The sequence below is a fragment of the Gossypium raimondii genome, chromosome 6 (genome assembly GCF_025698545.1).
Source record: "Gossypium raimondii isolate GPD5lz chromosome 6, ASM2569854v1, whole genome shotgun sequence".
In the NCBI taxonomy this organism is placed as follows: domain Eukaryota; kingdom Viridiplantae; phylum Streptophyta; class Magnoliopsida; order Malvales; family Malvaceae; genus Gossypium; species Gossypium raimondii.
In genome coordinates, this window is record NC_068570.1 from 24,070,679 (window position 1) to 24,142,767 (window position 72,089).

Genomic DNA, 72,089 nt, shown 5'->3' on the forward strand with positions numbered 1-72,089 from the left:
ATTAAGATAAACTTTAATTACTTTAATTTAAAAAGAATTATGAGAAACTCCTCTAAATGTCATCATCGAATCCTAACCTCTGGGTTATTTGTAAAAAAAATAACTAAAGAGGGTGAGCTATAAAACTTAGTGTAAGTCTTAACTCAAGTATTAAGTAGGAATTTGGTATACAAAACAAATAACAATAAGTACATACTCATGATTTAAAATATCCAATATTTATGCACATGATTATGACAATGTAGTTTTTGTAAAAAAAAAATTATGCAAATCTTTTTAAAACATCATACCCATCACCGCTACACTCGAAAATCGAGTTCCTCAAAACTCGTTCATCCAAACACTCCAAATTTGCAGACAAGTTACCATGTAGGTTGTGGATAAACCACCAATATTCACAGACAAGCTTCTATGTAGGTTGTGGACGAAGCCACCAATTCTTCTTCCTTATAGTGTCCCACCCCATGCATGTGTTATGGCCACAATAAACATATATATACATATTTTTCATTTCAAAATATCACGTGTCACATTGGGCATGTTGAAACATGCAAATAAAATTTCTCAAATATCATGTAGGGTATGTTTAACATGCGTTTCATAAGCTAGTTGGTTTAGGTCACTTACTTGGTACAATACACATCGATGGGTTTAATCTCTTTTTTGGAATACTTTATGTATTCACATAAAACATAATATAAATAATAATATTTATTTAGATACTAGAATTAACGTATATCAATTTTTATTTTAGATTATACCCTCACTTGATAGTAGATCCAAAGCGAATCACCACTCTAAGGAACGCCCACACTTGGATCTAATCGATAGGTCACTCTTACAAAAATCAATCGAAATGTGATCTCGTTTCCAATGTTAGTGAATTTCTAGGTTGGTATCAACCAACCTCTTTATTGATTAAAACGAGAGGGTTGGTGGATCCCTGTGAACTTGTATTAGAGAGGGATGTGAAACAAAACCGGTGGAGACACGACGTCGTGAAGATGGAGGCAATGGTCCAACAAGAACCCTACGAAAGAGGAGGAAAAGAGAAGGAGAATTTTAGTACTAGAGAAAGGGAGGAGAGAAAAGTAAAAAAGAAAGAAAAAGGAGAGTGTTGGTCACGGTGGTGGTCCGACGATGGTGCGATTAATTAATGGTGGTGGTCTAAAAAATAATGATGAAAAATAAAGTAAAAGATGGAGGAGAACAACCAAATAAGGGGTAGCGCAAGGTGGTTCAAAGGAGAAGAAAGAGAGGATTTTTGTAAAAATGAAAAACAAAAATGTGTACATAGCCTTCAAGGGTTAGACAACTACCTAGTCAACACTCTTGTAACATCCCGTTTTCAGAGGTGTCGAAAATAGTGATTTTGGGACCACAATTTATATGAGTAAACTACTATTTTATTATTATTTTAATGTTTAAAAAATTATATTAAGGTCGTATGAAAATTTCGTTAAGAAATTTTGATGTTTAAACGGTTAATTAGGTAAAAAGGACTAAATCGTAAAAAGTGTAAAAGATGAGTTCTATTAGTTAAAAGGGTCCAATGGCTATGAAATCTTAAACTAAAGGACTTGAATGGCAAATAAGCCATTTAATGAGTTATTGGATATGCATGGATAGGTTTTAATGAAATTTTAATAGTTTTTAACGGTTAATTAAGTAATTTGATAATTAAATGAAAATGTTAAGAAATTAAAAGATGACAAACTATCATCTTTCTCATTTTTATCTTTTCTAACCTAAAACACCATTAAAGAAGGTTTGGAGCATTCAGCTAAGCTTGTTTCTTGCATGATTAAGATAAACCAAGTTCGGACCTAAATCAAGGAAAAGCTAAAGCTTCGGATTAGCTCGATCTTGCTTTTACGTCCTAGTTATCGAGGGAAGTTCGTATGAATTGTAATCGCTTTCATGCTAATTAAATTGAATGTTCATTATGTTGATTTGATATAAACGAACTTATATATATGTATCAATGCTATGATGAATTGACGGATATTAAGTCCTAGTTGAACCTTAGGAATTCTTAGGATACAAATGACATGTCATTAGAGATTTCATGTTTCGGGTACTGGTCTTGAATGTCCTACCGATGGTTGAGGTCTTGCATTTATTGCGGATTCTCCACAGCTTGTGTGAACAGCATCGTGTAGCTTACATTCCGACCCACAGCTCGTGTGAGCAGGTCCATTTCAGAGCTTGTGTGAGCATTGATGTAAAGGAAAGGTTACAATTCCATGTAAAGGCATACTTCGTGTGAGTGGAACGATAGAAATGTGCAAGTGTACACAATCGAAAGAAGTAAATGTCGAGTTATCATACCCACAGGGACTGTGAAAAGAATTATCTATTAATGCAATTTTAAAAATACTTTGGTGAAGAAAAATATTTTGATTTGAGGAGGTGATTAAAAACTAGGATTTTAACTAAGTAAAATAAATAAAAATAAAATAAAAGTTCCAATGCACGATTTCAAAAGATGATTTTAATCAAGATGACATAATTGTGCTAGATTATTTACATTTCTTGACTTAGAATTATTAAACTCATATTTATGCTGTTATGAATAAATTCACGGCAACTCGGTAATTTGCTAACTTATGAACATACTTACCTACCAAAATCCATTTATCTCTTGACTGTATCTCTATGTCAATTCAATCAATTAAACAAATTTTAATAAGCAAATGTGTTAATGCACGTACATACTTATGAAATTAAAATAATCTCTTGTACATATCTCTATGCCAATTCAAACAATTAATTCAATCTCATAAGCACATAAAAGATTATGCGAGGAAACAATGTATTTCTACCTTGAAACAGTTTAATCACAATAATCTTGCAAGTTATGCAAGGTTAATGTATCATTAGATACCGTTGCTAATTTAACCCCCAGCTACCTTAAATGATTAAACATGTACTGATTAAGTATCGTGTCAATTAATTACAATTTCAGTCCGTTTAAATAATTAATTCACTAGTTACTTTACAATTGTAATGCAAGAATAACTTAGTCATGGTTTTACTTAATTAAACATCTTACCGAGGCTTATAACAACACAAACACAATTTTAATAACTTAAGTAGACGAAATGCAATCAACCTAACATGAATTAAATTTAAGTCATATTAATTAAATTAAACATATCAACATCATAAATATTCATAGACATGTTCATAACAACAACAATAAGATTAAAAGGATAAGGAACAAGAATCAAATCCAGTGTTTCTCCAAGGCTTAACCAGTTTGCTCCGCTCCTCATTCTTCGCTTGTTCTTGTTGAATCGAGGCTTCCACGAACACTTGAATGCTGATCCAAATGGTGGTTGAATGACTCTTTTTCAAGAGGTGAAATTGACAAGGGAATGGGAAAGAAAATGAAGAACAATGAAGAGAGAAAAGTGAGAGAGAAGTGAAGAATGAATGGTTTTGAGATGTGTTTGAAGTGAGCAGCCAAGGGGGGTATTTATAGGTTGAGAAGGATGCTGAAAATAGCTAAAATCAGTAGCCAAAGACTCCCCCCATGGCCGGCCACACATGTGGCATGTTTGAAGATTTCAAACATGCTATTTTTAGGTAGGGGCAAATCTTAAAAGGCATGAATAGTGAAGAGGTTTGAATGCAAATTGAAGGAGTCTTCAAGGGCCATTTTCAAGCCAAATAATCAGCCAAACAAGCTGATTGGGTCAGCATGTGGGACGGTTTTGGGCTGCCCAGTGCTCGGTTGGATTGGTTTTCTCAATTCAGCTCAACTGGGCCCATTTTCATAATTAATTAATAATAATTTATTTAATACAAATTAAATTGGATTAAAATTAAAATTAATTATATTATGAATTAATACACATAATTCGGACCGTCTTAGGCTAAAAAATTAATTGGCCTTGATACTTCAAAATTGCTTCTCGGTTTTGCTTTTCTAGTAGTGTCTGCCGAGTTTTTTTTCACCCTTTGTGCAAATCTGTCGAAAAAAATAAAAATTAATTGAAATTTGATATAAAATTAATTAAAATTCAACATGTTCATAATTTGAGTGCAATTTAATTATTTTATAGTTATTATACATTTTTCGACAAGAATTTTACCGAAACTACATGAATTTGAGTTAAAAAGGGCATGAAAAAGTGTGTATATTTTCGTGTTTCCAGTGAGCTTTCCCGAGCATCCGATGAAATTTTAGATGGTTCAACGAGTAAGAAAAGGAAATGGTAAGTATGCAAATGCTATGAAACATGACATTATGGTAACATTGATGATGTAAAATGTTATGTTTATACATGGTAGACCACATATCTTACGGTTGATTTCATATATATATGAATAAGTGTAGTAACTTGTGAGTTTTAATGATGTTGTATAGGCTTATATTAAGCTTATGACATTGGTTTTGGTTTATACTTGTTCTATAAATTGTATTATAGAAATGGTAAGTTATGTTTAAGGTTTATACGAGCTTACTAAGCACTCGTTGCTTACGTAGTTTCTTTATTTTATTTTATAGATTATTAGAAGCTCGATCAGTTTGGAAAGTTATGTTTAAGGTTTACACGACTTGGGACACAGGTGTGTGACACAACTATGTGAGGCACACGGTCTGGCGATACAGCTGTGTGTCATCTGAGGATTTCTTAGGGTTCAAGTCAGTGAGTTACACGGCCTGGCACACGGGCGTGTAGGGCAACTCAGAGAGTTACACGACTTGGCACAAGGGTATGTGACATGGCCGTGTGACCCTCCTCAGTGAATTACATGGGTGAGGACACGGGCTGAGACACGGTTGTGTGTCCCTTGCTCGAAAGTTACACGGTCGTGTGACCCCTGTTTTCAATTTTTGCAACTTTTTTCTAAACTTTCCAAATTATTTCAAATTATTCTCGAATTTTTTCTAAGCTATTTTTAGGGCCTCGAAGGCTCGATATAGGGACAAAATGTAGGATAATGAATGATTTATAATATATTTAAATTATTGAATGTTATGATGTTTAAATGTTTCTGATTGTTCAGTAATGCTCTATAACCCTAATCCGATAATAAAGATGGGTTAGGGGTGTTACAACTCTACTTTATGGAAAGAGAAGGAGACGAAGAGAGTAGAAAGGGGAATGGAAAATATGAAAGAAAAAAAATAAAAACATGAATGTGGATGGTTTCATGTGCTAGGGGTGGCATACATTAGTTTAAAGACAAGTGAGAAAAATAGGGAGAAGAAAAGGAAAGAGGGGAATACATGGAGTGAAAATGGGGGGCAAAAGATGGTAAGTTGACTAGTTAAAGGAGGAAAAAAAATCTTTCTTTGCATGGTAACTAGGAGTGGATGGTTATGGAAGCTTTGATCAAAGTTTTATGATCCAAAATTTAAATAAAAAAAGTTGAGAATGTAAGGAATTAAACATTGGACCTTTAGGAAATTAACTAAGCACTTAATCACTTAACTATTCACTAGCTTGTTATAATTTCTATAGCATTTATTTTAAAAACATGGTGTGACATTTGCTAAGGTTTGAGGTAAAATTGCACCACATAGAAAATAATGTGAGGGAAGGGATTCAAACACAGGTCATCAAGGACAGCTCCACCACTACTTAACCACTATACTTGATAATTATATATTATCAAATGAGTAAAAGATCATCTAAAAATAATTCAGACGTGACCACTCTCAGTACATTAACCCAATTTGTACTAACCTGATTTTTGAGGTGTGACATGTGGAGTATGCCTCGCATGTCAAGCTAAAATAGAGAGTGACATCGCAACGCCAAAGAACATGACGTCGCGGCGAGAAACTGACATCACGATGAGAAGAAAATCTTCATCCCAACGACGCAACGAGATATGAAAATATGCAGTTGATTCCTTGGATGACAATTTTGGGATTATTTTCTAATTAGACCCTAATCATTTAATAGTATATTGCATTAATTAGTAAATTATATATAGGGTAAGTGGGCAGCAAGTAACATGTAGGCTATATAAGTCACCTTAGAGCCATCGGGATTAGTGTGAGTTAGACCTAGATACATAAAATAACACAGTTAAGAGAGAATTATGTGTTTCAGTTTGAAAGGTTTTTCTTTCGGGGTTTCGGGTTTTGTTTGTTTTGATTCTCTTCATTTGTATTTTTCTTTTATTAGCGAATTCTCCTTTTGCCCGTGGTTTTTTATTCTTTTTGAGGAGTTTTTCCACATAAAATTTATATATTCGATCTTTTCAATTTCTTCATTATTTTACTTATTCGTTGCTTACATGGGTTTATATCCAACCAAAATAAAAATCAATAAAGTTATAGAAAAATTATAAAATGCTTCTTTTGTACAATAATTTTAATAATTTTTTATGAATTTTATATTTCTTTACATTTTTATAATTTTCTTACGACTTTATAAAATTTTATTATTTTTCTATATTTCTATATATTTTATTATTTTTACGATTTTTATATTTTTCTCATTTAAATATATTTTTATTTTTATTAAAATTTAATAATTTTTATAATTTTTATAAATTTTATTGATTTTTATTTTTTTATCATTTTTTTGCCATTTGTGACGCCGTGATTGTGACACGTGGAAGCTTTAACTGAAAAAAGTAGGGGCAGTTAACTTTAATGGTCAACTGTTAAAGTTAACGGTCAAAGAGCATTTTTATTGCATTTTGAAAGTTCAAGTATCCAATTAAGTGCAAAAAAAAATTAGGGGCTTAATTGCTGTTTTTGAAAAAGTTTGAAGGCCTTTTTGATGCATTTTGAAAGTTCAAGTACCCAATTGAGTGCAAAAAAAAAGTATGAGCTTAAATGCTTATTTTTGAAAAAAAATTGAGAGCTTTTTACACCTTTAAACCTATTTAAATGTTTGGGATATGGGTAGTAGTGGAAAATATATAATTATTTGTTTCAAAAAGTGAAATGAATGAGCCATTGGCTTATTTAGGTTGAAGTTCTATCATACGTGGGTTATTTTAAGATTTTATAGTTCAGATATGTATTTTCATTATTAGTATGTTTGTGCTTGTAATGATTTGATTTTTTGTAGTTATTTAGATTTGTATTATTTGGATGTTACCGTGTTTATAAGTTTGTCCAAATTTATTCTAATAACGTAATAGTATTTGAACTTAAATATTATAATTTTAAACCTTCAAATTCACCATTTTACCTAAAAATTAATTTTGTTTTTTATATAATATTTTAGTAAATATACTTTTACTTACATGGTAAATGTGTGATAATTTAATATAAATGGATAAATCCATCCAATAAAACTAACTTAAATAACCAATGTTTTAAAACTGGATTGATAATAAAACTGATGATATCATCATTCAATTATTATTTTAAAGATAATTAATAAATTAATAAAATTCTAATTCGATTCAATAATCTAATTATTTGGCCCGATTTTTAATTTTTTACCATTCTAATCTGATATAGAAAACAATGAAAATAACCTTAAAAGAAGCAGATGTAAAAAAATTCAGGTAGCCCATCAATCATCGAAGCGGGGAAAATAATGTCAATGTATCATATGCAATGTCGTACAGGGTTAAATTTTATCTACCATATGTCTTAGGCCTCTAGGGTTCATTTGAGTTTAGTAATTTTACATTACGGGTAGGAATATAAATAAAATATTTAAGTTTATCTACTCTTTATATATTTGAAGTTTAATACTTATATTTTTATTTTTATAAAATTAAATTTTTTACTTTTTAAATTTTAAAATGTAGTTTCAATTTTTTTATAAAAATCTAAAAATATTCATAATCTCTCCTAACTTTTAAAGAGAAGAATAAACACATTTAAAGACTTTTGAACTCACATCCTCTTCTTCACCAAGAATAATATCGATACCAACCGAGCTAAGACTCAATTGGTATGTAAGTTTAATTTTAATATTGTTAAAATTCTTTTATTAAATTCATTGGTGTGATATTTTGAAATAAAAACACTCACTTGATAATCATGTAACAAAAAATTTACGTTGTAATCAACTTGAATTCAATAGAAGTTTTAATGATTTAACAATTAGGCTTGTATCCTTAAATATAGAAAAAAACTATGTTTCTTAAAATAAAAGAATAAATAAATTTAAAATATATAAAAATACAAAAAATAAAATATTTTTAACTTAAGTAAAATTATACATCACTTTAAGTTGAACATTAAAATATGATTGACATCATATTTAACATTGGATAATCCCTTCTTTTTAAAAAGAGGAAAATAATTTATTAAAAGCATATACCCTAATTTACATTTTAATCTAAAATACGACAACCTGCCAAAGAATTTAATCAATTTAAATGGTCGGTTCTGACGTGGACTTATATGGCTTCTTTACATTGAGTGGGACGAGGGCCAAACACGAAACGCTACTTGTGTACAAATCAAATCCGAATTTCTTATTCTGTGTAGGTAATAGATTTAATTTAATTTACATACTTCCTACTTTTCAATATTAAACTCAAATTAGGGGTGAAACTATAAATATTGATAAAGAGTTGGGATACACGTTCAAAATAAACGCAATTAAATGTTCAAGGCATAATAATTCTTCCAATTTTATTAAAATAAAATATTTTAGTCTTTTATTTAGTTTTTCACTCTTTTCGTCTTTAAACTTGTATTTTTAGTTAAGTTGTCTCAAAATGAATAGAAAAATTATTTTTTTTAACTTTACAGACATTGCATACACGTGGATGGCATCATGTCATCTTGTGTCTTAGTTTGCCTTCAATGTTTAATTTGGTACCTGAATTTTTTTTTTACCAATTTGGTACATTAATTTGACTTCAATATACAATTTGGTACCTAACAAATAGCACAATGCGGCCTAATAAATGTTTGGTACTTGTGCTCTAATAATAAAACATAGTACTTAATTGGAACAGAAAACTTAAATAATAAATTAAATATTAAAGCCAAACTAGGAGAAAAGAAAATTGAAGTGTGAAATAATATATTAACCCTAAAATTTAACCACAAACCAAAACGAGAGCTAAGTTGGGCAACCCAGGAAAAGTGGATCCGGTTACTATCAAAGCACTAAGTACAAAGGCATTCCCTATCTCAGTTTCTGCGGTTACGAAATCACCTTTAGATTCCATCACTGTCACCTACTTTTTTTCCATATAAATAAATGAACTTTGGCTGTTATTCGAAACAAAAACTATCATGGTTTAAAATTGTTTCAGTTTCTTTCTCATCATCATCATAACTCTGCAACTAGCCAAAAAAACTTCCCAAAATGCAAAACCCTTCAAAGGTTACCCAAGAATCTGGCTCTGCCATTGATCTCGTTACGCAAACGGGTCACTTAGCTTTCAAAAAGAGCTTTTACAGCTCGAATTCTGATGGGTTTTCTTCATTCAAGCCAAATTACGTGTATTTCTCGGGGTTCAGAGGCTCGATTGCTCATAAAAGGCGTAGAGTTATAGCTGTTGCTTCGCTCAGTTTGGGTGCTCGAAACGGCGTTTCTTCGAGCGTTGGGAGGATCATGAACGAGTTCAATAGAGCGATTAAGTTTCATTGTGAAAGAATCCCGATCGGGTTTGCTTCGGTTCGGGTCGGTTCCGAGGATAGCAATGGACTGAGGGATGACGGTGGCGGTGTTTTGGAGGTTGAAGGTTTGCCTTTAAATGGAGTCGAAGCTGAGGCCCCCAAAAAAGTTTTGATTTTGATGAGTGATACTGGTGGGGGTCATAGAGCTTCCGCTGAAGCTATTAAGGCTGCTTTTATGGAGGAATTTGGAGACGATTATCAGGTCAGTTTCCTTTTTGTTTGGATGCAAAGAAAATGTGGGCATTGGGCAAAAGTAGAAATTGAGAAAATTCATTTCATTTCATTTTTTTTTTTGGTATCAATATAGGCATATTTCAGTTTTATTTATCTTTATGTTTCTGCAGTTTCTTGGAAAATTGATTGAAGAATTAGTAGATAATGGGTGCATACGTTTTTAGTGTACTTTTGTTCTGTATGTCAAGATTGGTGTTATATTGCAGGTGTTTGTTACTGATTTGTGGTCCGATCATACACCCTGGCCATTTAATCAATTGCCAAAGAGCTATAACTTCTTGGTCAAACATGGATCATTGTGGAGAATGACTTATTATGGAACCGCTCCTCGGGTAATTCATCAATCAAATTTTGCTGCAACTTCGACGTTCATAGCAAGGTGAGATGTTTTTAGATTGTTTTCCTATATTATTTATGTTGGAGTCCTCTTGGTGATGGACTTTTGTTGCTAAAGCTTATAGCAAAGTACATGTGAGTTGGGGTGGTGTCAATGCTCCGGAGCGCTCTATGATGTTTAAGTCAGGGAAGGAGATTTTGTAACAGGTAAAGCAAGAGCTTAAGCTAGTAGAGAAGAAGTATGAGAGAGTGTAGATCGTGAGAGAGAGTTACTTGGGTATTTATACCTAGCCTTGGGGCATCAATGCTCCAGAGTGCTATCGGATGCTTAAGTTAGCAAAGGAGATTGTGTAATGGATAAAAAAAGAGCTTAAGCTAGCAGAGAAGAAGTGTGAGAGAGAGTTGGTACTTGGATATTTATACCTAGCCTTGGGGCATCAGTGCTCCAGAGTGCTATCTGATGCTTAAGTTAGCAAAGGAGATTGTGTAATGGATAAAAAAAGAGCTTAAGCTAGCAGAGAAGAAGTGTGAGAGGGATTTGGTACTTGGATATTTATACCTAGCCTTGGGGCATCAGTGCTCCAGAATGCTCTTTGATGCTTAAGTTAGAAAACGAGATGGTGTAATGGGTAAAGCAAGCTAGCAGAGAGGAAGTAAGAGAGAGGGAGTTGGTACTTGGGTATTTATACCTAGCCTTGGGGCTGCCTGTTGCATGGTGGTTGGTTATTCTTTTGTCTTGGCTTGGCTTGGCTTGGCAGCTATGTCCAGTGGCCATTTTTGTTGGCCCTGCAGCCTGAGCTGTATCAGGGTCCTTCCTAGCAAGGCTGTCAGTTCTTGAAAGCTACATGTTGTGCTAGGTGGTATGCTCCTTAGCTGTTAGCTGGTGATGTAGGAGGTTTTGGTTTTGCATGCCTTGTGCCTTTTTTAGGCTATAACCTCAGTTCTATTGGACTGTGGCATGTTTCCCAAGCTGGTATAACAATTAACTATGCTGTGATTTGTACGTAGTCACCATTCAACAAGTTTCTATTGATGACTGTTTCCTCCCTGTTGATCTAATGTAAGATGATATGCAAATGAAACAGAATCAAGTATGTCATTCTTGCAACAAATCAGTATCATATGATTTGTTTTGCCGTTCTTGTAAATTTTATCCTTGCAACAAATTACAATACATGCATGCTTGAGTCTTATATTTATCCAATTCTGTTATTTTATGTTCTTATTACTAGAGAGGTTGCCAAAGGGTTGATGAAATACCAGCCAGACATTATTATCAGTGTACATCCGCTGATGCAACATGTTCCACTTCGTATTCTGAGGGCAAAGGGTCTGCTAGAGAAGATAGTTTTTACCACAGTGGTCACTGACCTAAGCACTTGCCATCCTACATGGTTAGTTCTTCATCTCGGTTTAATGCCTTTCAAACTCACTTATTCTTGGTGTAATTTTGGACATGTGCATTCTTTTTTAGGTTTCATAAGCTTGTAACTAGATGCTATTGCCCAACAGCAGAAGTAGCAAAAAGGGCAATGAAAGCTGGTCTTAAACAATCCCAAATTAAGGTTTATGGCCTTCCAGTGCGGCCTTCTTTTGTGAAGCCTGTTCGGCCAAAGGTCAGTTACCTTTCAACCTGGTGAACTTTTATTTTCTCTATGCCAAATTTAATTTTTAGTGAAAACTATTGTTCTGAGCTTTTCACTTTGCAGGTCTTGGTTAGACCACTTGCAATTATTTTCGAGTTTATTATCTCTTTTGAAATCTCTGGCTATTCATCTTTCATTGGCTCCTAGGTTATGATACACTATAGCTTTTGTTAATTGTAGATTGAGCTGAGGAGAGAACTAGGAATGGATCAGTCTCTTCCTGCTGTTTTGCTAATGGGAGGAGGAGAAGGGATGGGGCCTATTGAAGCAACTGCTCGTGCACTTGGAGACGCATTATATGATGAGAACCTTGGGGAGCCTATTGGCCAAGTTCTCATAATTTGTGGCCGTAACAAAAAGCTTGCCTGCAAATTGCTTTCGATTGACTGGAAAATTCCTGTCCAGGTATCGACTTTCTTTGTATGTTTTAATTTGAAATACTTCAAATAGCTATGTCTTCTACTTATAATTCCAATCAAGATGCCTTTTTCAAGAACTTTTTCTCCTAATATTCTTCTTTAACTAGCTTAAACATGCGATTAACTTGTTAATCATGTTTCCACTTCATGTTATTATTATTATTATTAAAGAGAAATGTTTGCACAGACTATATGATAGTTTTCTGAAGTTGCACAATCTTATAGGTAAAGGGATTTATCTCCAAAATGGAGGAATGCATGGGTGCTTGTGACTGCATTATTACAAAGGTAACTTTCTAATGGCAGAGACATGTGGATGCATGCAATATATTTTCTTAATTTTAGATGACTTCTGCTTTGAAGGCTGGCCCGGGGACTATTGCGGAGGCAATGATTCGAGGTCTTCCTATAATTTTGAATGGTTACATTGCTGGCCAGGTAACTTTTCTTTTTGTTTTTCACCTTTTATTTGTTATCTTTTCGGAGTGGGGATTATAGAAATGTTGTTTTTTGAAATCATTATCTCAACGAAATTTCATTTATCTAAATATTGTACTTCTGCTCTTAGTCCTGTTTAAGTTGACTTCATTTATTTAAAGATTTTGTAAGCAAATTAAGGAAAGGGCCTCTACTTTCATGCCATGCCTTGCTAATATGTGAGATGGTATATAGATCATCATGGTACATAAGATTGTATTTTTTCCTTGGTCTCCATATACAGGTCGCCATGTAGTTTGTTTTCCCTTGTTCAAATTATGTTCTTTTTTTTTTCTTTTCTTTAAGGGATAGGGGGTAAGGTTTGTTCAGATATTGAATCTGAAACTAGTGTCAATTAAAAACATGAATACAAGTTCTCTTTTATTTCACCCGTGGTTCAATTGATTGGTCAAACTATCGTTTTGGTCCCTCTACCATGCTAAAATTTTGGACTAAACCTGTGCTATAATTTGACATAATTTGGTCATCTTACTTTTATAATGTTATTAATTAGTCTAAATTGTTGACACCATTAATTACTCCCATCAAAGTGCTGACGCTATTGTACAAACATCCTTTAAGCATTTGTTTACATGTAAACTTTTTTATTGCATTATGTTGCTTACTGAAATTTTCTTAAAAAATGTACATACTTTTAGGAAAAATTCGACGCCAATAACAGTGACAGATAATGGTGTTTAACAGTTTTGACATGCTACTAACACTATAAAGTAGAAGGATTGATTTTACCAGATTAAAGTAAAAAGACTTGCTGAGGGGAGTCGACTCATTCTGTAAAATCTTTGAAGTGTGTCGGGAGTGTACAAACGAGTCAGTATTAATCCCGATCGGGGTTTGTCTCTCGATTTTGTGGAGAACTTGAGTGTCTAAGGTGTCGGGTTCAACAGAGTAGGAATGCCTCGTCAGGTTGTATCGTGCATGGTGCATGATCACTTATCAAGGGGATGTAAGCATCCATGCTTGGTAGGGTTCAAACCCTACTATGAGGCAAATGCTCATGTTCCCTTGGTAGGTGGTTGTGAGCCACATGTGGTCTGTTTCAATGAGGCATTTCCTCTCTATGAACTCATCGCCTCTTCAAGCAGCCTCAAACACTTGAGCTTTCCATAGAGTCTGGAGGTAAAATCTCGACCAGAAACAATACTGACTCGTTGGGGGGTCTGTTGATTCCCAATGAACGAACTTCAAAGAGTTTTTCATGAGTCAACCTTCCTCCCAACAAGACTAAATGCCAAACTTTAATAGGGACGAAGTAGGAAAGTGATTATGAATATTAAGTATTTGATTATTAAATTTTCCATCCCTCGCATCAAACTTGTACGCCATAATGTGGGTTTAAATAGTACTATTAGAAAGTCGATGTTACTGTTTGAAAACAATCTTGTCAATGGAGTTCTATTTTTTCAAACTTCGATATTGCTTTGATTTTGCAGGAAGTTGGGAACGTTCCATACGTGGTGGAGAATGGGTGTGGGAAATTTTCGAAGTCGCCAAAACAGATAGCCAACATTGTTGCCCAATGGTTTGGCCCTAAGGCTGATGAACTGAAGACCATGTCGCAAAATGCTTTGAAATTGGCAAGGCCCGACGCTGTTTTCAAGATTGTCCATGATCTTCACGAGCTTGTTCGACACAGAAATTTTGTACCCTTATATTCATGTACTACTTAATTCCTTAGATTAAAAAAGAAACCATTTTTATTCCACTAAGCTTTCCCCTCTTATGTATTTAAGAGTTGAATAGGAATAGAAATGATTCAGAGGTTAAGAAGAGAATGGGGATTGAGAACAAGGAAGAAGATTGAAATTCATTTTATAATTGAGAAAATGAAAATGACAATCGTTTCATTTATGTCCTCTAACCAAATAAAAAGGGGATAATGACAGAAATTGCTCCTGTACTTTACCAAATCTTTTAATGTGATACATGCACTTTCAATTTATTCAATGTGGTACTTGTATTTTTATCCTGTCCAATCCACCACTTTAGTACAAAGTCCATATGGTATTAAATTTTGATTTGTTTTGACACGTGGACCAATAATAAATTGACATATGGTGGAATGGGTCACATCCAAAAATCCAACCGGCAAGAGGGACTTCTTATCAAATTCCTCTTGAATGTAAAAAGATCAAGTAAAACTAAATATATATATATATATATATATATATATATATAATTGTTTATTCCAGTTATTATAACGAATAAATTGAACTGAAAGAAAACTATAAATCTGAATATAAGAAAGGGAAATTTTGAAGTTGAGTGTTTTTTATTCTTTTAAATAGACAATATATCCAAAATTTTTGAAGAGATCAGAGATGCAATCTCTTTGTTTGGCTCTTGTTATTTTATCTAATTTGATTTCAATGTTTAAATGAACCAAATTGAAATAAACAATCAAAAAGGAAAAGAAGAGAACAGAGTAATCCATTAAAAAAGAAAATGATAAATGAATAAAAGGATTTTGCAGAATACAAAATATCAATATTCTTGATACAAAGGGTACAACAAAGAGAAGATACAGAAGAGAGTGGTAGTGCTGATGGAGACCGATTCACTCAATCGAGGCGGGGAACCAGGGATTAAAGAGAATGAAAGAGGAGGAAGTTTAAAGTTGGCAAAGTATAGGCAAGTCTCTTTGAGAGTCGATCCACTCTTCATTGTTTTGGGGACTATTTATAGGCAAGGTCTCGTGTAAGATAATGTTAACGTATTTGATTTGAAATCAGGCCATCATTGTGAGATGCGTGGGGTGAATGTATTTAATGGGACGAGGATGTCTGCTATAAGACATATCTTGTCATTTGTTTTGGTTTAGGGTATGAGACAATTGAGTTCACGTGGGGGTTTTGTGACTAAAAGGATCACATTCTTAATAGAAGGTTGGATGCTCAGTGGAACGAATGGCTAGCTTCTTTGAATGGTTACCTTCCTCCTACTTAGGTGGCTAAGATGAGTAATGAAGCTTTTGGCGACTTCCAGTCTTTAGCAGGTGTAATCAGTAGCGAAACCAGGGGGATTGGCAGGGGCCCGCCCTTCCTAAAATGAAAATTTTTTCATATGACTCCTTTAAAATTTTTAAAATTTTAAATTAATAAAGGGAAATTGCACTTTGACACCTAAATATAAAAATTTGATTTAATTCTTTGAAAATTATAAAGATATAATCTATTAAAATAGTAAAATTGTATTTTTTTCTATCGTAAAAATTATAATTTAATTTCGACTCTTAACAAAATTTTCTGGTTTCACCTCTAGGTGTAATACATTCTTCAGGTGGCCTTATGATTTTTTATGTGTCCCTATTTCTGGGGGAGGTATAACAATATTCCCCTCCAAGTCTAGGAAGAGGTTGTAAAGTGACCTCTCTTGAGGCAAATTGCTCACATACCTGCCATGGACATTATATCAACAGATGGTGAGTAGAAAATATGTGGGTCTCGGCAGATGGTGGAGAGTCGTGGTGAAGCTTTTAGACTTCTGTCGTAACTGTACTTTGAGGACTATGTTTTGGGGAGTCGTGATAATGGTGGGTGAAAGGCGTTGTAGACATTGTTGAGTTGCCATTGGCCATTAGTTTGTTAGTAGAACGGTGCTTTTTGAAATATGGCCTTATATATTCTCTAACTTTTCTCCTTGAAGTCATTTTGTTTTTTTAACTTTTGAAATTTGGTTTCTGCACTGCAACTATGCTCATTCTGCTTTCTAGTTCTTACTCAATTTCTGCAGCGATTCTGTTTTTGAAAGAATTCGTGCTTCAATTTTTTTGTAATACTCTTTTTTCTTCGTTATTTGAGCAAATTCTAGCACTTTTTGGGAATAAATGGCCAAAGGTAGGGGGAGATCTAGTAGAACTCAGGGCAAAAGTAGTGGTCGACCTGGGAATGCGTCGCCGAGGGAGACGGTAAAGGAGTGAAGGATCATTGTTAGAGAACCCAAGAGGGCAGAAGATGAACCAGTAGCCGACCTTAGCTATCCGTGTAGTACAACGAGTGAGATATACGAAGGTTGTTAAAGTGCCAGGGCCTGGTTGTAGAACATCATAAATACGGTTTTAGTTTTTCAGAAGGCACCTACAACTTGAGCGAAGTGTTAGGTCTGGTTGTTAAAGTGCCAGGCTCAAGCTGTCGTCCCTACTATTGCTGTAGATGGGGTGAATACTACCATGCAAGTTACTTTTGGGCCGCTAAATACTGTTGGTATGAACTTTCAACCCTTCTTTGATATGATTCAAGTGGGCTGCCATTAGGATTTCAATATATGCTACCCACATGGTCCTGAATGGGAGAAATTCTGAGAGTACTTTAAAAGGCTAGTATTTTTTGGTGGGTGCTCTCATTTGAATCCCTTTATCCACCCTGAAGATGTGGCAGCTCAAGCGGGGTCTTTCGAAGGTATATCAACGAAAGGTACTTTTGAAGAGGATGCTTCCAACTCCTCGACTGGTGAAACATTGGATCTTAATGCCTCTCTTGACAAAGGGAAGGGTTCTATTTTAGAGTAGTGGTTGTAAAAATTTATTTTCATTATTGTGTATTCAATTGTAATTATCTCCAACTACTCAGAATTTTGTACTCTATAAATGATACAAATTGTTTTTTTTTTAATTTCTGTGTTTCCATTTCAAGTCTTTTCTTTTTTACTCTCCGCCCATAAAATACCTATATTTGATGAAATATAATCTAACAAAATCGAGCTTCCGGGAGGTGAAAAAATAAGGAAGGAATGTTATTTCTTCCTTGCAAGGACCATCTGCATGATAGATATCAATATAGTTGTATTGGGACATTTTGTTTTTGAAGTGCACTAGAAGAAGGGTTTTAGATCGGATGGTCATAATACAACGATGAATATTGAGAAAGTATTTTAACACTTAGCAATTTAAATTCAGTTAATGGAGCGGGTGGCTGTTTCACGAATTATACACTGTCCTGGTTATTTTTGAATAAGTTAGCTTTTGGTAAATGAATCGACAGGAAGTTGAAGTGTGTTGCATAAGACACTTAGGCGGACATAAGGTACACGTTCAAGAGCATCTAATTCGAGGCTTGATAGTTACGCTTGGGGAAACAGTATCAATGATGGTGCTTCACCTAGGTTATCTCGTTCATCCATATGTTAGATTTTTATTGGAGCATTTTGAGGCTTTATTTAATTCCCCAAATGCACCATTTGGTTGAAGGGGTCTATAAAAACAATCTTCTTCTTCTTCACACTACCTTGTTTTACTTTGGTGCTATTATTCTGCTATTTTTAATTTTCCTTGCTCACTTAACCGTTTTTAGAGCTTTTTCTTCATTTTTTGAGGGTTTTTTTTTGTTTTTCTTTACATTCGTTGCTTCTTCACCTTTTTTATTTCAACTTTTGCTCTCCACCATCATTTTAAGGGTAAGTAACTTTTCCTTTCTTATCTTCTTCTTTTTGCTATGTCTTTTTCTTGTTTTCAATGGCCTTTGATGATGCTTAAACATCTTTTAAGATTTCTAAGTCACCGATGATCGAGAATCATGGGGGAGAGCCAAGCACCACAAGCGGTGGTGGTGAAAAACAAGGTAACCCTCCAAGGAAAAAATGGATTTATACTACCGACAAAGTCTTTGAATGCACCACCACGTCTAATGAGTCAACAAGCTTACTTTAGAGTTGAGGGCTTCACCACAAAGCTACCAAGTATGAGTTTTTTCAAGTGGATGAGAAATATGACCTTCATATAGTCCTTGAGAAAACTCCTCGCTTCCTACTCCTGTTACATGTTCTGGAGGGGGTTTATAATAGTCCGATTTTCAGTGGTATCAGAAATGGTAGTTTCAAAACTCTATTTTTCGTTGATCGAGTCAGTAAATATTATTTATTAATATTTACAAGACTATTATAGTATTATGCTGGATTATGGTCTAATAATTTTAGTCATGTGGAAAGCTAGTCAATGTACAAATGTATCAGTTCAAAAGTTAGTGGTTCTGGAAATTGAGGTATCAGAACCTCGTTTCTGAAATCGAGCTCGTAAATATTTTTATTAAATATTTACAGAGCTGTTATATAGGTGGATTGAAGTTTGTTACAAGAATTTTATTGATTTGGTTGTTAATTAAGATATAAGGATTAAATCGTAAAAATCGTAAAAATTAATCGCTATAGATTTTATTTGTCAAAAGGTTTAAATAGCAAATAGTAAGGGCTTAAAGTGGCAATTAGCCATCCTTTTCATATGGTGGGTGGTTGCTAAGTGGGAATTAAGTTATTTATATATTAAAACTTATAATTAGATTATTATTAAATGTTAAAACATAAAAAAACATAACCAAAGTGGTTTTCTTCTTCATTTTTCTCTCCTTTTCCAACGTTCCACCATAGCTAAGGAAGCTTCAAATTTTAGCCAAACTTATTCTTTTGCATGTAAGTCCAATTCAGGTCTGTTTTTCATAATTTTTATTTTTTTAGACCATTGTAGCTTAATCCTATTCGAGGTGTTAAATTGTAAAACTGTCATAGTTTTAAAATGTTACCATGGATGATTCTTGATTTTTTTATATTAAATGGTAGATTTGTAAACTTAGAAATGATTAAAGACTATCGTAAAGTGATTTTATTAATTTTAAGTTTAGGGACTAACTTGTGAATATGAAAATTTGATGTGAAATTTCTATAAATTTATATTTTAAAGGGTTATAAAAGGATATATTTAAACCAAAATGAAAAACAAAGTTTAATTATGAAATTTAATAGTTATTTCGATTTTAGGGACTAAATTGAATAAAATGTGAAACTTTTAAGAAATTGTGTAAAATGAAATTAAGTTTTTAAATGCATATACTAAGATGTTATAAGGTTATTGGAATTGATAAATTGTAATGAATTATTATATATTTGGAATTAAATCAATCGGACGTTAATTGAGAAATAGGAGAAATTGCAGATTAGTTCCTGACACTTTGTGGTTGCCGTTTTCCAGGTAAGTTCATATGGAACTTACTATATTCTATTATTATGTTTGAATTGTGTATTTATATCTATTAATTGTATATATGTACTACTGTAACTTTTATTAATGCAAAGATCTATCGGACCAAATTGTAAGATAAGAAATTTAAATGATAATAGTAAATAGATGAGTAGTATTGACTGATCGAAGTTGAGATATGATTGAATAAATTTTACATGATGATATTACATGATTTAAAATGTATTTGGATTTTTTTTCTTGAAATATGAAAACATATATATGGCTACAGATATTGTGTAATACCACTAACTCGTATCCTTCGCCAGATTAGGGTTACGAAGCAATACCATACAACCAGAACATGTAACCTCAATTTCAATTAATAACATAAACATATCATAAACTAATCATACAGATACATATCGTTCCTAAATCGAGCCCTCGAGGCCCTAGAAATACCTTAGAAACGATTCGGGACTAAATTGAAATCATTTGAAAAGTCTAGGAAAATTTCACAAAATTTTGGAAACAAGTGTCACACGGTCGTATGGCCAGACCATGTGCCTCACACGGCTTGAGACGGCTGAGACACACGCCTATCTCTTAAGCCGTGTAACCTTCAAACTAGGGACACACGGTTGTGCCCCAACTTGTGTCCTCACCTGTGTAACTCTCTGAGTAGGGTCACATTGCCGTGTCACACGCCCGTGTGCTAGGCCGTGTAACTCACTTGCATACAAAAAAACCCTCAGATGACACACGACCATGTTGCCAGGCCATGTGTCACACACGATTGAGTCACATGCTCGTGTCTCAGGCTATGTGGACCTAAATTTTCCTAAAAACAAGCCATTTCCAATACCAATTCATGCATAAACATTTGAACCAAATGTGCACACTTACAAGACATCAAACCATACCTGAACATACATATGCATATGCCATCTCAAGACCCTAATTCAACTAACCAATATGCCATTTAAAGGCACCTCAAATACACACAACAACACTTACCTAAACATGCATATTTCACCACATTTCAATCATCAAATCTTAGTTCAAAACTTACCAAACATGCCACAACTTGACCATTACCATACCATTTCAAATATACCATAGAAGTCATTCTAAACATGCATCATCAGTTAACCAAAATGACACCATCTAGAAATGTATCAAATGGTACCAACCAAGATAACATCCATAACTTATACAAGCCAATTCACCAACTAACCATTCAACAAAATGACATTACAATTCAACCTATACATGCTATTATAACCTTGGCCAAAACATTTAAAAACTATCGATATTTATGTTGGATAGTGTGATAGATTCCAATGTAACACTTCTAGCCCATATCGGTAGCCAGATTAGGGCTACGAAGTATTACTGAAGCATAACGTCATATAACGAACAATTTGTTATCAAAAATAAATCAGAAGGTAAAACATAACAATATCAATAAAAAACATACATACGGTCCCTTATACGAGCCCTCGAAGCCCAAAACAGACATTGCAAACGATTCGGGACTAAATCGAAAACATATGAAATTTTTCAAAAAAAGTTAAAAAATTTTCAAACTACAGGGGTCACACGGCCAAGAGACACACCCGTGTATTAGGCCGTGTGGGAATTTGAAATAGGGACACACAGCCGTGTCCCAGCCCGTGTCTGCACCCGTGTAACTCATTAACTTGGGCCACATAGGCAAGCCACACGCCCGTGTGCCAGGTTGTGTACCCTTCAAAATAATTCCACACGCCTGTTTGGCAACCTGTGTGCTAGGCTGTGTAATAGCCTGACTTGCAACATTTTGAAAGCTATAGGGAACACACAGTCGTGTCGCCTAGCCATGTGTCACACACGGCTAAAACACACACCCGTGTCTCTGCCCGTGTGGATGAAAAATATGCCACTTTCAATCCATTTTTCTCACCCAAACTCACAACTCATGCACAAGCCAATTGCACCTAAAATCAAGCATTCTAAACTCACTTTTCATATGCATATCCAAGCCTAATCAACCTAGAATTTAACCATTCCATCAGTATGCCAAAATGGCACCTCAATTTCAACAATCAAACTTACTTATCACTTAACCATTTCATTCACTAATTAAACTACCAATTAAACAAATTCATTAACACATTTGTCATAGTGATATTATACCAAAAGTTCACAAACAACCAATGCTAAAATGACCATTTCTTATCTAACATGAACCATACCAATTTGGCCAAAGATACTTACTTCCAAAATACCAAAAACTAACCATTTTCAACATTATGCTACACTTAATCCACATCAACCATTAATTACTACTATATCATTCCCATCTACATTTCTTTACCATTAACTTAACCAACACAACATCAATTTAACAACCACACAAAATACCATATAATCTTAACAATATACCAACTAGATTATCAACCAAAATAACTTATATACAAGCCATACATAATGGCTAAATTTATTAAATAAGATACCTATACATGCCATTATAACCATGATTAAAAATCTTCAAAATATACCGATATAATCGATGGATAGTATGATGGATCTCCAACAAGCTTCCAAACCGTACGAACCTCCGATTAACTAGAATCATAGAGAAAATCACACAAGTAAGCATAAAATGCTTAGTAAATTCGTAAATCATTAATATTACTTACCATTTCATTATAAAAACTTAAAAGCAAATGGTGAACATATCCAAAAATTGCTTGGCACAGGCCTAAGCACCAACAACAATTCTCAAGTATAATTAGCATCTAAATTAATCAAACTCATTATACAACAAAGGGATTCATTAAGCTTTTCATGTAAACATTCATTCTATTATAAACATACTAAGAATCTTTAATCAATATCTTATCATACCTTTCCCATGCTTTCGTGACATTATAAGTCGATGCTTATACTGATTTTTCACTTTTTGTATACCCGTTGAATCACTAGAATAATATCAGATACGTGGGAATCTCGCACACTAAGTGCCCACATGTGGACGAACCACTACTAATTCATATCTCATATCAATGCTCTCTCTCGAGCCATAAATGGGTCTGCTCGCACAAGCTGTCAGTCAAAATGTAGCTACACAGTGCTACTCACACAAGCTGTCAAGTAACCGTAACACTTGCCGAAAACTCAACCACCGGTAAGACATACGAGACCAGCACCCAAAACACGGTAACCCCTAATGACATGTCATTTGTATCCTATATATTCCTAAGGTTCAAATAGGATCCGAAAGCCGCTGAAAATTCGTTGGATATTTCTGTAGAGTCATAATATCAAGAATATAAGATAAAAGCATTTAAATCAACATAATTTAATGCTAACTAAATATATGAACTTACCTCAAACATGTACAGAGAAAAACGATCGGTTAATCCAATACTTTTTCTTTTCCCCGATCTAAATTCGTACGTTACTTTTCTTGATCTATATTATCAAATTTAGCTCATTCAAAATTCATTCTATTCAATTTAATCCAAAAAAAAATCATGTTTTGGAAAAATTACACTTTTTCCCCTTAAATTTTAAATTCAATACAATTTAGTCCCTAGCTCATAAAAATGCAAATTCATGCAATTTCATACTAACTTATTATGGCCAAATATGACCTAGGCTCTTAGCAAGCCTTATACTTTATTTATTTCAAAATTCCACCACGAATAATTTTCTATTTTTTTAATTTAATCCCTAATTGACATTCATCAAAGTTTCCTTTAGAAAAGTTGTTCAACTATCTCCAAACTTTCATTTTCATCCATCAAACATCAAAAACAACTAACAACATTCATGGTAAAACCTTAGACTTTTAAAAATTTTGCAAATTAGTCCCTGGGCTAACTAGATTAGGTTACCACGACTCTAAAAACATAGAAATCATTAAAACCCGAACAAAATACACTTACATGCAAGAGAAATAGTTGGCCGAATGCTTAGATGCCAAAAAATGGTGTTTTTCCTAGGTTAAAAATTGGCTAAGAAAGAAAACAAAGATGATAGCCTTTGTTTTCATTATTTTACTAACTTTATTTATGAAATTACTTAAATATCCTTTTATTAAACCTTTAGAAATCACTTAAATGATGTCCATCTTTGTCCACTAAGTATATTAATGGTCTATTTACCATCTAAGGCCACTCATATTCCAATTTCATAGCAATTTGACACCTTTTAATTCTAGAACATAAGTTTTGCACCTTACGCGATTTAGTCCTTTTTATCAAATTAAGTATGCAAACGGTAAAATTTCTTCACGAATTTTTATTCAACACTACTAACATGCTGCAGTCCATAAAATAATAATAAAATAAATTTTACGATGTTGAATTTGTGGTCCCAAAACCACCGTTCCGATTTCACTGAAAATGGGCTGTTACATCCGACGAGCTTCCAAATCGATTGAGCTTTCGATAATCTATAAAACATAAGAAAGAAACTACATAAGCAAATAATGCTTAGTAAGTTCATAGAAAATAAAACATAACTTACCATTACATTTACATAACAATAAGTATAAGCATAATGTAACCCAAACCACAAGCTTAGCACAAGCCTATGCATCATCATCAATACACAAGTTAGTGCAATTGTACATAAGTCATTTGAATTATCCATATGATAATTCATTACCATATAAAAATACATTATTTGATTCATATATCCTTTCCATGAGCATATGCATAACTCCATTTGAAAACTTACCATTTTAAACCATTTTATTGCATGTTGAACCATCTAAATTTTCATCAGATACTTGGGAAAGCTCACATGAAGTGTGCTTATACATACAACTGTAACCTTTCCTTTACATCATTGCTTACATGAGCTATGAAATGGGACTGCTCACATGAGCTGTGGGTCAGAATGTAAGCTACACGATGCTGCTCACATGAGCTGTGGAGTATCCACAACAAATGCAGGACCTCGTCCATCGATAGAACTTTCAAGACCAGCACCTGAAACATGAAATCCCTAATGACATGTCATTTGTATCCTACAAATTCCTTAGGTTCAACCGGAACTCAACATCCGTCAAATCATCATAACTTTGGTACAATTATACATCAATCCATTTACCTTAAGGTAACATAATAAACATGAAAATTAACAACAGTAATTCAATAACTGTTCATATGAACTTACCTCGACAACTAGGGACGTGAAGATAAATCGAGCCAATCCATAGTTTTTACTGGTCATTGATCTAGGTCCGTACGTGATTTATCTTGATCTAAATGGATAATTATATTTAATTAAGTACTTTAGTTAAATTTAAACATTCAATTAAATCCACACTTCACATTTATGCAAAATTACCATTTTACCCCTAATATTTTAACTTTTCACAATTTAGTCCTTAATCTCATAAATTGAAATCTAAGCATTTTAATCCCCCATTCAAGCTAATTGAATTTACTAGGGACTTATATCAACCCAAATAAACCATCATTTCATAAATTTAACATGAAATTTTACTATTTTTACAAATCAATCCCTATATGTAAATTTCATCAAAAATCAATTTACAAACTTGTTTGTTTCTTAACAAAGGTTCATAATCTAGCATTTAACATCAAGAACCATTCAAAGACATTCATGGAATAACCCTCAATCTTTAATAGTTTTACAAATTGACCTCCGGGCTAGCTAGATTAAGCTAAAATAACTTCAAAAACATAAAAAATTATTAAAAACGGGACTCAAAAACACTTACATGTGATTTTCGGTGATAGATTGAAATAGGGAAGAAGATGAGTTTAATTCATTAAGTTATTTTAACATTATTTATCAAATTACTATTTTAACCTTTAAATATTTTAATAATTTAATTAAAACCATGTCCATAAACATCCACTATCACCTCAATTGGTCTATTTACCATCCAAGTCCTTTAGTTTAAGGTTTCATAGCCATTTGACCCTTTTAACTAATGGAACTCTACTTTTACACTTTTTACGATTTAGTCCTTTTCACTTAATTAATCATGCAAACATCAAAATTTCTTAACAAAATTTTAATACAACCCTAATATAATCCCATAAAAATTATAAAAATAATAAAATAATAATTTACTCGTCAAAATTATGGTCTCGAAACCACTGTTTTGATTTCACTAAAAACGGGTTGTTACAGATTAAATTAGTATGAATATGATAATAGTATCGTATAAAATGAAACGTTATGTGAAACGATGATATGTATAGAATGATGATACAAAGATTAAAATGTTATTAAGACAGTGTTAGTGCTCGTGTGAACTTAGTGAATAGTTTGGATAAAAATGACATGTCATTAGGGCTTATATTCAATAGGTACTATGTATCGGTGTTGGCTATGTGCCATTTATATTCAGCAGGTACTATGTATCGGTGTTGGCTAATTGCCATTTGTATTCAGTAGGTACCATGTATTGATGTTGGCTATGTGTCATTTATATTCAACAGGTACTATGTACTAGTATTGGTTATTATGCCATTTTTATACAACAAGTACTTTGTACTGGTGATGGATACCTTATCGATGGATAAGATGCTGTATGTGTTGTGGATTCTCCATAGCTCGTGTGAGCAACATTGAGTATAGGTTAATGTCTTGATTTACAGCTCATGTGAGCAATCTTATCCCGTGTATCCAAAGTAAATTTGCTATAGTTCTCCAGGAAAAAACAATAAGTAAACGATTTCAAAATGAATAGAAAGATTAAATGTGAAGCTGGTTGTTACGAGTATGAATTATGTATGAATAAAAAATTAAATGAATTAAATTGTAACGTTGTAAAATGAGTATGATTGAATTTGATATGAAAGAGAAATTAAGTATATATGTTTATAAATTGAGTATGAATTGGATATCATATGCTTTGTTATATTAAATCATTGAATAGGTATATGTGATTTGCATTAACAATTGAGATTATTAAAAAAAACTAACCTATTGGTTTGTTTTTTGTAGGAATGTATACAAAAGTATAAGGAAGACAAGGATGCCATATTAAGTACCAAATTGGTTTAATAGTTTAATTTAGTTTAAGGTCAAGGTATGTTGTGTAAATTTCACACGAGCTTACTAAGCATTCATAATGCTTATCTTGTTTGCTTTTTTGTCTTTAAATAGGTTATTTTGCGGAACCCGTCAATCAAATCAACTCAAAGCTCACGCTATCCATCCTATGATACAATAATCTTTTATTTATTACAGGTTCGGTTATGTGGCCTGTATTTAGGGTTGTATTTGTGTTTAAGTTATCTTGGATGTCCATGATCTTGGTTTAATGATGTTGGATGATTTGGTATTATGATGAGAGATGTATGTGGCAAGTGAAAAGCCAATTTGAAATGTGACTTACTTGAGCTAATGAATGTATAATGGCTAAATTTGATTATGGTTTGTATGTATATAAATGGTTGTTTGGTATGGCCTAATGGTTGAATTGAATGACATGTTGGTATGTGGATTGTATAAGGTTATAGGTGTACGTTTGAGGTGATATAAATGTGGAATTGGTATAAGTTTTTGGTGTGAATTGGTATCTAATTGGTATGTGGTTTGTTATGATAATATGGCCATTTATAGGTGATTATAACTTAGACTTTTATTTGCTTATAATGTACCTATTATAATCCAAATTGTTATGAAATGTGATTAAATATTTGAATTGGTTCATGTTATGTGATGGTGCCATTGAGGCATGTTGGTTAGATGTTAGGGATGTTGATATGTGGTATGTTGTGGTAGGTATTGTACATTCTTATTAACATGCCTAAAAGTTGATAGAAGTGCATGTATGGTCCAATTAAGGAATTGATTTTGGTAGCTTGCATAAAAAATGACATTTTTGCATCATTCGGTTTAACACACGACTGTGTGTCACACATGGGCTAATGACACGGCCGTGTGCTCTTTAGAAATTAGAAAGCATGTGTGCCATATAGTTCCCGACTGTTGATTTGGTCATCTAATTTTTACACGGTTTCAGTATGTTACACTATCTAGCCACATGGTCGTGTGATTTTTAATGAATTTTTACATTTAGGACCACACGACTTCAGTGAGTTACACGGCTTGGATACACGGCCGTATGACCCCTTTTTGCAAAAATTTCCATGCATTTTGTTAAGTTTTCAATTAAGTCCTTATTTGTTCCCGTGTTGATTTAAGAGCTTTTGTAAGCTCAATTGAGACTCAGATTTATCTATAAATCATATTATATTTGGATTATGAAATGTTTTATTGTTTATTTGAATGTGTGAAGTCAGATTTGTATGTAATATGTTTAGTTCACTATTGTAACATTCTATAGCTCGGGTCTGGTGACCGGACCGAGTGAGGGTGTTACAGGGTTTCACCCTCCCATTACACCCTTTTGCATGGAAGGTATTGAATTTCTACCGTATTGTTCTAGGTCAAGTATTTAGGGCATCCTGTTGGATATTGACTAGGTTTATTATCTTGTTCGAAGAAAGAGGAATGGACCCTAAGCTGAAGGTGTTCCAAAATCAGTACCAATTATCCAAGGGGAATCAAACAAATAAACTAGAGTTGCTATGGTTTAGTCATAGATAGGGGAACTCGTGTACTAATAATGTTTTATATGGAAGGGTGAGCAATTTGGGAATAGATCGCTCCAAGTACCTTAGCATGAGATTAAACTTTGAGAGCGATTTTGGTTTCCCTACCGAATGGTTCCTATCACCCAAGGATGTTTGCAATGCTAGGTGATCTGCCATAGTCGATCATGTTATTTGTATACATTTTCACATAATTTTAGCTTGTTTAGTAGCAAAATCAGGTAATTTTAGAAATAATTTATGTTTCACATTCTAAGTAGTCAAAGTATGAATTTTAGTAGTTTTATAGTATTTTATATATAAATAAGGTTATGTGGTTTTGTAGGATGGATCGAGATTTGAAGATGCAATTTCTGGACAAAACTATTGCCAATGCTGCACCATTAGGCCATGGAAGTCACAACAGTGAAGATTGACGCAAGAACAAGTTCCTAGGACAAAACTACTATGAATAACATTGGAATTGAATGTCACGACATTGGGACTGAATGTTGCAACATTGGAATCTGAATGTCGTGACATTGAATACAGACGCAACGATTCTTGCGTGTGTCAGTTGCGATTTTAAGGGCAATTAGGGGTCTTTTTCTAACTTTAAACCCTAATTGCTATTATAAATGAAGTGACATTTTAGTCTTATGATTTTTGCCTATATAAACAACATTATAATCAGATTTAAGCGGGAATTGGACAAAATTTTTAGTTTAGCTTTAAGAAAATTAGGTTTTTACTTTGATATTTCTTAATTGGAGATTCTATTTCGAAGATTATTTGTTGCAAGCGGAGAATGTTCTGGACGCGTACACTCATCGTTATTTATCAATGAACATTCTCTTCTTTATTCTCTTTATTTATATTTCTTTCCTTAATTGATTAATTGAATGTTTGTATGAATAGGAGAATAAAATTCATGTTGTTATTAATATCTTGCATGATTGGATGATTAATAGATTATTCAATTGAGTGCTTATTTATGTGAAATTGGGTATTTTTTTGAGTTCTCTAAAGTTCTCAATATACTAGGATTGACGATCCTAGTAGAAGAATTAGACAAATGAGAATGAAAGGGTATTCTGTTGTTTAATCCTTTAGTAAGCTTAAGCTAAGCGGTGAGACCGAAAGGGTATCCGTATGCCTAGGGGAGACTGAAATGGTACTTAGGTAGTAACTCTTAGTGAGGATGAGACCGAGAGGGTATGCTTAGTTAAGGGTGGTAAATAACTCAATTGAAGTAAATATTGGCTTAATTGATAATTAGTAATTCAACCAACTTTAGGCTAAGTAGCTTGTATAATTTAAATAAGGAATCAAAAGTTCCAATAGTTTTAACCAACTTTGGGTAAAAAAATTAGGCCTATTCAAAAGAAGGCTTAAACATTCAAGACTCGAGCCCGACCCAACCCATTTTTAAGCTAGTAATGTGTTACGTTATGTTATTTTATATATTATGTAATGTATAACACATAAAAAATAAATCTATAACAATATACAATATTACTTCTATGATGTAAACACTAAAAAAATTTAAGGTGATCATATATGAAATTTTAATAAATAAAAAAGATATAAAATTATTAAATATTAAATTAAAAATGATATAAATATATTTTTGAAAATTTTAAAAAATAATATGGGTAGCCCTAAAATGGGCTTGGGTTAGCTATTTACAAATATGGACGAGTTAGGGTAAAATTTTAGGCCCATATTTTGGGTCGTGTCGTGCTTAGGTAAACATAAAGTGTGTTAATATCATACATACGCTCCTCTCGAACTCAGCCAAGCCCATGAATACCTCTATCTGACACTACAGCCCTAATATTGATAAAAATGCCTTTCAAAATACGGATGACTTGAGCTTGTTTGCACACAAAATTGCCCTTATAGATTTTCACCCGTCAGGCTTCAATGTCGCAACAGTTAAGATTTGGTGTCGCAACCACCATGACAATTGGCTCAATGGAGCTTTGAGAAGCACCCAGTGTCGCAACATTAGCTTGTTGATATCACAACCTAGACCATAGTCTACTCAATCTACTTCACTTCGATGCTTGGCTTGAACTTGTAACCTCGAGATCTTGAAGTCGCGACCTTAAGACTCAGTTTCGCAACTCCCAACACTCAGTGTCGCGACGTCCAAAATAGTAGAGGTCCAACTCCTTCATGGTGATGGAAGGGTCAATGTCGTAACACATAGGCTCCAATGTTGCGACCTTGGCCATAGTAGAGGTCCTCCTTAATGTTTTGCCTCAATCACCTCCCTACACAAGCTCAAATCAATCATTAGACTTCCAATGACATAATTTTTCCAATTTGGTTCTCAAAAGTAATAAAAATTTAATAAAAGCTACCATTGAAACTAAAATCTAAGAATCAATAAGAGAAACATTAAAAAGAATCTTAAAATACTTGAGAAAAAAGTTCATGAAGTATATGAAAGAGGCTATTTTGACATATCAAATTAACTTTGGGGCCAATATTGATACCTTTTCCCAAGGGTCAAAATTGCCCTAAAACACCCTATTTTAACTCCCAAAAAAATACAAAATAATTCCAACATAAATCAAAACATTAGAAATCAAAATTTAAACCCATTTGGCCACAAAAACATGGTATAAACACTTTCAAATTAGAATGACATAATTTTTTGCTAAACATAATTTTAGAAGAATCTAAGACATGCCATTCACATTACAATATTTTATATTCAATATGAGAATTAGTATACATGCCACTAACCTATTACAAATTACTCCCTAGCTAACATAGCAACTTCTCGGCAAGTCCATACCTATACGTTTTAAACAGCTAACGCTTGAGCTATAAAGCTCAAAAAGTAACAAGGATAATCAAACTCTATCCTAAGTCTTTATTAACCTTGATCCCCTTTATAAGGATCATCATTTTAGGTTTATTTAAGCCAAATTATCATTATTTTAACCCCTTTCATGTGACTTTACAAATTAAGCCTCAACTTATAATTTAATGATTTATTAACAATTCCCACTATGTGAGTTTTCCTAGTTTTGGTATTTGAATCATTTATGCATCTTACCTTTCAATTTCAATTTTCATCCTTAAAGATTTACACAATTATTAACTCATCTTAGTAATACATTAAGGGTTTCATTTAGACCAAAATTTGTTTAGATGTTTTATTACACCACTTTCTTGAAGACCTACTTTTCCATTATGTTTCTTTACGGTTAATACCCTTTTAAACTGAAATTAAGACTTCATACAATGGTTTATAAAGAATTTAAAATTAGTGTTAATAGCATCTATTCAACGATTTGAAAAACATAAAATATTTTAGTTCCATAAAGGTCAAAGTAAACATTAACATATGACAATTTTAAGAATTCATTCATACAATGAAAAAATCGATTTAAATTCAGCCATAGTAAGCCTAGAAAAATAAAGAAGGAATACTAGGGATGAGTTATTTGAAACTACAATAACAGGAACACTGAAGTGCAGGTGTTTGAAAACTAGATCAGGATCGTGCCGAAGTGCCAGGAATAGGAGCAATGAAGTGCAAGTAAAAAGAGTACCCAAGTACAAATTAGGAGTCCGATATTGACATGTCAATCATAACCTAACTATTTAGCTAAGATACTAGGGACTTGTTTTAAGATTTTCAAAATATCAGTAAACTTATGTATAAAATCAAATTACAGCTCAGTCTTAATATTCATGGCGTAAACCACCATAATTTATATCAATAATCCATATTATGGAATTATGCCACAACACAAGATTTCAAAGCTTTCCTTTTCATCTTCATAAGGAGACATCTTACAAGGTTCTTTCTTAAAGTCTTTTTAATGCCAATAATCGAGATTCTGACATCGTTCGACATAGTCGAACTTTACTTAGCTGTTCAAAACCATAATTTTAAACATACAAATATAAATTTACAATATTATACTTGATATAATTTCTATAAATTCAACGAAATATAAAATAAGTATTGACAAAAGATTTCCATAATCTTTCGGTTGTTTCAGTAATTTAGACTTGTATCAACATTTGTTGACTTAAAGCATGACTTTACTCTTTGACATATTTTTTGCCATAGTGACATTATCTAATATTTTTCATGGTATTGACACGGTTCCTTCACATACACACAAATTCTATTAAGTTCATATTTTCTTCCATGACAACTTAAATAAAATTTTCGCATAAATGACAATAAAGCCTCACTTGGTCACACATAAATTTTCTACCACATTTTAATAACTGATCTCATCACATTTTTCCTTGGAATTTCACACTCGTACTAACACAATTAAACACCTAATTATAACAATGATTTCATGATTCCTAAGCTTACCAAGTTAGGGTAAGAATCAGTATCCATGATACTTACCATGATGGATGCTTTCCAACACTTAATCAAGCTTTTATGAACTCTAATTCATCCTAAAACAAGCTTAGAACTCCATGAATCAGCATCTCCCCATTTCCATACAACAATAATATATTAAAAAATTAATATAAATCGCACCCAAGCTAATAAAAATGTAGGAAGCCATATATTATCTTAATTGAACCTTTCTCACTCTAACATCAACACGTCTCACTAGAACTCCATAAACCCTAAGTTGAAAATGATGAAATTGATTGTAGAAATGCGTTTAGGAGGTGGCTTACATAGAAATTTTAAGAAAATCTCAAAGTGGGTAGTGGAGATTTTGAAAGAAAATGGAGAAATTAACAAGGAAATCAAGAGAAGAAAAAAGGCAAAAATTGTGGGTGATGGCCTATTGGAGAAGAAGCAAAATAAGCTAATGAGGTTCTCATACCCTTTTAGAAATATTAACATGTGGGCCTATGGCCCAAGTCCACGTATTTAAGTCCATTTCTTGTCAATTTGAAGTCCATTTTCTTAATATGACGTTAAAACGATCCAAATTAATTTTGGACACCAAATATCATATTAAAATTGTAATGCCACTTAATCCAACCTGATTCATCGGGTTCAAGTCTCGGGTGTTACTAAACATTTCAAAAACATTTAACGAAGATAATTTGAGACGTTGCATTCATTTTAGGGGATGTTATTTAAAGTCCAAAAGAAAACTTGAAAATTGAACATTTTAATATGAAATACATGATAAACAACTTGATACAACACAAGTAGTAAAAATCTTTATAAGTTAGGAATTTATTCAATATAGACTCGAAGGGGCAAATTCCAACGCTGCCCACCCAACCTTTTTATGCACAATAGCCCAATTCGCCACCAACTTGGCATGCTTCTAGCGTCATTCCTCTAGGTGTAGACCCAAACCAATTTACCTATAACATAACACACAGGTAAGTTCATAAGAACTCAGTGAGGGAAAGTACCCTTTTTCCAAAATGGTAAGATGTACAGATTAGCTAATGATTTATCATATCGTTTTGGTCATTTACGAACACCTTTCTTTTTTTTTTGGCTAATACTATCATAGATTCCAATTCTTTCGCACACGTTGATCTATTTATCTTACTTTGAACCTATTTCCATATTTCATGCATAACTACAATTCTTCACTTTCTTCCTTAAATCTTAACGTTCCTATATCTATGCCAACTCTCTATCCATGACGCATGCTACCAAAATATCATTTTCTATATTTCTCTCTTCTTCTTTTTAACTCAGAATTGTCTTACAATCATCATTCATAAGCGGGCACGTACACACTTGGCGGATTCCTGCTCCAAACATTTAGTCTTCAACCTTTATTCAAAACAATTTTCAATCAAACCTATCATTTTGTTAACTTTCATCAATTTTTTGTCTCATTTTGTCTTACATGTACTTGACAGAAATCCGGTACCATACTGATTTCACTGAATACCCTTTCAATACCATACTGAATACGTTGTGGATCTTCATATAGAGCTTGCCGCATAGGGAAATCAATCGAGAGTGCACCGCCATAGTGTAACAACCCGTTTTTAGTGAAATCAGAATAGTGGTTTTGGGACCATAAATCTGATGAGATTTATTTAATTATTATTTTAGTGTGCACAGAATATTAGTAAGGTCGTATAATATTTTCGTTAAGAAATATTGACATTAGCATGCTTAATTTCAGAAAAAAGGACTAAATCATAAAAAGGAGCAAAAGTAGAGTTCTAGTAGATAAAGGTATCAAATGGCTATAGAACTTTAATGTAAGAGTACTTAGGTGGTAATTAGACCATTTATGTAGTAGTGGACATTTATGAGTTTGGTATTATTGAAATTATGAATAACTTTAAAGGTTATTTTGGTAAATAGGTAATTAATGTTAAAATTTAACAAATTAAATCCCATTTTTCATTCATCTTCTTCTCTCCACCAAATTGAAGAAACAAGAACACCATTTTAGGGCTTTAAACATTCGTCTACTTCGCCTTGCTTGCGTGTAAGTGGTTTTTATCCCGTTTTTAATGATTTTTATGTTTTTAAAGTCGTTGTAGTTTAATCTAGCTAGCCAGGGACTAATTTGCAAAATTGTTAAAGGATTAGGGTTTTTCCATGAACATGTTTGTATGGTTTTTGAAGTTTAATGATAGATTACGAGTCCTTGTTATTAAATAAACAACTTTTGTAAAGTGATTTTTGATGAATTTATTAATTAAGGACTTGTTTGTAAAATTGTAAAATACCATGATAAATTTATGAAATGATGACTTGTTTGGGTTGATATGAGTCCATAGGTAAATTTACTAGCATGATATGTGGATGAAATTTCATAAATTTTAATTTACGAGATTAAGGACTAAATTGTAAAGAAGTTAAAATATTAGGGGCAAAATTGAAATTTGCAAAAGTATGAATTTTGGACTAAATTGAATAGTATGTTTTAAATAAATTGAATAGTATGTTTATTAAATAGATTGATGAATTTTGGACTAAATTGAATAGTATGTGTATTAAATAGATTGAATTTGCTTATTTAGATTAAGATAAACCTCGTACAGATCTAGATCGAGGAAAAGCTAAAGTCTCGGATTAGTGGTCTTATTTAGACGTTTTTGTAATCAAGGTAAGTGTGTATGTTTTAATAAATTTTAATTTTATTTTGGTATATATGCTATTGTGCTATTTATCATGTCTTAAAACGATGGAAATCCAACGACGTACGACGACTATTGAGCCCCGTTTGAACCTTAGAAATATATAGGATACAAATGACATGTCATTAAGGTTACTATGTTTTGGGTGTTGGTCTTGAATTTCCTACTGAATGGATGAGTTCCGACATTTGTTGCAGATACTCATCAGTTTGAGTGAGCAGCATCGTGTAGCTACAGTCCTACCGTCAGCTTGTGTGAGTAGACCCATTTATGGCTTGAGTGAGCAATGATGTAAAGGAAAATGAAATGAATGGTTTCGAGCATATGTTTAGTAGACTTTGTGTGAGCTTCCCACGTATCCGATATTATTCTAAGTGGTTCAACGGGCATGAAAAGGAAAGGAACGGTAAGTGTTCCTATGATTATGTTATGAACTTATGGAAATGTATGAATTTATAATGATCAAAGTATGTATAACTATACTTATATAAAGTATGAATTCAATTGTACAATGTTCATGAAATCTATCTTACCATGTGATGATTTTGTTAAGTTATGTATTAAAGCACTAACTTGTGTTGTTGATGATGCTTAGGCTTGTGCCAAGCTTATGTTGGATTGATTCATGTTTAATTTATAAAATTTTGCATTGAAATGGTAACTATGTTAATGATTTACGAACTTACTAAGCATTATATGCTTACGTAGTTTTCTTTCCTATGTTTTTTTAGATTATCGGAAGCTTAATTAGTTTGGAAGCTTGTCGGAGACCTATAACACTATCCATCGATTATATCGGTAGCTTTTGATGTTTTGGTCAAGGTTATAATGACATGTATAGGTGGACTGATGTTTAATGATCTAGTTGTTTTGGCATGTATAAGTGTTATTATGGTTGATGTACTTATGGTATTTTGATGCCTTGATGGTTGGTGTTGTTATGGCCAAGATGATGCATGTTTTGAATGACCAATTTGGTATGTGATGGTGTATCTTCAATATGGTCAATTAAGGTATGTTTTGAGTTGAAATAAGTTAGATATGTATGGTTGATGTATGGCCAAATATGTAGGTTTGATGGTTTGAGATTGAGGTGCCTTATGGGAATATTGGTTGTATGGTTTAATGGTATTGTGAATTGGTCATTTTTATGCATATTTTGGGTAGGTTTTGATGCCTTGGTCTTATTTGTAAATGTGTTTAGGTTCATGCTTGAGATGAGTGAAGGAAATGGCTTGATTTTGGCCAATTTCATGTCCACATGGCCTAAGACACGGGTGTGTGTCTCAGCCGTGTGTGACACACGGCCATGTGACACAGCCGTGTGTCTCCTATAGGTTTTAAAGGTTGCAAGTCAGACAGTTACATGACCTAGCACACGGCCTAAATACGGGCGTGTGAGGCCATTTCGAGTGTTACATGGCCTATCACATGAGTGTGTGTTTTGGCCGTGTGACCCAAGTCAAAGAGTTACATGGGCAAGGACACGAGCTCGGGCACGAGCTCGGGCACGAGCGTGTGTACCTATTTCGATTGTTACACAGCCTGAGACACGGGTGTGTGTCTTAGCCGTGTGAGTCACACGGCCGTGTGACCCCTGCAGTTTGAATTTTTCTAACTTTTTACTCAATGTTTCAAATGTTTCTGATTTAGTCCCAAATCGTTTCTAAAGCATTTTTAAGGCCTCGAGGGCTCAAATAAGGGATGATATGCATGAATATGAATTGATTATGCTATGTTTAATGAAACATTTGGAAATGTATGTTTTTATGTTACGATTTTCACGATAATGCTTCGTAACCCTATTTTGGCGACGGATACGAGTTAGGGGTGTTACACATAGTGAATGCTTCAGATTATGCCGTGTATACTTAGTAGAACACATCATACCGTCAATCAAATAGTACCCCGTTAAGGCGATTCCTATGATGTTTGCCACAAAGGCCATCCTTACTGTACTTGGCACCAAGGCGTTTTCCTTTCAGATTCTTGTCACAAGGGCTATTCTTTTCAGAATCCGCCACAGGCCATTCCTTCAGTAGTCGCCACAAGGCTAACATGTCAAGATTCACCACAAAGGCTATCCTTACAGAGTTTGCCGCATTGGCGGTTCTTAAGAATGTGCCACGACCATGGTCTTTTCCTTTCAGAGTTCGTGTTTAAATTTTTGACGAATCCCTTTAGACGAAACCATGGAGACAGACTAAGACTCATTTGACTCACTCATTATGCAATGCACGATTAAGACTTAACACTTTGATTTGTTGACATACACCATACTATCTCACAACTCTTTCATGCATTCTAGATATTCTCATACAGCCATATCTTAAAAGATCTACACTGATTATGCATATCATTTTCATCCAATGCTAACACGGTCTTAAACATTCTTCAATGTTCACACATAAGGTCACATACATATTGGAATTCTTGGAATCATAACACCATCACACAACTAGTTTCATGTAGATCTACAAACACTAAAGCACACAACAGTCAACATTGAGACTCACATGATTCTCACATTCTACAATTCAAAACTCTAGATCCAAACTTCCATTGTACAATCAGTGGCAACCACTATAACAGAACATGGAAACTCATCAAGATCTAATCATATACCCCTTTTTTCCAACATTACCAACCCAAATAATCCTCATATAAAGCATTACCCCCTCATCTCACTGGTCAAGCACCCTTACAGTCTTAGTCTTTCATAATATAACTTGTAAAGCCATAAAACTTACCTTAACATTGAGTAATTACTGACATAGACCCAGATTTACAACTCTAGTTTAAGGGAGAAGGTAATACTTTTAGGTTCCATAAACTTCAGGTAGAAGTACCCCTTGAAGAAAGAAAAAGAAAAACTTCCATTCCTTATCCTGAATGTCTAAATTTATACATAACCTAAGTCCCTATTGGAACTCAAAACGTGTCACAACTTCCACCTTACCTTTATAAATGGTTTACAACTTTAGAGAAATGTACACAAAACCTAACATTATATATATAGTTCATCCTTTCACTTCATTCCTAACAACCTCGTTAGAATGTAATCAACTTAATTAACTAAATGAACTTGGCGTATATTACCTTTGGCGATACCCACATGAACCGAAAATCCTTAGCACTCTTACCAATCTCTTCTCCTTAACAACATAGCTCATTCTGAGGACAATCCTTACAATAATCTAGCACATGTTATGCGCCAACTTCTACATGCCAAGAAAATTAGTTGCGCGAATAATGGCACGCCATTCTGATCACTTTTAGTTTGCTCACCAAATTTAGATCCTGCCAAAATTGGGTGTTACAAAAATATTATTTCTATCGTAAAATTCTAGGGAATTGACTAAATTACCCTTTTACAATAAAATTACTATTTTGTCCCATTTATCCTTTTTAGCAATTACCTCTCAAATTTTGATACTTAGACTAATTCAAGCCCATGATTCATCATGAATCTATAATATCATTCCATAGGTGGTAAAAATTGAACTTTAGCTCGTCTCCCGTAAAAATGGGAAATATACGATTTAGTCCCTATACTTTCAATTTTTCCAATTTAGTCCCAAAAGTGATTTCCATTACACCAAATGTAACACCCTAAAACCTGGCCTAGAAGTTTCGACCTGATCCTAAAGGTCATATTGGCACTGAAGTGGCCCGACTCAAAACCCCGTTCAAACTTCTCAAACTCCTCTTCGAAAACCACTTTTACTTGTGTTTTGTTGAAACCGATAGTGAGCATTATTTACGTTTTGCAAACATTAAATTAATTATCGCTTAAAACAATTTCATACCAAATTCACATATCATGTTTTAATTTTGCAACCAAAATGGATTAATAATTTTGTTAACTGAAGCTTCAAACCATAATTTGCAACGTAAAATTATAACCTTTTACCTTGTTTGAAAACCATAAACAATTACTTAAAAACTGAGTGGTTGTTAATGAAGATAACTTTTCAGTTAGCTAAAACCCATGCATGAAATCACAAATTTAGTTCAAATCCAAAAACCCATACCACAGTTCATATAAAAATTATTTACAAATCCGAACGAAAACATATTATCAAACTTTATGAGGACTTTATTAAAAACCAAACCAAAACGAGAAACTCCGATACCTCTGATTCACTGAGTCTACAATTCTAACCTCACGGATTACCTAAAAAGAGTAAACTAATGGGGTAAGCTACAAAGCTCAGCGTGAGTCTAGAACAAATGTAGTTAAGCAGAGTTGAAGAAAGGTAAACAAAAGCAATAACACGCAGTCGCTCAAACTTACAAATATCATAGAGCTTTAACATTAATTAGATGTACAAATATCATATTCGAATGCAATATGGCGAAAAACCCACCTATCCAACCTTTACACACCAACTCCTTAAACTATCACACACCATGAAGGGTATATTAGACCCTTTTCAACCTCTACACACCAATATTGGGTTATAGTGGACCCATCCAGCAAATTAACACCATTAAGTGGTCGTTTGCCACTTGAATGTTAGGCAATCAAGCTATTAACATAATTGCGGTTTTACTGACAAATAATATCAATGCATTTCAATTGCCAAATCAAACTTCCTTCTCTTCAAAATCAAATCCCTAACCCAAATGCAAATGGAAACAGTAAACATACAAACGGATATACAGAATCGAACATACTCATCTTCAGTTTCCATAGTCAATAAACACATTTGCAACCAATTCAGTTTAACAGTATCAGAATCAAACATACTCGTATTCAATTACAAAATAGCAGAAACAACAATATAGACAATTTCCAATTATCACATCCAGGCATTTCATATTCCAAGATTAGTATACCACCTCATATAAGCACCTATGCGACTAACAAAATTAAATCTCATGAATTTATATGCACAAATAAATTCAAGCAGTATTACTCCTTTTATAGACCTCTATCAACAGAAACAGTGTCCTAAACACTCCTACAGAGGCTTAAACAAGCACAGGATCACTCGAGGACAAAAACAAGACAATTTGCAAATAGGTGAATAAAATTGCAAAATAGAACCACACGGTCGTGTGGCTAGGTCGTGGGGGAGGGTTTAAACTCTGTGACAGGGGTACACGGCCGTGTGGCTAGGAGACACCCATGTGGCTGAGGTACAAGACCGTGTGGGAAGACCATTTCACAAAAAAATAGGGTAGACATGATCGTGTCTCAGGCAATGTGACACCTCTCTAGGCCGTGTGCGATTGAAAAATTCCCTAACAAATGTGACATGGTTGTGTGGCCAGTCCATGTGACCCACCCAAGCCGTGTGACAAGGAAGTTAACCTAATTTCTTAAGTGGCACACGGATGTGTGAACCGCCTGTGTGCGACGCCCATTTGGTCCAAAAAGCACATCGAAATCTGCTACAAAACACAAAAATTCACAGTATACACACCTCTAAAAAATGATTTCCAACGTAAAAGATCAAATGGTTCACCTCTCTTCTACTAATACGTTCCAAAACTTTGATGAATGTAAATACAAAAGAATGAATGATACTGTAATGAAGTGACAGAAACCAATGCTGTAATGCAAGACAAAAATGGCACAAAACTACATAAACTTTTATATTCTAACAGTAGGACACAAGAATAACCTTTTCTACCAATGGGGAATTTTTTCTCATCTTAAATTCCAAGATTGGATTTTCGCCAATGGAAACCATAAATGTCATACATAATAGAAGGATATGGTAGATCTATATTTTTTAGATAGTGAACGGATGAACCCTATTCTATTCATTTGATGCGGTCGTTGATCTTGAAAAAGTTGTTTCTTTTTCTCACCTATGATCTGAACAAGTCGCACATACACCCTAGTACATGTTCCTCGGCGAGGACATCCCCAAGAGCGAGGATTTCATAACATTTCTAATTGGTCATCTTGCATTTCTATTAAGTTGTTTAATAATTGGCATCTTGAATCATATACATAATAGACTGGTTTAGATCGATCCTAACCGATGATTACGAATTACTTCTTTTCTATTTAATAGATTAGTAAAATATTAACCCTTAGGCTTAAGTTAAGAAGGAAAGGAAGAAGAGGATTAAATCAATCTTAATTAAATTGTGGATTGGTGTTAAATCGTTGCTATTGCTATTTTTATTTAACTTATTTAACCGCTACAAGATCCACAATTCCATGAGCTTGGGCTTACATTGTTGACATAAAACATCTCTTTCCATGTCTTGGATACAACCCATAGGGCCTGTTAGTTCTTTGTACATAAACCCTTGTGAGGCTTTCGAGAAGTTTGATGAGTTCTTCCGCTTCGGGATAAATTCTCTTGTTTGTGCCTCATAAAAAGAATGGCAGGTTGATGGATCATTACCCTGATGATATAACATAATAAAAGGTTCTTCTAACTCACATAATGAGGCGAGAAGAATAGCTAAAAATAGCTAAAGAATAATAGGGAAAAAAAGATAGAATTGAACAACCGTACATGCATTTTTTGTGCATTGCATAGGGCTTTACAATGGAATTCTCTTTTTTCTTTCATCGAAAAAAGAAAAAGAGAAAATATAGAGAGCGTCTATTAGACCCAGATCACTAAATAATCCAATTACCACCCTTCTTTTTTCTTCTTTTTTTTTAGGAAAAGTTCAAAAATACTATGATGGCTCCATTGCTTTATATATTTATTTCGTCTGTAATTTAACAATCCCAAAGTTTCTTATTTTTGAATAAAAAAGACAGAAAAGAAATAGTCTTTTTTTTCGTACTCTTTTATTTTATAACATAAATATTGTTATAAATATTGTTAATAGCCTCTGGAGTGAAAAGAAAAAAGTTAGTGACATTGAGATGGGCCCACGAAAGTTAAGATAAAATTGGAAATGCCCTTTCTCTCATACTACTCTTTCGATACATAATCTAATGTTTTGAAAAAAAAAGAAATAAAAAAAAATTTCATATCAAATTCGAAGTGCCATGCTATTATTACTTACTAATTCATATTTCATATGGCGAAGGCATAGTCTTCTTTTCTTTCCATCAAATAAAAAACTCATTGGCGCGGCGTGAGGGAATGCTAGATGTTTGGTAATTTCTCCTCGGCTAGGAGAAAAGATCCCATTGAAGCAGCCAATCCCATGCATATTGTATGCACATCTGGTTGCACAAATTGCATAGTATCATAAATAGCTACTCCGGGTATTACCCATCCGCCAGGAGGGTTTATAAACAAATCCAGATCTTTGGTATCATTCTCTATACTGAGATATACCATAAGACCAATAAGTTGATTCGATATCTCGCTATCAATCTCTTGGCCTAAAAAAAGTAATCTTTCTCGATAAAGTCGGTTGATTAGGATAAAATTGTATCCCTTAGTAGCCGTACAAGCACCTTTTGATGCATTTGGTTCAACAAAAACTGTGAAATAAAAATCAATGTGTAGATTCCAGCCATCCTTCGTTTTTTCTAGTGTGCCTTTTCTAACTTCTAATTTCTAACGAAGGGGTTTTTTCTTACATTTTTTAAATAAAATGAAACTCATAATGAAATTAAAGAAAGATAAGTTTGGGCTCGTTTTCCTATAATCTATAATATAGAAAAAATTCACTAAACTTATCGCACAAACTTTTCATTGATCTATTTTTTTCATTGGGATTCAACCCAAATCATGATGTCATTTTCTTGTTAGTTAAGATGTAGGATACCTATCCAGAAGTTTTCGCAACTCAATCATGTATGATGGAATCATCAAAGATTTGACCTTTTCATACTCTGTCTGTAACTCACTATAGGCTCGGGAAACAAAGAGAAGATGTGTACGAGCGAGATATCCAGCTACAAGAAGAAGGAAAATGATTGAATAGAGGAACTCCTGAACATTTGGCGATCTCAAATGTGTCGATATCAATGGTGACTCATTATTTCGATGTATCATTTCTTCGGACAGAAGAAAATTATGTAAAAACTTACTCGAAATCTCACTTATCAGATTCCATTGTGGAAGACACAATTTTTTCTGAAGAATTCGCCATGATATATCTGATCCATGCATAATACCATGAAAAATGGATACAAATTTTTGACTGCTACTTAGTATCACGGCAATAGGTCTGAAAAAGTATCTAAAAATATCAAATTTAGATATTTGTACCCTGTCAAAATAAGGAACCATGGCATATATGTTTCGAATAGATTCCGTTTTGAGAGAGTTAAAAAAGCACTATCTCGTTGAAATGTTCTATACATCCAGCCTTTCTCAAGCATTTCTTTAGACAAAGACTCCGTTTTTTCCGCTTTTTGGATGGTAAATATTTCTCAGAACATGGGGTGTGAATCAAACCCATGTTTGAATTGAAATTGAGATACTGATGCAAGTTCTTCTCTTCTGAATTAGATGGATTCATATCTGAAAGAGGTTGACAATAAGTTCTTTCAAAACTAACTATTTGTCCCTCTGTTAGAGGTGTTCCAGAAATGTCTACAATTGAGTAAATAGCTCACGAACTAATGGATCGGATCGAATTGCAAATTGGAAAGATTTGTACAAGTTATACCTTTCGTCAACACTTTGTGGAAAATCATTAGATATGAATATGTTAGATACCTGCGACTCAATTGGTGAAGGTGAAATAGTATCTCTCCCCAAAAAGCATGTTTTTTTTACCACCGCACAAAGAAAGTATTTTTTTGCGAATGAACAATATATTGAGGAATTGTCCATACGTAAAATCATAATTATTGATATGGGCTTTTTCCACATAAAAAGGGAATATTTTGTTACAATAGAAGCAGAAGTGATGTGGATTATTTAAGAATCAAAGTTGATTTGCTTTATAAAAAGAAGATATCAATGAACTTCTATGAAATGGTTTCACGGGATTCAGCCAATTGTCTTGATCGTGGGATATCATTGAGAAATAGGAATCCATGTTATCAAAAGATTTCTTGTGATTATTTCTAATCTGGAATGAGTCAATCATCCACTTTGGTATCTTATTGACCAAAAATGGTGATATTGTTCCTCCATTGATCAAGAATTTCAGTTTTTGAGAAGTTTTATAATCATCCAATAAGAAAGGTTTCAATTTTTACAAATGAACGATTTGAAGACCTATTGATTCTAACAACTGATTGCAAAGTTGATCATTCGGACCTTTCAATTCATAGATATGGATCTCAGACCTATGAATGGGGATATTCCTGAAACTCACAAAGAAAAAAGAAAGTGAGTTAGACAAAAAGAGAAGCAACTTGGACAAAAAGAGAAGTAACTTGGACAAAAAGAAACGAAGTGACTTAGACAAATCTTTTTCGTCGATAACCTTAGAACAATCAATCGAATATTGATTAATACGTAATCGATGAAACACTACTTGAAAACGGCTCTTCTGCTCAGAAACGAAATGTTCCAAATGCTCCTGGAAATTCTTGCTCCCATTGGACCATTTGTATCTATATGCATTAGGATCCCGATTCATGGATCTCTCAGTCCGAGTAATCAAAATAAGAGGATCGAACCATTTCTTCTGACTCTTTTTCAAATTCGATAAATGTTGGTTGATCGTATATTTCATTATAGTTCTAAGAGTATCATTTCCTATTTGATCCAATTGAATTCCATATTCGAAGTTGCTATCAGATCGATTCTTTTTAATAAATCGATTCAATCCATTTCTTATGTGCCCATAGGTGCTATATTGGATTTGAATCGATTTGGATCAATCTATCTTGATTGATTGCCTTCATTATGTTGTTGCTAGCAAATACCACTATTTTAGTTTTGGATCTTCCAAATCATTCCATGAGAGATCCGGACCCATTTTTTCGATCCTTCGATAAAAGATTCATTTTCTTCATAAAAATAGGAGGTAGAGCCGATAAAGATTTCTTTTTCGATTCATCCTCGGATTTGAATACCTCATTCAAGAATTATTTTGATCCAATTAAGAGGAATCAATAGAAAAGGAAAATCCTTATAATACACTAGATCCGGCTTGGTTATTGATAGAGTGAATAGATCGCCATTTCTTGAAATCTCTCTTGATTCAAAATCGTGGTGTAACGTGTATCCCTCTCTTACGGTCATGGAATATATGAAATAAATCAAAAATGGATTTTTGTTCAAGAATGAAATCTTATTGGAACTGTCCAGTTCATCCTTCAGAACCATATCACATCCCGAATCTGATGAAATAGGTTGAATTGAGATGGTATTTTGTATATACGTAATTATCTTGAATATATTAACTATTTCTTTATTTTTCGATCACCTAGAAGGGACAAAAGAAACATCTTATTCTTTCTTCAACAATTTTTGATCTCTAGTGGACCTCTCAGTAGGGTTCGAACCCAGATGAAGTTCTGACCATCTATCAGAGAAGAAAGAACAAATGGATCTTGTAGGATTCCCAAGAAATTCTTCGATTTCTTTTGGAAGTAGATGATTATTCATGCGCTTCTCATGTTCTGTGAATAGCCGGGACATTGAGGAATATCCAAAAAGGTACTTAGGGAATCGGTCTGAGTCTATCTCCGTTTGTTCCGTTTGAAGAAAGGAAGGATCCCAAAGAATCGATCTTTCTTTTAGTTGTTGAATCTCTCTTTGATTGATCAATGTGTGATATTCCGAGTTCTCATTACTAATGGAATCGAAACGATCTCTGGATTGATCAAAAGATCCTTTCAATTGGCGAGAATCCGTTACTTGAATGAAACTAGATCTTGTGGAATCATATTGAATATTTGACGATACATTCCGTACTTTGCTAAAAAATCGATCCCTGTTTACCAACCATACATTTTCTAACCAAGTCCAATTCTCTCTCGATATGTTCCTTAAAAAATCCGATTCGTGTGGATTCTTCCCCCAACTAACAAAGAGATCTTGGCGGAATTGCTACATATGAAATTGAGCACAATTTTGCAAAGAAATAGCCCACTTGCCTCTCGAGAAGAGATGGGAAACATGCTCAATATCATTTAATTGAATAGTTGACCCAGCCCCTTGTTGTTTGAAGAAACCCTCCACTTCAATTGGCATTTTTTCACGAAAAGCAAACATGAGATAACAAATCCAGTCTTTCACTAAGATTTCGAATAGCTGTCCCGAGTTCAAGTTGATCATGTTTCGCCTCTTACTCGAAGAAAGACGACCAAACAATTCCCAATCATGGTCCTTGCGGATTGAATCATCCATATAATATACAAAAAGAAACTCCAGATATTTGATATCTTTCTCTTTGAATGAGATCTCAATTCTAGCGGTGGTTTCATTAAATATCTTACAACTAGAATCCCTCTTTTTTCTGATCTAGGTCCTCCACCACCACGAACCCCAATTAGATTCAGGCATGATACACTTTTTTGTTATTGGGAGAACCCAAATACTCTCTTTCGGATCCAGGAAATAGCTCTCAGAGATTTTTGTTTCCTTTTGGAAGATACAGGAGCGAAACAATCAACTTATTGATATTGGAAGAGCCAAAAGATTCTTCCAATTTATCATTTCTAGGTCCAATGGAATTCATAGGTATAGGAAGAAGCCCTGTCAAATAGAGATTTTTTCTTTCGACCATATTTTGATTGTTAATACGATATATAAGGACCGCTACTACAAATAGTACTACACCCTTGATCGTGAAATATCGATTGCTTGTTGAACCCTGTGAATTGCGTGAAAGTAGGATGCTCCAAATTCGGGGGTCCAAGAGTTTTATAAAACGTTCTTGGTGGAAAAAATGTGAATGAAAGATCCTACTGAATTGAATTTGGTCCATGAATCTAAGAAATAGTGAGAATTCTTGATCTCTCTCAATATCTCTCTCAATTTGAAAATCCAGGATTTGAATTGATGTCCTTTCATTAATTCCTCCTAAATTGCATTGATTTATCCTAAAGATTTCATTTCAATTGGAATTTGGTTATTCACCATGTACGAGGATCCCCGCTAAGCATCCATGGCTGAATGGTTAAAGCGCCCAACTCATAATTGGTGAATTCCTAGGTTCAATTCCTACTGGATGCACGCCAATGGGACCCTCCAATAAGTCTATCGGAATTGGCTCTGTATCAAGGTAATAGCTATAAATAGTCATCGACTCCCCAGAAAGGGTAGAAGAATGGGACCTATTATGGAACATACAATGCATTACAGGCGTATGATCATTACGCTTCAACCAGGTTATTCTATTCCACCTCTTAGAACGAAAAGAACTTAAATCAAAATACTTAATAGCATGGCGATACATTTATAAAAAACTTCTACCCTGGGCACACGCAATGGAGTCGTAGACAGTCAAGTAAAATCTAATCCACGAAATAAATTGTTCTATGGATAGCATCGTTGTGGTAAAGGTCGTAATGCCAGAGGAATCATTACCGCAAGGCATAGAGGGGGAGGTCATAAGCATCTATACAGTAAAATTGATTTTCGACGAAATGAAAAAGACATATATGGTAGAATCATAACCATAGGATACGACCCTAATCAAAATGCATACATTTGTCTCATACACTATGGGGATGGTGAGAAGAGATATATTTTACATCCCAGAGGGGCTATAATTGGAGATACCATTGTTTGTACATCCAAAAACCCGTATGCTTTGGAAGAAGCTTGTATAGTTTGGGAAGGGGTTTTGATTGATCGATCAAAAAGAAGAATCTACTTCAACCGATATGCCCTTAGGCATGGCCATACATAACATAGAAATCACACTTGGAAGGGGTGGACAATTAGCTAGAGCAATGGTCTTTGTTAAACCGATTGCAAAGGAGGGGAATCGACCACATTAAAATTACCTTCAGGAAGTTCCGTTTGATATCCAAAACTTCTCCAAGCAGATCGAACATGTGGGGAATGTTGGGGTGAATTAGAAAAGTTTGGGTAGAGCCGAATCTAAATGTTGGCTAGGTAAGCGTCCTATAGTAAGAGGAGTAGTTATGAACCTCAGAGACCATCCCCATGGGGGTGGTGAAGGAGGGCTCAATTGGTGAAAAAACCATAACCCCTTGGGGTTATCCTACACTTGGAAGAAGAAGTAGAAAAAGGAATAAATATAGTGGTAATTTGATTCTTCGTCGACGGAGTAAATATGAGAGATTATTTCTTTCTTCGTCTTTACAAAAATAAAAAAATATATATTTAAAGTAAAAAAATGGCGCGTTCACTAAAAAAAAAATCCTTTTGTAGCAAATCATTTATTAAGAAAATCGAAATACTTAATACAAAAGCTGGAAAAGAAATAATAATAACTTGGTCCAGAGCATCTACCATTATACCCACAATGATCAGCCATACTATCGCTATCCATAATGGAAAAGAACATTTGCCCATTTATATAATGGATCGTATGGTAGGACATAAATTGGGAGAATTCACACCTACTATAAATTTTCGCACACGTAAAAAATGATAATAAATCTCGTCGTTAATATTATTATAATTTATTATAATAAAAAATAGAGATTAATTAATGAATTCATTAGTGAGAGGTAAACCTTATGATAAAGATAAAGAAACACAGGAGGAACCCATATACAACTTCAGACGAAGTATACGCTTTAGGTCAATATATATGTATGTCTGCTTACAAAGCACAAAGAATAATTGATTAGATTTGTGGGCGTTCCTACGAAGAAACTCTTATGATACTAGAACTCATACCTTATCGAGCATGTTATCCCATTTTAAAATTGGTTTATTCTACAGCAGCAAATGCTCGTCACAATAGGGGTTTCAATGAAGCGAGTTTAATCATTAGTCAAGTCGCGAAACGAGGAACTACTCGAAAAGACTAAAACCTCGAGCTCGAGGACGGAGTTATCGATAAAAAGACCCACTTGTCATATAACTATTGCATTGAAAGATCTTGAATTTAAACCACTTGACAGATATATGCTGCGCCCAAAACCAAAAAACATAGGATGTCTAGGATGGCTAAAAAAGGGATAAATAAGAACACAGATATGTCATATCCTAATATATAGTAGTGGAGGATTATTGGACAAAAAATAAATCCACTTGATTTCAGACTTGGTACAACCCAAAGTCATCATTCTCTTTGGTTTGCACAACCGAAAAAGTATTCCGAGGGTCTACGAGAAGATAAAAAAATAAGAGACAGTGTCAAGAATTATGTACAAAAAAATAGGAGACTATCTTCTGGTGTCGAGGGAATTGCACGTATAGAGATTCAAAAAAGACTGGATCTAATTCAGGTGATAATCTATATGGGTTTTCCTAAATTATTAATTGAAGATAGGCCACGAAAACTCGTAGAACTACAGATGAATGTGCAAAAAGAACTTAATTGTATGAATCGGAAACTCAACATTGCTATTATAAGAATTGGAAATCCTTATGGGCACCCTAATATTCTTACCGAATTTATAGCCAGACAATTAAAGAATCGAGTTTCATTTCGAAAGGCAATGAAAAAGGCTATTGAATTAACTGAGCAAGCGGATTCAAAAGGAATTCAAATACAAATTGTAGGGCGTATTGACGGAAAAGAAATCGCACGTGTCGAATGGATCCGAGAAGGTAGGGTTCCTCTACAAACCATTGGAGCGAAAATTGAGTGTTGCTCTTATAGAGTTCGACCTATCTATGGGGTATTAGGAATCAAAATTTGGATATTTATAGACGAAGAATAATAAGAATAAGACTCTACTTGTCTTTCCGTTCTATTCTAAGATAGAACAAAAAATGACAAATTCTTTGATTTTTTGATTGAACATAAAAATAAAAAAATGAGAAGTTCTAAATTCTATAAGGTTAAATAAAAATTTGATTGATCATTTGATATAATTGCTATGCTTAGTGTGAGACTCGTTGGGTTTTTTAGCCTTAGGATTCAAAAAAAATGGGCGGACCACAGTATAAGCTAATAACTATAGCACTAATAACCAACTCATCGCTTCGGATTATCTGGATCCAAAGAATCAGTCAAGATATGATATATTGGTCATATCATTATAGCAACTGACTTTTTTTTTTGCATTAAGTATATGAATAGATCGAAATTGTGAAGCAAAATAAAAAATATGTGGATAAATAGAAGGATGAGAGAAAGAGAGAAACATAAATAGCAATGAAATGATATAGGATTCCAATATGTAAGGTCTATGAAGCATCTCATAAAGAGAAATGTAATAGAGCATCAATAGAGATTCATCAATAATTAGATGAATATTTGTTCACTGAAGAAAAAATCAAGAGCCTTAACTTAAGTCAATAAAGACTGAGAAGGTTAACTCAAGTAAATAGGAGAGATTATTTCCTTCTTCGTCTTTACAAAAAAAAAATATATATTTTTAAAGTAAAAAAAAAATGGCGCGTTCACTAAAAAAATCCTTTTGTACAAAATCATTTATTAAAAAAATCGAAAGGCTTAATATAAAAGCGGAAAAGGAGGATAAGTCACAAAAGCTTTTTCATTTTATTTCTAATACTAATATTAGAAAGTGAAGAAAGTGAGGTTTTGTAGTTGAAATAAAATGAGTTGTATTTTTAGTTGTTTTATTAATTCTTTCTTGATTTGCTTTATTATTGTGAATGAAGTTCGAATCATTTTTTGTTGATTCAAGAAAAGTTGGGTATTGGTTCTTGGAATATTAATGATATATAGAAGAATATCCATGTATATCTTTTCAATGAAAAATTTTATAAAAAATAGAATTTCGGATTAATCGAATATTTCTTCTTTTTATTATTTGCCAAAATTTTTTGTTGATTCTACTATTTTATCCTCGATAATTTTTTGCTAATTCTACTATTTTATCCCGATAACTTATTTTGTTAGAACTACTATTTATTTCTTGAGTTAGAAATTCATTTTCTTCTATTTTATAATTAGAATTTTTGTATTTGATTTTTGATTGTGTTTGTTCTCTTAGTCGGATCTTATATTTTTTTTCATGTTAACGAATAATTTGTCCATGCCATAGATTGAATTTGAAGGGATGATTTGTGAATCATCTTATTACTGATTATCGAATCCTCCTTAGTTTTGCCCAATTCATATGGTTCTCTCAACCCAAAAAATAGAATTGGATTTATTTTTGAAAGTTCTTTTATTAGTCCCTTTAGAAATAGAATGCTTTGAGTGATCCATTTTTTTGTTTCTTTTGAAGCTTTTAGAAACAATTTAGTTTTTTATTTTAAAATTGTTAAAGCTATAAAACATTTCGTTTTCCATTTTTTTTTAATTCTTTAAAAATAGGCTCAAAAAATGAATGCCGTTTTCAAGAGAGCCGAAAGGTAGTTCGGTTTCCATTCCCAAACTGTTAAAAAGCAAAAATCATTCTTTTGACCTTTCTTTTTTTCATTGGATCTTTATGAGAGGGTTGTAGTTTAAATCGTGCCAAGGTTTCGGCAAAAGGAAATAGGATCTTTATCTGAATACCGCCTCATTAACCGCTTTTTGGAAATTCATTTGGATAATGAACACCATTATAAGTCCATTTAACATGCATTTCTCGATTCCAATCCGTTAAATCCTTAGACCACTCAGGAAATTGAAATAATAACATACGGGAAATGTTTTTAACTATTATCAGTGAAGGTAATATAATATATTTTATAAGAATTGATTGGGTTATTAACACGGAGCCCCTTATTACTTGAGCAAGTAAAAGACTATCCCAAGCTTCTGCTATTTCTATCCTTATTTTCTCTTCTCTTTTGTATTTTTCTCTTTTGATCCCGTCTTTTTTCTCGATCTTTTTTTTCTGTATAATCAGAAATTTTTGATTTTTTGTTTTTACATATCCAATTTTGAGATATTTGTTTCAGCGGTCCAGAAATATCAAAAGAAAAAAAAGAGTGGTGTATCTACTCTGTCCAAAAAAAGGGGGGAATGTACATTTGCTTGAAACAGCTCCCAAGTAATTGTTTTATGCCTTTGGGCATGCATGGAACCTTTTATTATGTCACATCGAAAATCTGATTGTTGCGAATAGTGTATCAAAGCCACTTCGTCTGTTTGATCAGGATCATTAGCATCCTTGGTATTAGTATAAGTATCGGCGTTTGCCTGGTTTTTAGTAAAAATCACGACGCACTTGGATTTTCTTGAACGAATTTCATGCTTTGCTGTTACATTTTCCTCGTTTTCGCCCTCATGTTGTTCTAAATCATCAATTAATTTGTATGACCATCGAGGAACTTTTTTACTTATTTATTTTATTCCAATAGATTTTTTTCTAATTGTTTGATTTTTGGGATTAGTTATAACTATATTGAATAAAAATTTCAAAATTTTGACTCGATCCTCGGAATCGATATTTCCCTGTTCATCTTCTGTCAATGTCAATAAAGAGAGTTCTTTTTTTGTTGCTAATGATTTTATATTGAGTGTATCTAGTGTCTGTTCAAGTTCTTGATAATTAGTAGTAAGAAGTAGAGCATGAATCTTATTTATCCAAAACGGATCCGTGTTTTTTTTATAAGTTTGATTTATGCTTAAAGGAGAACCCCATTTTTTTATTCTTCTGCGGTAGGGTCCATGCAAGAAAGAATCATATAGTTTAGGCAAGTATTATCTTTTAGTTTCATTATTAGAGAATCGAGTCCCCTTTTCAAGTATGCCAGATCAAAAGATTCCTTATCTAAAGATTTGACTCTTTTAATAAACTCCTTACTAAAATTTCTTCTTCTTAGTTCATTGATAAAACTCCAATCAGTATACAATTCATCAGAAAACAATTTTTCGGTGTGAAAAATATTTTTTTGTATCATTTCCCCAAAAGTTGCTAAACCGGGTGGATACGTAAAAGATATTTTTCTTTTCCATCACTTTGACATGTATAAAAAAATTGTGACATTTCATTTTTATAGCATTTTCAACTTTGGTCATTTTTATATATCGCAAAGGTTGATTCCATCATTTAGAATAAAAAGAACTGTCACAAGAGGTTTTCAATCCATAATAAATATTTATCTTCTTTTTTAATATTTCTAATTTGAACTTTCTTGATTCCCATCCGGATAAGAAGTTTCATAAACCATCTATTTTTAGAGTATGTCTCTTTAAAACGAAAGTGGAGTTCGCCCTTTCTTTTTTTTTTTTTTCCTTCCACTCGTAGCTTTTCTGTTTCGTCGATTTTGCTTGGATCCACCTCTTCCTCCTAAAAAGGGAAGAAGCGATTTTCTTCGGTCCCCTGTTTCGGTTAGCCCTCCCCTTCGAAATAGTTTCTATTTCCATGTTTCTTTCTTCCTCACTTCCCCACTTCTTCCGTTTTGAAAATTCCTTTCTGTTTCTTAGTTAGAATGGGTGGCGGTATTCGCCTAAATAGTAAACACAGGTAATAAATAATGAATACTAAAGATTCGAGCCATAGAATTTCTAAATTCGATACAAGATACTTATTAGATCGAATAAATACATTAGACCTAATTAAATTATTTTGTTGTATCCAGCTAATACCAACCCAACCCATTTCATCAATAAAATATGACCAATTAACCAACCAACAAAATACTTGCTACAAATAACATATTGTTGTTGCATCGAAACATATAGATGTTGACTAATCGGCTAACATTGAACTTGGTAAAATGAAATGGTTGAATAATTGAATAATGAGATTATTCAGAATACACATTGAATGCTAAGATTACACATTGAATTTACGGTAGAACGTCTATGATCAAAAAGTCTTTGTGATTGTTCTAGAAGAAATGAAACAAAAGATACTGATGAGAGCTAGCACAGTTATTGTATGAGGTTTACCCAATGCTAAATGCAGAGGTACATAGTAGATTGATATGAACATCATGAGTGGCTGCAATAAACCCGCTTGTTGCTTGATACTCTCTTCTCGGTTCCTTCTTCTCCTTCTTCCATAACTCGAGCTCGTAGAAGGAAGATATAAGAGGGACCTATGGGTAGTGTGGTCAGAAATCCATAATAGAGTCTAACCATAACGACCGAATTGATTATCGTCATGTATAAGGTTATTAGATTCCCTGGTATAAAAGATTTTAAAATCATCATTACCCTCTATTTTTTCTTTTCTATTTCTGGATTATTGTATGATGATTTTTTAGCTTTCCATATACATATATAGAAATAGAAAAAGATAGACTAGAACTGACATCTCTTATGTCATGTCAATGACAATATAAAAATGGAATTGGGATCTGGATGGAATATAATGAAATAGAGCCACTTTGAGGTTCCCAATGAAATGAGGCATGGAACCGAGCCACTACGAAGAAGTTACGGGGTTCTGAAGGAAACTTGAGTTCATATTGGTCATGGGTTGAGAACGGAATTAAACTTTATGAGATCTAATCTCCGTTGTTCCTCAAGAGCTCAATGATAGATCGATCGATTGTTAATCGACCGGTCGTAGGTTCGAATCCTACTTGAGGAGATTTGATTCATTCAATTAAAGAATTGAGAATGTCGAAAAGAAAGGGTTCGCTTTGATCATTAAGAGCGGTAACCCGTTCCTCGTATCTTTGTTTCTATTGCATTCTATCTCATCGTATCATATTACATTCTCGATGTTTGAGAATCACCATCAATACCTCGGTGTAGGTGTCCGGATAATCCTTTGTTCCATAGTCCGGGCTATTTACAACTAGCCAATTACAAATTCTCGATGGACTAGTACTAGCAAATGCCTCAAAGATGCGATCATTGATTCTCCGAGAGGCTTCAATTACCGTGAGCAAACACATTAATTTAATGATGAGGAGCGCATTTTCTATGCTACTAATACTTGTACTTGCTCGCTATTCGCCCAAGCTTTGGTGAGGAAGAGTTATAGAAAACAAAAAAAATATGCTTATTTTTTTTTGGCCGGTAATACTATATATAAATATAAAATAGAAAAGTAAATATACGATAAATAATAAATAAAAGGCCACTCCATTTTGGTAAAAGACCCACTCCCAAGTTCCATAGCTTTGGGTCTGCTATCCCGATCATGGTTTTCCTACCCAGATGGAAAGGTCCTTCCCTTTTGGGCCGGTTGTGGGCGAGGAGGAATTCGAATCCCCGACACCATGGTTCGTAGCCACGTGCTCTAATCCTCTGAGCTATAGGCCCCACCTCGTCTCCACTGGATCTGTTCCTAGGAGTATCCTAAAAAAAAGGAACCTTTCCTCTCCCTAGCCATTTCGGGTTAAGAAGATGTGAAAGTGCCTTTCTCTCTATTAGAATGGTGCGTTCCGAGGTGTGAAGTGGGAGAGAGGGGATTTCATAATTGGGGTTTTGAATGAGAACCAATCAAACGATTCTGTTGATCCATTCGAAGAATTAAACATTTCACAATTAGTGAACTGAATTTATTACCATAACCCTGATTTTTAAAAAAATAATCAGTTTATTTAAACCATGCTCATGAGCAAGTGCATAAATATACTCCCGAAAAATAAGTGGGTATAGGAAATCGTGTCGGCAGGATCTATTTAGTTCTAAATATACTTGAAATTCCTCCATTTCAAATTCGATTTGAACCAAAGATAGGGGATCTATCCGGTTATTAAATGATACATAGTGCGATACAGTCAAAACAAGGTATTCTAGTAAGAAAAGAATAGATACCTCGGAGACAGGCGGATTCATCAACAGATTCTCTATCCTATCTTTTGCCATCTAATTGATTTATGTTTGTTATAGGATAAGAAGACGGTTAGAAATCCTTTATTTTTTCAACGCAATCGCTCTTTTGATTTTGGAAAAAAACTATCTTTTCTTTATGAATATACTGCTTCTTCTACACATTCATGGCTAACCTATAAAGGGAATGCCTAATAATAAGGACTCATAAAAAAATCGATAATTTACTCATGAGAAAAACCTTTACCATATTAGGCACTAATTTCTTTTTAATGTTTAGATTAGGTAATCATTCAAATTGAGAACAGAAGCTCGTTACTTTTTGTTTCCCTATAATTGGGGCCGTAGAGCTCTATCCATTTATTCACTCGACCCAACTTTGAATTCAATTCATTTTTTTGTTCCGCACCAAAAATTCAAAAATAGTTTTTTTTTGAATGATCCGGAAAAAAAAGGATTCTTAGAATTCTCCATTGCTACGACATGCTCTTTTTTCCATCCACTCCTTTCAGGATCAGTCGTGGTCTTAAAAACTCTACCGATGGTCTGAACGAATCCCTTTCTTCATACAAATATGTAAAAGATGCTAGTCACACTTAAAAGCAGAGTACTCTACCGTTGAGTTAGCAACCCGAAAAAATTAGAATATGTATATACAATCGGAATAAAAAAAATGGAATTGCACTAGGCAATCAAAACACGAAATTAGCAAAAATTGGAATAAAAAAAACACGAAATTCTCAGATAAAACCAAAGAAGTAGAAATAGAATAAGTGAAAATTTGCGGACCGCCTCTTGTCTTATTCATTCCATTGTTATCCTTTTTTTTTTTCAATACAATTACAATAAAGAAAACTTATTGTATCACAACAAATTCAAAGAAAGAACGCATTCTTTGAATGAAATGAAGTGCCAAACGAGGATAAATGGATCTATTTATCTATGATAGAATTATATTTGTTCGATACAATTGTTGTCAATATGATTGTAAATTTTGAATATAAATGTTGAGAGTTGAGAAAAGAATAAAGAATATAAAAAGACTACAAAAATACAATGAAATAAAAGAATTCATTTTTTATTTTTTATTAATTATTATTAATGTTTTCTGTTTTTATATGTTATATGTTATTTTATCTTATTTTATGTTGTTTTGTAAATGTTTAAATGCAATTCTTGCATTTATTCACTTGATCTTTTCTCTCTCTATTTTCTCATCAATAAAATTGGCTCAATAAAATCGGGCTTTGTTGTTATAGAACACGATATTCTAGATTTTATAGTAGCAATATTCTATAGTAGCAAAGCAATAAGAAATACGAATAATAATTTTTTTAAAAATAAAAGTCTGAATAGACCAAAAGAGGGGGGAGGAATAAAGAAAAATTTATCCAAAGCTAGATATGAATCATCCAAACCTTCTTTTTTGGATTTCATTAATTGAATTTTGTTTGATTAAGACTAAGTTCGGTAAAAACTCCCACCTTCTTTAAAATATCATGAACAGTTGTTGTGGGTTGAGCTCTTTTTTCAAGGAAAAAGAGAATGAAAAGAACATTTAAATAGGTTTGATTATTTATCGGATCATAAAAACCCACTTTTCAAAAATCTCTTCCCTCTCTTCGGGATCGAACATCAATTGCAACGATTTGATAAACGACTTATTGAGATAGATGTAGTTAATAATACCCCCTAGAAACGTATAAGAAGTTTTCATTGTGGGTATAATGGTAGATGCTCTAGATCAAGTTATTATTATTTCTTTTTTCGCTTTTGTATTAAGCCTTTCGATTTTTTTTAATAAATGATTTGCTACAAAAGGATTTGTTTTTAGTGAACGCGCCATTTTTTTTACTTTAAAAATATATCTTTTTGTTTTTGTAAAGACGAAGAAAGAAATAATCTCTCATATTTACTCCGTCGGCGAAGAATCAAATTATCACTATATTTATTCCTTTTTCTACTTCTTCTTCCAAGTGCAGGATAACCCTAAGGGGTTGCGGGTTTTTTTCTACCAATTGGAGCCCTCCTTCACCACCCCCATGGGGATGGTCTCTGAGGTTCATAACTACTCCTCTTACTACGGGACGATTACCTAGCCAACATTTAGATCCGGGTCTACCCAAACTTTTCGGTTCACCCCAACATTCCCCACCGTCCGACTATTCTTGGCGGTTTTGGATATCAAACGGACCTCCCAAAAGGTAATTTTAATGTGGTTGATTCCTCCTTTGCAATCGGTTTAAATAAAGACGCTACTCTAGCTAATTGTCCACCCCTTCCAAGTGTGATTTCTATGTTATGTATGGTAGTGCTAAGGGCATATCGGTTGGCGTAGATTCTTCTTTTGATCGATCAATCAAAACCCTTCCCAAATGCACAAACTTCTTCCAAAGCATACGGCTTTACGGATGTAGATGATGATATCTATATAGATGGATTCAGTATAATTCTTATCATATAATTCTTATATATATTGTATAATGAAGTACCACATGAGTGGATATATAGGAATCCAAATCATCGAACCACTCATGTTATTATCTTCTACATCCTAGGTCTTCCGATTCATCATCCGGCTTATGTTCTTCATGTAGCATTCGAATCGAATGACTCTATGAAATTACGTCAATACTTCCACATATTATGGGTAACGAGGAGACATCTCTATTTTTCCCGGGAATCTTTTGAATTACTCTTGCTTAGCTTTCAATTCGCCTCGACCATCAAATGAAATGTGAATAACTCGTCCTCCCTCTTTGAAACAAGGGCACTTACGGTTCTGTCGGTGCTTGAAACAATTTTGTCTTCTCCATATTACTATATCTCTAGTGTCAATAATTTTATATGAGGAACTACTTAACTCAATCACTTGTCGCCATTACTCTTGGGTTTTTGTTGAGGTCTATCTTGTAGAGGTACTCAAATTGGATCGATGATCAATTTTAGGTTTCGTTGTAAACCTAATTGGTTCCTTCCATTTACGTAAATCAATAGTTCAAACCGCACTCAAAGGTAGGGCATTTCCCATTTTATAGGAACTTCGTACGAAACAATGGTATCTCCAATTATAGCCCTCCGGGATGTAAAATATATCTTTTCTCACCATCCCCATAGTGTATGAGACAAATGTATGCATTTCGATTAGGTCGTATTCTATGGTTACGATTCTACCATATATGTCTTTTTCATTTCGTGAAAATCAATTTTACGGTATAGACGCTTATGACCTCCCCTCATGCCTTGCGGTAATGATTCCTCCGGCATTACGACCTTTACCACAATGATGCTGTCCATAGATCAAATTATTTCGTGGATTGGATTTCACTTGACCTCTCACGGCTCCATTATGTGTGCCTGTGGTAGAAGTTTTGTATAAATGTATCGCCATGCTATTAAGTATTTTGATTTAAGTTCTTTTCGTTCTAAGAGGTGGAATAAAATAACCCGTTTGAAGCGTAATGATCATACGCCTGTAATGCATTGTATGTCCCATAATAGGTCCCATTCGACTACCCTTTTCGGGGAGTCGATGACTATTCATAGCTATTAGCTTGACACCAAAGAAGAGTACGACCCAATGCTTTATTTGTATCCTTGTTGATCCTAATTCGACATTAGAAGTATATTGATTTTTCACCAATAACCGAATACTTTTGTCTGTAACTACTACATATTTGATTCCATCCATAAATCTATTTTCTTCCCTATGAGTTAGAGTCTCAATAAGAATGCTAGTTCTTACTGTTCATATGTTATGATATGAGTTACCACCCTTGATCACTTATAGTACCCCAAACATCTAACTGCATTTTCCAACTGAAATGGAATATTACTACCGAAATTGAATTGTACATCCAGAATAGTCCTAAGAAGACATGATCCCAACCGGATACTTGACATGTCCCCCCTCTTCCAGGCCCATCACAAGGGAAACAAAAACTGAGATTTGCTTTATCTGGTATCAAACGCGAGCTACGAGCAAATAGAACACCTTTTAGGAGTATTAATACTGTCACATGAATAGTAAATGCATGAATGTGATGGACCAAAAAGTATTCGGTTCCTAATGGAATAGGTAACAAAGTAACTTTGCCCCGTACTGCCACTAAATCACCGCCTCCCCAGGTCAAACTGGTGCTCGTTGTTGCACTAGGAGCCGTTGCACCGGGTGCTAAAGTATGGGTGTTTTGTATCCATTGAGCAAAGATGGGTTGTAATTGTATAGCTGTATCTAAAAACATATATTGTGGACGCCCTAAAGCACTCATGGTATCATTACGAATATACAAACCAAAACTGTGGAAGCCTAGAAATTTACATACCCAGTTGAGATGTGATATGATTGCATCACGATGCCTAAGGACACGATCTAATAGATCGTTGTATCGAATAGTTGGATCATAGTCTCTTACCATAAAAATGGTTTGCATGCTTGTGACCCACTATCGAATCCACCAATCCACATGTGATGTGTGAACAATGACAGTTGTGTACCATAGTCGGTAGCTAGATATGGATAAGGGGCATGGAATACATATGGTGAGCTACAACAATGGTTAAAGAGCCTAACATAGCTAAGTTAAGAGATAATTGAGCATGCCATGATGTTGTTAGGATTTCATATAGTCCTTTATGCCCTTGGCCTGTAAATGGACCTTTATGAGCCTCTAAATATCTTTTAGGCTATGCCCAATGCCCCAGTTGGTCTTATACATGTGACCCGCTATTAGGAAAAGAATTGCAATAGCTAAATGATGGTGTGCAATATCAGTCAACCATAGACCCCCAGTCACTGGATCTAATCCTCCACGAAAAGTAAGAAATTCCTCATATTTTGACCAATTCATGGTAAAAAATGGGGTTGCTCCCTCGACAAAACTGGGGAAGTGGGATCTCTTTAGGGTCTACTCAAACATTTAGAAATTGTTTTATTAGTAAAGATACATGTACTTGATGCCCCGCCCAAGAAAGGGACCCAAGCTCCAGTAGCCCTACTAAATGGTGATTCAACATAGATTCTACATCTTGGAACCAACCGGAAAAAAGCATTAAGGCCGCAAAGACCAATGCAGCGATTGCGATACAATAGAGTTGTAATTCACTAGTTATTCCAGATGCTCACCAAATCTGAAAAAAACCAGAGGTTATTTGTATTCCTCGGAAACCCCCACCCACATTGCCATTCAAGATTTCTTGGCCTACTATTGGCCAAACCACCTAGGTGCTAGGTCCAATGTGAGTAGGATCGCTGAGCCATGCTTCATAATTGGAAAAACGAGCACCGTGGAAATACATGCTGTTCAACCAAAGAAAGATGATGGAGAGTTGGCCGAAATGGGCACTAAATATTTTGCGAGAGATCTCCTCCAAATCACTGGTATGGCTAACATAATGATAAACGTAATGATACCATTTCTGTCTTTTTTTGTCACTCATTTTTTATCAGCATAATATTTTTCCTAATTTTTTTTCAACTATTGCTGGACTCTAGACTATATATAGTTTAGATAACCCGCAAAATTTTTTGACATATTTGATTGCGATCTTGATATAGACAGGGTGCTCCTTCGTCTCAAAATCTGAATAGAACAATCTTTATTCTTTGAAGCGGTTCTTACGGGCAGTTATCAAAACAGGGCAATTGCTTCGAATTTGATCAATTGAGATATCTGGAAACAATAACAATATCAATATAACAATAATATATATATTTCATTCAATTCAAAGTGGATTCTTATTTTCTATATTACGTATTCTTTTAGATTCAATTAGATTTAAGGGCTAAGCCTTTGAATCAAAAAAATAGAGAATAGATTCATGGGCCCCTACTTTATGATATAATGAAAGGCATGCTTGATAGAAAGATTAGATCACATAAAGTAAACGAATAAAGTGGGTTCATTAACAACTCAGAAATGAAAAAATGGCAAAAAAGAAAGCATTCACTCCCCTTCTATATCTTGCATCTATAGTATTTTGCCCGTGGATCTCTCTCATTTAATAAAAGTCTGAAATCTTGGATTACTAATTAGTGGGATACTAGGCAATCAAACTTTTTGAATGATATTCAAGAAAAGAGTATTCTAGAACAATTCATAGAAGTAGAGGAACTCTTTACATTGGATGAAATGATAAAAGAATACTAAACACATCTACGAAGCTTCAGATAGGAATCCAAAAAGAAACGATCTAATTGATCAAGTCGCATAATGAGGATCATATCCATACGATTTTTCACTTCTCGACTAATCTAATGTTTCGTTATTCTAAGTGGTTATTCTATTTTGGGGAATGAAGAACTTCTTATTCTTAACTCTTGGGTTCAAGAATTCCTATATAATTTAAGCGACACAATAAAAGCTTTTTCTATTCTTTTATTAACAGATTTATGTATAGGATTTCATTTGCCCCACGGTTGGGAACTAATGATTGGCTCTATATACAAAGATTTTGGATTTGCTCATAATGATCAAAATATATCTGGTCTTGTTTCTACCTTTCCAGTCATTCTAGATACAATTTTTAAATATTGGATTTTTTGTTATTTAAATCGTGTACCTCCGTCACTTGTAGTTATTTATCATTCAATGAATGACTGAAAAATGATTCATGGATTCAATTATAATCTTTCTTACTTTCAAGATAAGTAAAGCATGCAAACTCGTACTTACTTTACTCTTTCTACCCATCAGGAGAATACAATTTCTCCTCTGTTTCAGTCATTTTTTTTTCCGTTTTCAGTAAAAGTAAATAGCATAATCGTGGCTAGAGAACTATATTAGTGACCTACCTAATTTTATTGTAGAAATTTTTGGGATCAATGATTGGACCATGCAAACTAGAAATACTTTTTCTTGGATAAATGAGGAGATTACTCGATCCATTTCCATATCGCTCATGATCTATATAATAACCAGGGCTTTCATTTCAAATGCATATCCCATTTTTGCGTAGCAGGGGTATGAAAATCCACGAGAAGCAACTGGGCGTATTGTATGTGCCAATTGCCATTTAGCGAATAAACCCATGGGTAATGAGGTTCCACAAGCGGTACTTCCTGATACTGTATTTGAAGCGGTTGTTAGAATTCCTTATGATATGCAACTGAAACAAGTTCTTGTTAATGGTAAAAAGGGCTTTGAATGTGGGTGTTGTTTTATTTTACCGGAGGGGTTTGAGTTAGCCCACCGATCGTATTTCACCCGAGATGAAAGGAAAGATAGGCAATCTTTCTTTTCGAACTACCGCCCACTAAGAAAAATATTCTTGTGATAGATCCTATTCTGGTAAAAATATAGTGAAATCACCTTTCCTATTCTTTCCCAGCACCACTAGTAATAAAGATGTTCATTTCTTAAAATATCCCATATCGTGGCGACAACGGGGAAGGGCGATTTATCCCGACGGGAACAAAAGTAACAAGATCTTTATTTATAATGCTACGACGGCGGTATAGTAAGCAATATCATACGAAAAGAAAAAGGGGGGTACGAAATAACCATAACGGATACCTTGGATGGACATCAAGTGGTTGATATTATCCCCCCAGGACTAGAACTTCTTGTTTCAGAGGGTGAATCTATCAAACCTGATCAACCATTAACAATTAATCCTAATGTGGGTGGATTTGGTCAGGAGGATGCAGAAATAGTACTTCAAGACCCTCTACGCGTCCAAGGTCTTTTGTTCTTCTTGGCATCTATTGTTTTTGCACAAATCTTTTTGGTTCTTAAAAAGAAACATTTTGAGAAGGTTCAAGTGTCCGAAATGAATTTCTAGATCTGTGGATTTATCATCATCAAATTTGTAAAAAAGAACAAATTCTTCTTGGCAATTAGGTTAGGTATAATGAAAAAAAGGATGAAAAGTCCTTTGCTTATTTCTATTCTTTTGCTTATTTCTATTCTTTCTCTAGGAATTGCTTTTACCTCATTCAAGACAAAATATGTATATTGTGAAGAAGACTATTTGTCTTTACCTCTTTTTTTTCATTTTTCAATCTAAATTGGACTAAATTGGGGGGTGTAATTATATTCCTATTGTCAGTGTCAGATTTAAATGTTACAGAATAGGTTTTGTTTTCTAAATTCAATTTGAGTAGATACTAAACATAAGATAAGTAAGTGGAGAATAGAAAGGAAGGATAAATGAGGGGAACAAATAATTACAGAGAGTATTCTTCGTCTTTCTAGCCTTCGACACAAGAAAAGGGTGTGTAAAATTCCCTTTCTTGTGTCGAAATAATAAGAATTCCGGGACCCGTTCGTCAAAGATTTCTATTCTTAGTATAATATACCAAAAAAAGAGAAGGAATCCTTACCGATTTTTTTTGATAAAATAGAATCAAGGCGATAAACTTATAAAATAATTTCAAACTTTGATGAAATACTAAAATAAATCGAGTAAGGTTAGATTAGTCTAGAAAAGGTTTGATTGATATCCGTCAATGAAAAAAAAGAAATATTAAATATATATTGTATTGTGTCATCCAATTGAGTGATTCCTTTTTCTTCTAACCTTGAAAGTATCAATAGATACTATCGAAGATAGATGCTATGAATCAATTAATTGAAATTGAGTTCATTTTTCAAAAAAATCATCGGAAAAAGTGATCTATTTGTTGTCATTTATACGACCAAAATATTATGATCATGATCATTAAGAATTCAACGGGACCCTTCCTCACGAATCGGACAAAGAAAGAGGAGGGCCCGTTGAGTTCTTACACTTTCATGCCTATAACTTAGTTCGTCCCATTATCCATTATTCCATATTACGAGGACGAACCCAATCGAATATGAACCATAAAAGAAAATACCTATTAAACCGATCACAGAATACCAATTACAGTACCTATTATCCAAAGAGGAATCCTTCCAGTAGTATCGGCCATTTATCCCACTTCCTTCCGCATTTCATCAAGTGGTCATGCTAAAGACATAAACAGTCATAGATAATTATGAGATACAATCCTTCCAAATGGGATAAGAGAATTCCTACTATTATTTAGTATTCTACTACTCTTTTTTTTCTTAATTGATTAAATAATTGGAAAATAAAACAGCAAGTACAAAAATGAGTAATGACCCCAGAGAGAGGCTACGATTCAATTCAACATTTTGTTCGTTCGGGTTTGATTGTGTCATAGCTCTATAATTAATTGAATTAGGTTTATCGTTGGATGAACTGCATTGCGATATTGACCCCAAAAAGAAATGGTAGGTACAACTAGTCCGTGAACAACCAACCATCGCCTTTGTAAAAATTGGATAGGTTCGATCTATGGTCATTGGGTCCTCCTAAAAGATCTACTAAATTCATCGAGTTGTTCCAAAGAATCAAAATGGCCGATTATTAATGGAATTCGTTGTTGGCTCTCTCAGAAAATACTCGTTTGGACAAGGGCTTCCAAACACATCATAAGCTAAACTCATGTGAAGAATAACCAACCCGCGATGAATAGGGAAGGTATAGTAATACTATGAATGACCCGATGATCGAATCTGGTAATAATATCAACAAAACAACGTTCTCCGTGCTTCCGGACATGTCGAGCTCCACATATTCTTGTAGAGGATTGATTCCGTAAAAGATGGGATCGATAAATGGGAATTCACTAAAACTCAATCTTTGTGAGATCGTCAATATTGTACCAAAGGTATTTTTAGAGTATACCAAATTAGTATAGCTATCCTTCTTCCGACACGATACGCAATTTCAAACAAGATATCGACGTGAAGTGGTAGATAATTTCTTTCTTCTTCTTGCTTGTCGATGTATAACCGGTATCATGCAATAGAAAATTCCTCAAATTCACGGAGGTATTGGCTTGGGCCTAGAAACGCGAGATCGGTAACTGTGAATCCAACGAGTTGGTTTATAATAATTCATGAAGGAAATTATCATATTTCCGCAAGTCAATTAGATCTGAAATATAAAATTGACTTTTTCCGTAGTTGCACAAGAGGTTTTGTTTTTGTTGGAAGCCTGTTTTTTTATTTTAAGGAATTGATTAGTCATCGAGTAACAAGTAAGAGTAGTCGATAGTATTAGATATAGATAAAAAAGAGCAAGGAATAAAAAAATTCTACTAATCAATATTTGTGAGGTAGCCTTTCTTGTATTCTTGTATTAGATCCAAAGGTTTTTCTTGACCTAACTACAAAGATGATGAATCGATTTCTTTTCTTTTCTACTCTTGTCCGACCACTCTATTTTTGTGAATACTGTTTATAATGATTGATGAAGCAAAAATTTCAATTGAACTTATTATTTCAATTGGTATTTTGCTTATCCCCTCGTTTAAAAATTGAAACTTAGGTAAGTGCTTTATAAACATATGTATAAAAAGAACATATTTCATTTAACTCCTTCATGCCTACTATAACTAGTTATTTCGGTTTTTACTAGCGACTTTAACTATAACCTCGACTTTATTTATTGGTGCGAGTAAGATCGACTTATTTGAAAATTAATTCAATGAACGAACAATTCATAAAAACAAAGCTTTCGTCTATTCCATATATTCTATAGCTCCTTACAGTGTTAATTATCAATTATTAGGTATTGATATTCATGGGCAATAGAAATTAATATTTAGGATAGATATTACCTTTCTTTTCTCCTTTCAAATAAATTGAAATGATAAATTGAAATGATTGAAGTTTTTCTATTTGGAATCGTCTTAGGTCTAATTCCTATTACTTTGGTTGGATTATTCAGAATCGCATATTTACAATACTGACGTGGTGATCGTTGGACCTTTGATTAATTAACATACCTTTTTGGATTAATTAACATACCTTTTTTTGATGACCCTTTAATTCTTAAATTTTGAATTTCAATTTATTTAATAATTTGAATTTAATAATTTAATTCAATGAGGTCAAATTCAATTCTTGTTCAATTTTTTTAGTTCGATGTAATTTTGACCTAACAAGAGCGAAATCACGCTCTGTAGGATTTGAACCTCGACATTGGGTTTTGAGACCCACGTTCTCCGAATCGAACTAAGAGCGCTTTCTTATCATAATAAATAAGACGTAAAAAGAGGATTTACTTTATAACCCCAATACATCGCAAGACAACTATACTATCATGTATCATATATAATATGAGAAAATGATAGATTATGTATGCTTAATTTTAATCAATCTAAAACGACTCCCTCATTACTGCTCAAAGGAGAAGTAATAGGTAGGGATGACAGGATTTGAACCCGTGACATTTTGTACCCAAAACAAACGCGCTACCAAGTTGCGCTACTGCATCAACCCAATTTAATTATACTATCAAAGTGAAACAAGGGATCTAAAGAAGAGCAGAGGCTAGACTATATTAGTAACAAGTAAATCCTTTGTATGTAAAAAATCTCGATATATTTTTGGGATAAAGGTGAATCGTAAGGCCTAAGACGACCCATAAAGCACTTGATCACGATTAACTTTGTACGCCTACTTGGGTATTGAGCATTTACCTGTAAAAATGAAATTCCTTGGAATGTATAATTGGAACTCCGTAAAATGGAATTGGGTACCTTTTTTCTTACATATGGAACCATTCATATATGTGGGGATAACATATAGAATTATTTTAAACATATAGAATATAGATTTATTTTATAGGTATTCGTTTGTATCCATTTGATTCGATTGACTTTTCCTTGAGCAAGATGATGAAAAATTATCATGTCCGGTTCCTTTGGGGCATGATTCTAGAAAAAGTCACCTATCCTAAAAACAAAAAAAACCTAACTTGAACGATCCTGTATTAAGAGCTAAATTAGCTAAAGGTATGGGTCATAATTATTATGGGGAACCCGCATGGCCCAATAATCTTTTATATATTTTTCCAGTAGTAATTTTCGGTACTATTGCTTGTAACGTGGGCTTAGCGGTTCTAGAACCTTCAATGATTGGTGAACCCACGGATCCATTTGGAACTCCTTTGGAAATATTACCTGAATGGTATTTCTTTCCTATATTTCAAATACTTCATACAGCACCTAACAAGTTATTGGGTGTTCTTTTAATGGTTTCAATGCCATGGGATTATTAATGATACCATTTTTGGAAAATGTTAATAAACTCCAAAATCCATTTCATCGTCCATGAGCGACAACCGTTTTTTGATTGGTACTACAAGTAGCCCTTTGGTTGGGTATTGGAGCAACATTACCGATTGATAAATCCTAACTTTAGGTCTTTTTAAATTGAATCAATTAAAAAATATCATGATGTGCGTATCTAGGGAGTAGTCACTTCAAAGGCAAAGTGAATTCTCCTAGATACATTTATTCAATCTTGGTCCGAATCTATGGATTGTCTTTGAAGGTTCAAAATTCATTGGATTAAAAATTTTGATAAATCAATTTCAAATGCTTTTCTACTTCTTTTCTAGAATGCCCAATATTTGTTTTACATCTTCTATGCGAAAGTGTTCAATTTTCATAAGGTCTTCTCGACTGTTATTCAAAAGGTCCAATAATGTATGTATATTGGTCTGTTTGAGACAATTATAGATCCTGGAAGGCAATTCTGATTGGTCAATAAAAATCGATTTCAATCCTATTTCTTTTTTCTTTTTTGTTAGTTTAACTAATCTATCATGAAATGGAAAAAAGGTAAAGTAACATCATGTTGATTGTTTTCTAAATGTAAGTTTTCTTCTTCCTCATGTAGAAAAGGAATAAATAAATCAATCAAATTGCGAGAGGCTTCATGAAGTGCTTCTTTCGGAGTTAAATTTCCATTTGTCCATATTTCTAGAAAAAGTATCCCCTGTTTTTCATTATCATTCCCATAACAATGAATACTATGATTCGTATTTCGAACAACCATGAATACATCATCTATAGGATAATTTCCGTCGTGAAACTTCTTTGGCGTTTTTATACTGTATCCTCTATTTCTCTTGATTTCTAATCCAATACACAAATCAATTGGTTCGGTTAGGCTGGCTATATGCTGTGTATTATCAACAATTTCCACAAAAGGTGGTAAGATGATGTCTTGAGCAGTTACATATCCGGGACCCTTGGCACAAATAAAGGCGTTACGAGCTCCATACAAATTCCCTCTCAATACAATTTCTTTCAAATTCATTAAAATTTCATGGACTGATTCTTGAATACCTACTATCGTAGAATATTCGTGGGGTATTTTCTCAGAATTATAATGGCAGTAGAACTATTGCAAATCAATAAGAAAAGAACACACAGATTTTACATGGAAAACTCTTTCAGGAAAAACCACGGGAAGATGAGAAGAAATTACTAATATTGAAAATCGAATGATACCAGAGGAGTTTTGAGTACTTTTATTTAAATGTTGAAAAATCCTATTCTAATCAATGTTAAATAAAAGAAGTGTAGTTCTATACGGATTCAACTTGTGCGGCATGGTCCTCTTATTTTGCCACAATATTTTATTTCTTTAACAAGTGATGGTTCTGGGTTACACAACTCTAATGATCTCCACCTTAACACGAATTCTCAACAAACAAATTCTTCATCTCTTCCACGAAACCCTTTTAAGGGGTATTCTTCAAAAATGAACACCAATCAAGTCCAAGTCATGCTCAAACTTGGTTATAGGAAGTGGCTTAGTCATCATATCTGCAGGATTATCATGATTACTAATTTTGCTCACAACAATATCACCAATAACAATAATATCACGCAAAAAAATGATATCGAACATCAACGTACTTTGTCCTCTCATGAAACATTTGATTCTTCATAAGGAAGATGGCACTCTGACTATCATAAAACACTATACTAATCTAAAGGTCTTTACTGAGTTCACCGAGGAGCCCCTTTAACCAAATAGCTTCTTTACAAGCCTCAATAATCGCCATGTACTCAACTTTAGTAGTAGACAAAGCAACCCCCAATGGTAAAGATGTACCTTATGAGATACCTTCTTTTATCAAGGTCTCTAGCAAAATCAAAACCAACATAGCCAATGACTCCATCTCTAGTTCTTCCAAACTATAAGCAAACATTAGTACTACCTTATGAGTATCTAAAAATCCATTGAACTATTTTCTAATGTTCGTTATCAAGATTCGCCATGTATCTACTAACTGCACTAACTAGATATGATAAATCTGGAAGTGAACAAACCATAACATACATGAGATATCCTATTGCACTAAAATATGGAGCACGTGACATGTAGTCAATCTCATCATCTAATTGCAGAGACAAAGCCAATGAAAGTCGAAAGTGGGCTACAATGCAGTACTAACAGGCTTGGCACTCTACATATTGAACCTACAGAGAACTTTCTCAATGTACCCTTTCTAACTTAGGTACAATTTACATGCTTTTCTATCTTTAAGAATCTCCATTCGAGTATCTTCTTTGCTGCTCCTAAATCTTTCATCACAATTTTTTTACTAAACTAGGCTTTGACCTTTCTTATCTCTCCCTTATCTTTGGTTGCTATCAACATGTCATCAACGTAAAGGAGTAGATCTACAGATGAACCATCACCATTTTCTTTAAAATAAACACAAATATCAAAAATGCTTCTTTTGAAATCATGAGTATTCATAAATGTAGTAAACCTCTTGTACCACTGCCTAGGTGATTGTTTCAGATCATAAAGGGATTTTTTTAGTAATCAAACATAATCCTCTTTTTCTGATACTATAAAACCCTCTAGTTATTGCATGTAAATATCTTCCTCAAGTTCTTCATGAAAGAATGTTGTTTTGACATTTAACTACTCAAGCTCCAAATCATGCATGGCCATAGTACCAAGCAAATCTTGAATCGAACTATGCTTAACAACTGGAGAAAACAAATCTGTGAAGTCTACACCTAGAATTTAACTATACCTTTTGCAACCAACCTTTCTTTATATATGGGTTCTTCAACTCCTGGAGTCCCTTTTTTCTTCTTGAACACCCATTTACAATGAACAACTTTTTTACCCTTAGAAAGCTTCACTAGGTTCTATGTTCTATTATTATAGAGTGATCCCATCACTTCTTACATATAAATCATCCACTTTCTTAAACCTTCATAGCTAATTGCCTTAGAATAAGTAAATGACTCTTGATTTGTAATTATATCTTCTGCCACATTTAAAGCATAGTCAACTAAATCAGCCTCAGCAAACCTGTTTGGAGGTTTAATTTCTCTTCTAGGTCTATTCTTGGCAATTGAATATTATGGTGCTAACTATCGTGAAGAAACAACTCTACCCTGAGTTTCTATACTAATTTAGGGAGTAGACTCTGTTGAAGATCTTGGATCAATTTAAAGCTCCACCTGCTTCACATGTGTGTTTGATCTCTGCTAGTCTTTATTGGAAGAGTCTTTAAGAGGAAAGTTAAGCAACATAATTGTTTCTCAAAAAGTAACATCTTTACTAATCACAAGTTTCCTAGTTTTAAGACACCATAACTTACACCCTTTAACACCAGCCTTATATCCAAGAAAAATACACTTAATAGATCTAGGTTCCAATTTACCATTACCAACATGATGCAGAACACCAAAAAACCTTCAAATTAGAATAATCAGTGGGAGTACCAAACTATAACTCTTATGGAGTATTTTTCTCAATGACAATGGATGAAGACCAGTTAATTAGAAAACATGTAGTAAAGGCCGCTTTAACCCAAAACGACTTTGGTAAACAAACATTCAATAATATACATCAAACCTTTTCCATTATTATTCTATTCATTCGTTCTACAATGTCGTTTTACAGTGGAGTATGATAAATTGTCAAGTGTCTCACGATCCCTTCTGATTTGCACAATTTATTAAACTCATTAGAACAAAATTCCAAGCCATTATCTGTGTGGAGGTGTTTCATCTATTTTCCTATCTACTTCTCAATCATAGTCTTCCAATCCTTAACCTTGGATAGCACATCACTTTTCTGCTTTAGGAAGAATCCCCAAACTTTTCTAGAAAAATTGTCAATGATCGTCAGTATATAATTAGCGCCACCCCTCAAAGGCACTCTAGATTGTCCCCAAAGATCAGAATGAATATAATTTAGCATTCTCTTCGTGTTATGGACTCCTCTAGTGAATCAAACTCTCTTTTTCTTCCAAAAAATGCAATGCTCACAGAACTTCAATTTGCTAACTCTTGTCCATCAAGAAGTCCTCTTTTGCTTAATTCTACCATGTTGTTCTCACTCATATGCCCTAGGCACATAGCCAAAGTCTAGTAACGTCATCATC

General features: G+C 33.7%; 2 protein-coding genes and 4 pseudogenes across 3 annotated transcripts; 4 read left to right on the forward strand and 2 right to left on the reverse strand.

The window, feature by feature from the left end:
- The first annotated feature begins 9,157 nt into the window (after positions 1-9,157).
- On the forward strand, positions 9,158-14,649 carry LOC105773757 (monogalactosyldiacylglycerol synthase, chloroplastic). 2 transcript variants are annotated; one of them, XM_012595856.2, is made up of 8 exons: positions 9,158-9,776; positions 10,015-10,187; positions 11,377-11,538; positions 11,619-11,760; positions 11,971-12,195; positions 12,435-12,497; positions 12,555-12,647; positions 14,141-14,649. In XM_012595856.2, exons 1-8 carry the CDS (start codon positions 9,261-9,263, stop codon positions 14,375-14,377), a joined length of 1,611 nt encoding a protein of 536 aa, XP_012451310.1. In that variant the 5' UTR covers positions 9,158-9,260; the 3' UTR covers positions 14,378-14,649. The 2 variants fall into 2 exon arrangements, with proteins under 2 accessions (XP_012451310.1, XP_012451311.1); XM_012595857.2 differs by having other exon boundaries at positions 9,161-9,776; positions 12,573-12,647.
- A 1,884-nt stretch (positions 14,650-16,533) lies between these two features.
- On the forward strand, positions 16,534-50,287 carry LOC128041696 (30S ribosomal protein S3, chloroplastic-like). The gene is made up of 2 exons (XM_052631995.1): positions 16,534-16,614; positions 49,294-50,287. Exons 1-2 carry the CDS (start codon positions 16,534-16,536, stop codon positions 49,957-49,959), a joined length of 747 nt encoding a protein of 248 aa, XP_052487955.1. The 3' UTR covers positions 49,960-50,287.
- A 3,480-nt stretch (positions 50,288-53,767) lies between these two features.
- LOC128041697 (protein TIC 214-like) lies at positions 53,768-54,299 on the reverse strand (annotated as a pseudogene).
- A 5,345-nt stretch (positions 54,300-59,644) lies between these two features.
- Positions 59,645-61,316, reverse strand: LOC128041698 (photosystem I P700 chlorophyll a apoprotein A1-like; annotated as a pseudogene).
- A 487-nt stretch (positions 61,317-61,803) lies between these two features.
- On the forward strand, positions 61,804-62,479 carry LOC128041795 (chloroplast envelope membrane protein-like; annotated as a pseudogene).
- Positions 62,480-62,711: 232 nt separating this feature from the next.
- Positions 62,712-63,667, forward strand: LOC128041659 (cytochrome f-like; annotated as a pseudogene).
- Positions 63,668-72,089: the final 8,422 nt, after the last annotated feature.

What these genes read in the sequence shown, in the direction of transcription:
- LOC105773757 (XM_012595856.2), top strand. Translation starts at nt 9,261, where the DNA reads ATGCAAAACCCTTCAAAGGTTACCCAAGAATCTGGCTCTGCCATTGAT. An exon ending in AGCACTTGCCATCCTACATG is followed by an intron (nt 11,539 to 11,618) that starts GTTAGTTCTTCA and finishes ATTCTTTTTTAG; the next exon opens with GTTTCATAAGCTTGTAACTA. An exon ending in ACTGGAAAATTCCTGTCCAG is followed by an intron (nt 12,196 to 12,434) that starts GTATCGACTTTC and finishes ACAATCTTATAG; the next exon opens with GTAAAGGGATTTATCTCCAA.
- LOC128041696 (XM_052631995.1), top strand. Translation starts at nt 16,534, where the DNA reads ATGGCCAAAGGTAGGGGGAGATCTAGTAGAACTCAGGGCAAAAGTAGT. An exon ending in ATGCGTCGCCGAGGGAGACG is followed by an intron (nt 16,615 to 49,293) that starts GTAAAGGAGTGA and finishes AATATATAGTAG; the next exon opens with TGGAGGATTATTGGACAAAA.